The 71,256-nt window shown below is 37.5% G+C and overlaps 5 protein-coding genes across 6 annotated transcripts; 3 read left to right on the forward strand and 2 right to left on the reverse strand.

Moving 5' to 3' along the window:
- Positions 1–4,371: 4,371 nt before the first annotated feature.
- On the reverse strand, positions 4,372–10,109 carry LOC133724628 (amino-acid permease BAT1 homolog). The gene is made up of 7 exons (XM_062151395.1): positions 8,951–10,109; positions 8,598–8,780; positions 7,729–7,848; positions 7,448–7,639; positions 6,692–6,997; positions 6,263–6,445; positions 4,372–5,175 (listed from the first exon to the last, which is right to left on the reverse strand). The coding sequence occupies exons 1-7, from the start codon at positions 9,050–9,052 to the stop codon at positions 4,681–4,683; spliced, it is 1,581 nt and encodes a 526-aa protein (XP_062007379.1). The 5' UTR covers positions 9,053–10,109; the 3' UTR covers positions 4,372–4,680.
- A 136-nt stretch (positions 10,110–10,245) lies between these two features.
- LOC133724629 (psbP domain-containing protein 2, chloroplastic) lies at positions 10,246–13,572 on the reverse strand. Its single transcript, XM_062151396.1, has 3 exons — positions 13,214–13,572; positions 12,973–13,128; positions 10,246–10,551 (listed from the first exon to the last, which is right to left on the reverse strand). The coding sequence occupies exons 1-3, from the start codon at positions 13,493–13,495 to the stop codon at positions 10,297–10,299; spliced, it is 693 nt and encodes a 230-aa protein (XP_062007380.1). The 5' UTR covers positions 13,496–13,572; the 3' UTR covers positions 10,246–10,296.
- A 3,962-nt stretch (positions 13,573–17,534) lies between these two features.
- Positions 17,535–23,365, forward strand: LOC133724630 (NAD-dependent protein deacylase SRT2). Of its 2 annotated transcripts, XM_062151397.1 has the most exons (11): positions 17,535–17,690; positions 18,158–18,197; positions 18,322–18,559; positions 18,721–18,786; positions 20,093–20,138; positions 20,870–21,030; positions 21,177–21,306; positions 21,462–21,626; positions 22,603–22,730; positions 22,979–23,078; positions 23,159–23,365. In XM_062151397.1, the coding sequence occupies exons 1-11, from the start codon at positions 17,655–17,657 to the stop codon at positions 23,210–23,212; spliced, it is 1,164 nt and encodes a 387-aa protein (XP_062007381.1). In that variant the 5' UTR covers positions 17,535–17,654; the 3' UTR covers positions 23,213–23,365. The 2 variants fall into 2 exon arrangements, with proteins under 2 accessions (XP_062007381.1, XP_062007382.1); XM_062151398.1 differs by lacking the exons at positions 17,535–17,690; positions 18,158–18,197 and having other exon boundaries at positions 18,418–18,559; positions 20,093–20,149.
- A 16,375-nt stretch (positions 23,366–39,740) lies between these two features.
- On the forward strand, positions 39,741–46,904 carry LOC133724631 (ultraviolet-B receptor UVR8). Its single transcript, XM_062151399.1, has 12 exons — positions 39,741–40,008; positions 40,348–40,534; positions 40,935–41,081; positions 41,903–41,984; positions 42,228–42,383; positions 42,599–42,772; positions 43,912–43,983; positions 44,287–44,358; positions 44,528–44,646; positions 46,030–46,115; positions 46,217–46,269; positions 46,663–46,904. Exons 1-12 carry the CDS (start codon positions 39,927–39,929, stop codon positions 46,741–46,743), a joined length of 1,311 nt encoding a protein of 436 aa, XP_062007383.1. The 5' UTR covers positions 39,741–39,926; the 3' UTR covers positions 46,744–46,904.
- A 19,455-nt stretch (positions 46,905–66,359) lies between these two features.
- LOC133726056 (uncharacterized) lies at positions 66,360–67,553 on the forward strand. The gene is made up of 2 exons (XM_062153518.1): positions 66,360–67,220; positions 67,530–67,553. Exons 1-2 carry the CDS (start codon positions 66,360–66,362, stop codon positions 67,551–67,553), a joined length of 885 nt encoding a protein of 294 aa, XP_062009502.1.
- Positions 67,554–71,256: the final 3,703 nt, after the last annotated feature.

Raw genomic sequence — 71,256 nt, forward strand, 5'->3', positions numbered from 1 at the left:
TAGTTCACATGCGAAGAGTGTTAGAATGAGGAAATTATCCGAACTCCCATGATTTTAGCAATCAGGGGGGGGGGGGGGGGGGGGGAGACCTTGACAGTAGGGGGAGGTATGATATCTACATGTTATCTCGGAGTGTGAATGATGTGTTGTACTTTTTTTGTCCTCCTCGAGGTTGTTTTTGTCTCATATGATTTTTATTACTCGAGCAATATTTTTAACGAGACAACATTTAAAGCGTCATGGTGTCATGATGATATCATGTTTGGACGGCATAAGGGGGAGTGTTAAAGGATATCAGGATTATGTGTGTCTTACCAAACTATGATTACTTTCTATAGTTGTAATAAGAGAGAATATTCTAGATTCCTAGTTTTAATTAGAATATGATTTATTGTACTCCAAGATTATTATGTACTTTATTTAAGCTTATATATAGTTGCTCCTATTATTAATGAAAGACACATATATTCTCCTAATTCTCTCTACAATTATATTTTCCTCAAACAATTAGAACTATAAGAAAAGAAAATACGGGCAGTCTATCCTCCCCCGGCCCACACCAGCTTCTTCAACCCCTTGCGCTTCTTTGGTGAAGTTTTAGCCTTTACCAGACTTGATGAACTACCAGCAGCAGCATTCTTTGTAGAAGTCTTATTCTTTACTTTCTAGGTCCTCTAGGACATTCTCTCTTTTTTCTCCGACTTCAGCACATGCACCAAAGCAAGTGACTAACTTTGACTCGTAATTATATTACCAAAAAAAAAAAAAACTTTGACTCGTAATTAAGATTGTGTGGCTTAGGTTTTCCATGCACACACTAACTGAATCAATTAATTTTGTCCCTTTAGAAACGTAGATTAGAGGGGCTATCTTAGAGCAAGTTCACCTGTTAGGTCACCGGGTCACCTACTATTCACTACTTTTTAGTGTATATTTTTATTATTTGGGTCACGAAATACACTGTGCCCTTGACCCAGGGCACGAAATACACTGTGCAGGTCACCATGGTGACCCAGAACACTGTACAGGGTGACCCAGAACACTGTACAGGGTGACCCAGGGCACGAAATACATTGTGCTCGTGACCTAGATGGTGAAATTAACACTAAAAAGTAGTGAATAGTGGGTGACCTGGTGACCCAACCGGTGAACTTGCTCTTAGCCGGATTCGATTCCTGAGTCCCACCTTTTCCTTTTCCGGTATGCCCACCTTGCTGTCCAGTTCCCAAACTGGTCACTTTTGAATTTTGATGGGTCGTGTGTGATGTGTGCTTCTCTCAATTCAAATGGAACGTGATCGATAATCTGTCACTGGCATGGACCTTATATTTCATTAGGACGCCTAGCTATTGGCTTCTTTTAGTTAACTATTTAGTTGAGTCAACACATACAACACGTTTTGCTTTTAGCTATAAACTGACCGGCGGAGGCTCAACGTACGTACACCTCAAATCCTAACGTTAGATAAGTCTCTCTGACTCTCTCCAACCTTGAGCTAGCGGTGGATTAATGCATGGCTACATATGGAGCACTTGGTAGTGTGTACCCAGTACGTATATGTTGACATGAGTTTACTCGGTAGCGCGCTGTTGGTCGTATATATAGCTAGGTTTATTGATTCATGCACTCACCGACCTCAAATGATGATTGTGTTATATGGCCTAGGGGGGTTTCACGCACACCGACTCATACTTTTTCAAACTGTCCTTTATAGAAATACATTGTCCTGGTCCCATACTGCAGGTCAATTAATTTGATGGGTCGATCAATCTGTCATAATTGCGTTGCGTTTCAAACGGGAGGTGATCGATGATTAGCTTGTTGATGTGGATTACGGACCTTTTTTTGTATATCTTTGCTACAGTAGTGTTTCCCTGACCATGGGAAATTTAGTCACTCACCGTCTTATTGAAATCAGACGGTTGACAGCTCTCATTTCAGATTTCATCACTTAACTGTCAACCGTCCGATTTCAATCGGACGGTGAGTGACCAAATTTCCCATGGTCAGCTGCTGACCAGGGGAACACGGCTGTTCTTTGCTATATTAATTATTAGAACACCTCTGCCTTATTTTAGGGTTCCACTGTTCAGCCAAGTCAACGCAACACGGTTTTCTTTTCTTTTCATCCACCGCAAAGCCTATCTTAAATATTAGCTTAAACTGGGTCAACTATCACGTAAGACGTAATTAACCCTGAGCATATGCCATATGGTAGATCAGTGGCTGTTGGGTACGTGGCGCAGTTACAATATCAAAATAATGAACAAAATGCATCGAACACTTTGATACTTATTGTAATGCTTTAGTTTGTAGCTCCCTCTTGTTCTTGATGATGATGCGGTCTTCGTATGATCGAATCCAAGTTAAGGGCTTCTTGCCCCTCTAACGTCACATTCTTGACCTATTTGTGCAAAATTCATGATCAATTACGATATACATTGAATCTGAATCTGGACATAGTTAACTTAAAGTGGATTAATTAATTAAGTGGTTTAACAGGTAATTACTAAATACACATTTAATCTTCTCAGTGACTGTATTTATGCACACAGGCACGCGCGCGCACATACAAACAGGGCCCTTCTAATGAAGGATTTATTTTTTGGCCATTTATAGACCCACTTTTCGATCACATCCATCTCAACTGTTCAATTTTTAGGTTTATAGGAGTAGATCACCTTTGCAAATTTTCAGTCAAATTGATAATCATTAAGACATTCATAACTGCGATTTACAATTACAACATGAACAGTTCAGGTTGGACAGATTCGTTCATTAATTGATTTAATTTGGTTTGATATATTAACTATCATCAATTTAGCTGAAAATTTGTGTAAGTGATTTATACATTAGAATCTAAAAACTGAACAGTCAAAATGCCAAAGTGTCATCGAAAAGTGAGTCTAACAAGGAATCCTTAAAATGATCAATTTATGCAAATGTGATTGCTACATAAACATTTAATCTTCTAAAAGACTGTACTTTTGTGTGTGTGTGAGTCTAGCTTGTACATTGTATATATATGAAATCTGTGAAACTTCAGAAGAACTTAAGATATCGACTGTCATGGTCGGAAGAATATAACATGTTGCCTAATGAGTCATGTACCATACTTGTAAAAGGAAACTCAAAAAGTAAAAGACAATGATCGAGCCCTTCGATCATTATTTGCTTAAAACACAGCAATTCTAATTTCGGAAATCAACATAAAGCTAGCAAACATGTACGCTCTTTTTTTTTTTTTTTTTGGTCTGAAACAGGTACGTCCTAGATCTCAATCTTCAAACACAGGGAAAAAAAATTAAGAAAAGAAAACAAAAGCTAGCAATCCGTACTTAATCAGCTAGGCTTGCAACTAAAAATATACTTTTACGTACCAAATATACATGAGATCCCATCTATGATCAGCCTCATTGATAAAGTAACCTCCTGCTTGTCACTACTTTGTCTAATATCTACATGTAAAGTTGTGAACACCGTTCATCGCCAATCACATGTAGATTCCGTTGACGATATCTGATCATGACATGCTGTACTGGGAAAGTGTGACGGGAACCAAAGGTTCCGATTTGGACCCCTCATGAAAGGAGATGTGATATTGGAGCTCCTGTTCCCTATGCTCATCATCTTTGGATGGATGGTGCTAATTGTCCATGGATCCATTCAGTTAAGTCTTTTTACAACCATATTTAAGTTCTTGCCGGATCAAAATTCAATGTTTGATATTCATGTTATAAAATTAAATATTAATCAAATACAAAAGTTAAGATTAAAGGAATTCATATATTGAGGTATGGTATTAAAAGAGAAAGGATAGATTATATAGTGGTGGGGGTTGCGTTCAAAACTTCAAATATAGTATAGCTCTAATAATCAAGGTATTCATGATCGGCAAGGGTCAGCTAATTAAGGAAGCATTCAAATTGGCAGTTCCGCCACTGATAAGAACAAGAACAAGAGAATGCAATATGACGAGAAGGTACTACCATTTCTAAATTTGGTACTCATTTTTTTACCATTTCTTAATTTTGTAACCTCTGAGGCTCTGATCGATTTCAAAATTTACTACTATGTAAAGTTTCTTAAACCTTTAAATATTTAATGACAAAATCTATTAATAGAAACAACATAAATAAATGCATTTTTCTAGAAACTGAGCTCTATAAAATATTTATATTTAATTTATTATCAGAAATTTAGAACGAGAGAAGTGAGCTATAAATTTATTTTTCAAATTTACCAAATATTTTTTTTTTTTTATTAAATTGAAAATTGGTATTTTCTCGTTCACAGGTCCAGTGGATGAGTGCATGTCCCCAAGAAGGTGTCATAGGGGAGCGCTTCAAACTTGGTAAAAATTCAAAATTCAAGGGCTTCAAGGACTCAAGCAGAAGTTATCAATCAACTGACACACACACACATTTTTTTTTTGTTACATTGGAGGGAATTCTACTTGGCATGAACTACCAAACTAGGAAGTTTCAAGCATACATCTATCTGAAAACAAAAGGCACTAATGCTCTGCTTTCCCTTTCTCAAGGTACTCGCTTACATCCCTGGACAACAAACGGAGGTTTGTTAAGTGATTCTATAATTTATCCAAGAGATGACAAAGCTAGGAACTTAAAGATGAAAAGCCAGAACCAACTTAAACAAGAAACACTTTGATGTGAATGTTTAAACCTTTCCATTATGTTCAGTTTCAATGTTTCTAACAGGTCCTTTGAACCACTTCCTTGCATCCAACACCCACCAAAGCATTATCAGACCTAAACCCACACTCAAAGCAACAGGTGCATAATTGAATGTACTCCAGCTAATTGGGTAGTAAGTAGGGAGGAGGAAGACAGAACAAGTGTAACAAATCCAAAGGAAGGCGACCAAGCAAATCGGTCTGCTAAAATTGCCCAAATAAAATGGCCCGGGGTTGAACTTCTTCTCAGGCATTACCATTCTTGCAAAGATCGGAACTGCATAACCTCCTACCCATCCGATTGTACATATGGAAGTTATGGCCGTGAAGACTACATTGACTTTCAAGATTGGAAGTCCCAGGAGAATGCAGATGGCTGCACAGAGCCACACTGCGTTGGAAGGAACTTTGTGTTTCGGGTGAATTTTTCGCCATACAGACGAGAATGGAATCCCTTGGTCTCTTGATAGAGCATACACCTGATAAAAAGCCAGTGCAATCAATGCCAGTATGACAACAGAAGTTTAAGTTAAGAGATTACTAGTATATTTGAGTAACAATAATGGAATATATACAAAAACATATATAACAGTCATTCCAAAATCTAGCTAGGAAACTTACTGTTGGCATTATGAAAGAAAAGCAAAACAGTTTATATCAAGGAAGCAATGTGACCAATCATGGAATCAAACTGGAAATTCATATAAAAGGAAACTTACTGTTGGAAACCGATAAGATGAAAGTTGCCACAAAATATTTTATAAATTAAACAAGGAAAATGGTACATATATGTGACCGATCATGGTATTAAAACTGGCATGCTCTCCAAAAGCTGAAGTAGCATTGTTTACAGGTCTCCTCTGATATGATTCATGAATTAGTAGCATACACTCACAGAAATTACAGTATACTAATAGCTAGTTATACATTGAATTAGACATTGTTGGAGTATTGTAAAATAATGACTGATAACGATAACTAATGAGGTCGTCCTGTCATTTATATTGATATGAAGATTTGATCACGACATAATTTTTTTTAGTGGTATCAATATGCAATTAAAATTGGAGACAGTTTAGTTTAAGAAATGTAAAAGTTAGATGTTGATTATTACTACTAGGAGTCAAATGGTACAAGAAACTACACTCATCGCAATCAATTAACCTTTGGATGGATGTTTAGAAGCACAGGTTCAATTTTCGTGGTTGGATATTTTGAAAAGTCAATGGCTTTTTCATACTGATTAGACCAGAATCAAAAGTTTTATTCAATACCTCAATAATTCCAACTCAATCTGAAGAGACCACACAAAACTTTGCAAGCAAATGATTAGCTGACCTAGTAATATTTGTAATGCAATGTATTCCGATGCATGTCTAATATCAGATAAAACATATAATAATAATAAAAGGATAGCCCAAGTAGTGATCATAGGCAGCAGATAATGTAATTATTTTTCAGCAACATATTAGTGTTGGAAATCTCATATCAAGTTATCGACATGACGGGCTTAGCATGCCAAACAGTTAATTCTGTTTTTGGAGGGAAAAAGGAAAAAGCACTTACTACTCTGGCAGCACTGGTGGTAATTGAAAGTCCGCCAAAGAAGAATGAACCCCAAATGATAAATAGTAAAATGATTGCTCCAGTGGAACTATGATACCTCCCATGAAATGCATCATAGAGAATTTGAGCAGGCACAAATGCTCCTCTAGTCTCATTGGTGGGATCATATAGGTAGCTAAAATCCTGAGAGGAAATACAAGTTATGAAAGTATCAGGTTAATAATCTCCAACACATATAATTGAGAAAGGATAGTTTCGTGGATGGAAGAATGTTTTAACAGACGATTATTATGGAATCCATCATTTAAAATACTTTCTTAAGAGTAACAAAAAGAGTACTTTTACGGCAATCACTATATATTTCAAATTTTTGCTTCAAATGTTATGTAATATCAATCAGTACACTTTGGCATGCCTTTGCATCCATACCTGAATGCTGAAAGTCAGGGCCAAGATGTATGCCCATCCAAATACTGAAATGATACCGATGCTTGTTAGAATAGCAATAGGACCATTCTTGTCTGCTCCTCTGGTTTCTTCTGTTAGATGTGCTGCAGCATCATATCCATATAATGAATACTGACTAACAAGAAAGGATAGAATCACTGCATAAGGCTTGCTTGATATTCCCGTCAGCTCAGGGGCCACATCAAAGTTTGTGAACACGTATGATGCAGACTGTGTAGTAAGTGCTACAAGGGGAAGCATTATAACAATAACCGTCCCTCCAACGACCTGACAATGAAACATTGCATATTTGAAATCAATATTTTATATCAGATAATACTTGCACTATTCTATTTTCCTTTTGTTTTCCCTTTATGTATATTGGTAATTTGAAAGCACTGCATTCTGCTTGGAAGACAGAATCTAATCATGTATCCTTTGGCTAAATTTTTCTACTTGTCTAAAACCACTCCAAGTCTGAACTTTCTTGCCAAATTTAAAACATCACATAATAGGGATATGCTATTAAACCACCTCCTTTGTAGTCTTTAGTTCCTAACTTGCCAAAATTTAGCAATAGAAGCTCGTCAAGGTAGAGTTAGCACTTTGGATATCAGTATATATAGTATAAATCACAGTATTACTAATCACTTATCACACTATACAGAACTATCAAAGCCACTTCCCTACAAAAATTGAAACAAAAAAATTGCAAGACACCAGAATATTTGATTGTACCTGCCACCATATGGATATTATATCAATAAAGGCAATCACTTCTAACGCAAATGTGTTGAGAAACGCCCATATAAGAGTGAGGCCGATGTACATGCATAAGAACAACCACTTTGGTGCAAAATACCCTCCACCTTTATTTGTCCCAGTGCATAGTAAAATGATACTTTGCAGTGTTTGAGATCCTGCATATGCCTTCAAAATCAAGTAACAAGTGTTCGGCTCAATCACATTATATATTTCATACTTTTTCTGAAAAGAATAAACACTCAAGCAATTCATACCTGAGTACCTATGCCAGCAATGAGCCCTATGGTCTCAAGCCAAGCACAACACCATGATGCAAGGGGACCCCATTTGGGGCCAGCTAAGTGAGCAGCCCAGAAGTAAAGAGAACCTGTGGTCTGTTTGACAAATGGAATGTAATATAATTTAGTAATGAAAGGCATCTCCGATTATGTTTCTAGCAGAGCAGACTTGAACACCTAAATCACTGCCTTTAAATTACAAGCAGATATTTGTTGGAGTTCAACGTACTCTATGGTATTCATCTTGTGGCATGGTATATTTCCCACTTTTCCTGCAACTGATCATACCATGCACAATCCTACTTCCACACAACTGATACTTTCAAGAGAGAAGAAAAAGTTTCTCTCTCTTTTCAAGTTCCAACTAAAGTTATTTCAGTTTTCTAACTTATGTGAACTTGCTTGTCAAGTTGAATTAACATGTGAAACTTTCACTCTCCTTTTCCCCATTTCACTTTTCTTTATCAACGTGTGAATTAAGAAAGAGATGATTAACATGCCAGAATTAGAGAAAAGAAAAACAAAATTGATTTTGACACTGAAATTGTAGGCAGGGGTGAAGATTCGCTAAGTGTGAAATAACCTTATATATACTTACAGTAAAGCTGAGGTTTCAGTTTTTTTTCAAAGCCAGCTAAACACATGTTCTTAATTATACTGATTAGTCATTTTGCAGTAATAAGCTTGATTGGATAACAAATTCAGCAAACATTAGAACCTCAATAACATAATTAGATGAAAGACGACTCCATGGCAGTAGTAAGAGCAAAAACAAGGTATGCAACCAACAAAATATTGAAATATAAACATGAAAGGAATTAAAAGTGAGAAGAGAAGGGCCTAACCGGGAAAGAAGAGCAGATCTCTGCCATGGCAAGTCCAACAAACCAGGTGAAAAATGATACCACCACCCAACCCCACACAAGGCTTGCAGGACCTGCATATGCAAGGCTAGAACCATACAAAGGAGTGATTCCGGTGAAGAGTGTCATCGTTGAGAATGATATTGCAAGAGTTTTGAACAAAGTCTGAAACAAATCAAACATCCAATTGATGAAGCTCAATTGCAAGCCAATAATATACATAACAATCTCATAAATCTCTTGGTGATAAGCAAGAAGTAGTAGTATAGAAGATACAGTTAAAACTTCACAGCATGAAAAACATGTCGTGTGATGATCAATTAGGTGCCAATTACCATCTCTCTTCTGAGTTCTTGCTTGTAACCAAGCTCATTAAGTCGCTTTTCCCCTGAATCCATCTCTCGGATTTGTGATGCATCTACTTGGTTCTGTCCCATTGAATTAATCAAGCTTTCAACTTGCTGGAGTTAGCTCAAGATGAAAGTAGCAGCTTATATGCAACTGGGGTGGAGAGAGAGAAACTCAAGCAAGCTGCATACTCATCCTTGTATTAAAGATGTAAAGGTTTACAAGACTTGGGGAGATGTTGCATGTAAAACTGAAATATCTGGCTAGTTGCCATGTTTGAATTCTCATTTATAAATCTCTGCATGTCAACTCGTACAAAGACAGCAACCGCCAATTTTATATGTTTCTCATCTTACTTTAACTTCACATTTCTATGCTCTCATCAGCCTTTGAATTTAGGATCTCTATCCACACTGTACTACTAATCTTTATGGACCATTTCTCTCTGTCTTTTCGTCAAACAAGAACAAGTCAATCATTTATTTTTCTCGTTTTTGCCTTTTGGGTTGTTTTGTCTCAGACTATGCTGATAACGGGATCTGCTACTTTCAAAAATTTCTTGACTACAAGATCCCAGCCTCCGCCTACTTTCATATCCTTGACCTTTTCCTTTCCCATTCAAAAATAAAAAAAGAAAGAAAGAAAGAAAGACGTAAATGTTACCGAACCAAGTAGACAGGTTCAACGAAGAATCTGAGATACTTTCCCATGGAAGATTCCGAGCACATGAGATGTAGAGTCAAATGGGGATCCAGGTAGTAGTTTACAATATCTTCTTTGGAATTTTCTATAGAGACAGTTCCACATGCAAAGACTAGGATTGCGGGTTTGAGGGCACTCCATGGTTTGCTTCCTTGCCGCCGAATTCAAAGCCTTGTTATCTGCTTCTACGCTTATTTATTTCATTCTTTCACTAAATCCAACGCTTGATAAACAAACTGTAATTTCAAACTATTTGAGAACAATCAACAAGAACATCATTGTCATCCCTGTCCTGTTCGGGATCGAGGTAACCACTTCTACCTTAAATTGTTGTATTACAAATTAAAGGGCCTCACTGTGTTCTAAACATAATAAACTATAGATGACATTAAGGGTTCTCAGTACGCATAAATGCAATCGGTTAGCAGCACTATGTATAACACAACTGGTTTTTCCCTACCTCATGAATAATATCGAAGTGACTAGATTACCTTTAATTTGGTTTGAAACACTCCGATATCTTTCATCGAAGTTGAAGACATTTTATTGCTTGGGCGGATCCTTGAGGGGCACAAGCAGATTCAGAAACAGTAAAGTCGTTTTGATGGAAGAATGTGCAGTAATATTATGTTTAAGTTGTTGCATCAAAAGAATGAAGAGCTTGTTCCAACATCAGTCTTGTATGTGGGTTAAGAGGGCTCTCTGGTTTGTCTGAGTGAGTAATATTTAAGAGGTAGAGCTTCTTTGAGGCGACAAATGCGGCAGAAAAGATTCTCTTCATCCCTCCCCTAGTGCTATCAATCTTATACTCAAATTCGTACACTTGTAGGCCATCCTTACCTGATCGCTCTGCAACTCCAATAACTTCAGCATCTTTTGTACTTTCCTGTATGATCAGAATAAACATGAGGAAACAGTTCTACTGGTTTGAAAAATCTGAGAGGCAATGCCTAACAAAGTAAGAAATAAAAATGCCACTGTAAGCTCAATCCAATAATATTCACCCAACATTGTAATGTTCCACTAGCATAACTGATATTGGTCCTTCAACTGAAAGATCCATCAAATATTCAAGACCTCAAGTCTTAAAAAGATAGCAGCAGCAACCAATAATCAGACCATATGAACCGCGCTCATCTAAGTCACAACAAACAGACATTGTGTCTAATATGCTCAACAGAACTAATGAGAGAGATAATCAGGTCCTGCAGTTCAGATTAGAAAAGTTGGAGTCTTTAAGCTTTTATACTCTGATCCAAGTCAAAACGATATATGCACTGTTCTCAGGCTACAACGACACATTGACCACAAAAGAAAAAAAAGAACGGAACAAAGTCTAAGAAAGACACAAAGTACTTGCTGAAAGCCTAACTTTCTGGGTCATGATGGACACAGGTACATGCCAAATGTACATTTCCAAAAATTTGACCTTAATCCTAATGTTATTTTACGAAACAACAAGGCATTCTCCAAATGAAACAAAGCTAAAATGAAAATTGTCAAAATACGGATAATCTTTATCCTTAAACAAAATTCCAGAGAACTTTTTTGATGCTGAGAAAAGGAATTCTTGTTCCGCAGCCTGGAAAGGAGTACTGGATTCAAGACAGTGAATTTTCAAGGGATTAAGATGGATAGTGGGCAGTGGTAAGAGTCAAACCGAATAATACTAGAAACCGAAAGCTGGTATGCTCTTAAGTTATCCTTCCACCTTCCATAATAGTGTCATATACTCAAGCTGGCAATTTCATTAGTTCATATGAGTTTACTATTAGCAGTTTATTAAGACCTTATTTCAATGCAGACTGCAGAGATAGTCCAAGAGCTGAAATATACACAATTGGTATGTCAAACAATGCAATTGATGCCTTCTATTGGGTAAACTTAGTATTTTCCTTTATTCCCATATAAGTAATGCATTACACCGTTATATTTTATAAAGATTAGACATATACCATTAACGTTAACTTGAAGTCCGTATTACGCTCGAACCCAATGCCCAACTTTTAGGTAAAAAAAACACAGCTATCCAAAGAAATGCCAAGAGAATTATGCAATCAAATTGACCAAAATTAGGCTTACAAAGATCCAAGGGTCTTACTGAAGAGCCTTTCTTTATTGGTCATGCTGAACACAGTTCCATGAGAAATGTGCACCCAATCCTTTCATCTAATCAAAGAGTTTCTTATCCCAAGGTTATTTTACTAACATGTTGTGAACGGAAAGTAGGGAGCATGAATATAAAAAAGGTGGGGAGTAAAACAAAAGAGACATTCTCCACGCTAAGCAAGCAAGTCATCCAAACGGTCAGGATATGCACAATCTCTATTAACAAACAAAATGCAGGTTCGAACAAACATAACATCAAGCTGGTTTATGATGCAAGCAAGGAATAACAATCGACTCCAGTACTTTTTCCATACTCAAGCACTGTGATTTCCATCTGTTTGGTAAGAGCTGAGGTAATCTTTGCTGCATCTGGTGCTTTTTAGATTAAATGGTGATTTGGCCTTATATTCTCAATCCATGGTTTGTCTATCTAGATGCATGCGATTATTTCATTACTCTTTTTTTTTATATAAAGCCATGGAGTGAGAGTAGAATAGTGTTAAATCACTATTTAAAGGATAGTCCCAAACAATATAATCAGCCAGATCTGTTTCAAATAGCTGAGTTACAGAATTTCTTTCTGGCTTTCTGCATTGAAATCCTCACAGAAAAATGTTGGAATTTGGTAATGGAGATATCATTTGAGTTGTTCAACCTATTTTCCAGAAGAAAGGAGGCCCTTGACAGACTCATAATGGCTGTTCAATAGCTAAATGGGTGTGTAACTAACGAAAGCCAGGGCATGTGTGATAATTCTGGTTTTATACTATTTGGAATGGCTCTCTCATAACCAAACCAGCTATCTATATTTTAACTTTGCAGAGTGCCGCCTTATAGATTAAACGTCGACTTATCGTATTGCCATTCAATCTAAGACAGCGCGGATAGCTTGTAGTGAAGATCCCCCTTTCATAGTATCTAACTGTATACACCTTATATGCACCTGAGGGTAGTCTTCTTCTCCAATTAAACATTATTGTAATGATTAATGAAATGCCAGACCAAAAAGAGGTTAGGAAGGACACACAGGCTTATTATAAAACCTTAATTCACCGGCCACATTTCCATATCTAAAGCAAATGAATACTTCTCCTGACTCCTGAGGCTATCTTACAACAACAAAATCATTCTCCACAACACCATCATAATCCATCAGCAACACGGAGACGAAGATACACATTCGAAAGAAGCAAATTACCTTGCGCTTTTCGGCTTGTATAAGCTTATCAGCTACAAATTGAGGACTGCCAAACTCTCCAAGTGTTTTAAGCCGAACCGGGTTGACGACAACGCCAGCATTGTTGCTGCCATTACTTGCCTCTTCAAACAGAGCAGTGGCCCCTGCTTTATCAACCTACCCATCCACCATAATCATCATTCACACACAATTCACTTGAAACAGACTTAAAGCAAGTATTACTGGAAAAAAACGAAGATACCTTTATCCAGGAGGAGGGCCGGAGGAGAGTGAAGCCCTCCTTGGAATCCGTGTAGCGCTCGAGCTCCAATTCCTGAGCGAAAATGGGTGAGTTTGGGAGGACCCCATTTAAGAAAACTGCTGCAAAGAGTGAGAGGCTGAGGCTTCTCTTGGTCAAATGAGGTGGTGTTTGAAGTGAAGAAGAAGCTTTGGGCTTTGAGTTTGAGTTTGAGAAGCAGGGTTGCTGAGTGTGGGTCTGTTTGTGGTTTGAGAGAGCAAAGCAATTGCAAATATGCAAAGCCATCGTTACTTAGAGATTGGATGAGGAAGATGAAGGTGGTCTTTTCTTACGTGGGACATGTGGACTTGTGGAGGGTCACAATGTCTTTGTATAATGCTGTTTCCGTTTTCAGACGTGTGTGTGTGTTTTTTCTTCAGTAACTTCATTTTCCTCAATGTCGTAAAACGAAAATAAAAGAATTTGAGAGAAAGATAGAGAATTTGGATGGAGACTGGAGAGAATGTAAGGGCCCGTTCGGTATCATTTTGCGATACGTTTTTTATTTTACGAATTCAAAAACTTATGTAATTTGCGTTCGGTGCATTAAATTTAAAAAATAAGGAAAACAAATTTTAGGAAACAATTCAGAAACTATGAATAAATATGGGAAATGACTTTTTGACGTTTTCCTTGTTTCCTGAAAACAACCCACCCTGCAATTAGAGAAAGTGATTTATTTTTATTTTTTACTTTTAAGCACATAGATCCACAAACTCTTCTCCTATTTTTTGATCTTTCTCTCTTTCTCTCCCACAATTTCCATTAAGTCGTATCTTCTCTTCTCATGATCTCATCTACTTTATCTGCTGTTTTAACTTTCTTCTTCCCCATCTTTTTTAATCAATTGAAACTTGCAGATCATCATGCAGTGGAGAAGAATGAAGGATTTAGAAAATCCCTCTTTCATGTGTCAGATCTAATTTATATGGATGATTTAGGGTGAAAGCTTCGGCATTTTATGCTTCAATATAATTGGATTATCTCATGGGCTAGAGGAATTAACAATTAAGGTTGAGACATTTGATTGAATTATCTTTTTGAACTAAAGATTCAGGAGCTTGCAATTTTATATGATATATTTTATAAACAAAATTGAGGGATTTGGTTCTTCTTGTTCAATCTCCTTCACAATACTCTGTTTCTTTTCTCATAACAACCAATAAAGGATTCATGATCAATACAAACAAAATAGTCAATCTTTCATAATTACTAAAGAAAAACTAAAAATGATTTTTTCTCTTTGAAGAAAAAAAAAATAGAGTTTCAGATTGTATAAACTGAGTGCTACATACATATATATATATGTTTTTTTTTTATATATATATATAAACTGAGTGATAGATATGTTTTTAATATTTCAAATTTTGAAATACTTGTGCCGAACATGTATTTACATCTTAAAAACTTGTAGTTTAATTCCTTGTTTTCATTCTACAATCCAGTATTACAAAAATAGTTTCATAAAACGTTACAGGAAATACACTTCCATTCATCTCATAATCAGGTTTGTATAGGATTACATCAAGTATATAATTGCTGACCTGTTTATTGTGGGTCTTGTTAGTGATGATGTGTACGCCCAAACCAAATTCACTTTTGATATGAAGCGTCCGTCATACTGCACGATATAGTCAATTTGTTCAATTGTTTGTGTGATTATTGAGAATCCCGTTAGTTGCCGACATGGTATGGAATCGACAAGATATGATGGACAATATCACATCAACAACACATCTAATTGCGCATGTCATGTCATCGCAATCTCATCAAAGTTGTAGATGGACTAAAGTGATGGCCAACATAATGGCTAGCTGGTAGGTCTGTAAATGGACCGGATTTGGATCGGATCGACCTAAATCCAAATCCGTTTACTTAAAAAAAAAATTCGACCCAAACCCGCTCTGTTAACCCGGCGGATCATTGACAGCTCGATCTAAATCCGTATCCGCCGGATTAACGGATACCCGATCCGCTAATCCGACCCGTTTATAATTTCAAATATTTTAAAATTTTTAATAGTAATATTAAATTTAGGGTTCTTGACCAAAAGCACCAAAATAACAAAAAATTATCCCACTTACCCCAGCAACAGTTTTTTCTTCCCACCTACACAATTTAACAACAAATGACTATTTTGCCCTAAACACAATTAATAAATTACAGCTTCACCACTCAATATCAATCTCTCTGACTCTCTCTCCTCTCTCCCCCATCTCTCCCAACTGACCTCCGGCTCTCTCTCCTCTGGCTCCGGCGATCGACCCAGTCCTCTCTCTCCTCTGGCTCTGGCGCTCGACACGACCCTCTCTCTCTCTCCCCTCCAGCTCCGGTGACGACGCAGCAACTTGGAGATTGGAGGAGTCCGGCTTCGTTTCCGGTTTCATGTGGTGTCGCCTTCCGTCCTCACCGCCCTCAGGGGCATCGCCGCGGACCTCAGCGCCGCCCTCAAAACGATGTCGTCTTACTCCAAAGGCAAAATCTTCTTCCTCATCCACTGCCTCTCCCTCTGCAAATCCCTCAACGAAAACACCGTCGCCGTCTCCGGCTGGCTGGCCCTCCTCGACTCCGCCGTCGAGGACCTCCCCGATCTCCTCAAAAAAATCGCCGATCTCTCCAGAGACATGAAGCAAGCTCAATTCAAAGTAAGTGAAGTAATCCAAGCTCTGTAAATCAATTCCTCACTGTTGTTCGAAATTGAACCTCTCAGTATTGAAATTTAGGTCACAGAGAACGAAGAGAGAACTGATTTGGACCAGGCCGATCCCGTCACGGCGAAGCAGACGACCATCATCCACGGAGGACGTCAGCGACATGGAAATGAGTGAATCAGATCGGGTTTCCTCTGGGCTCGAGCTCCCGGAGGACGTCAGCGACATCATCCACGATCTTTGCCTCGCCGGAAGACTACTTCCGGTCTCAGGTCTGCAGTCGGAAAGATGGGAGAAGATGACATGGGTGCCCAATCAGTTTTTTTTTTTTTTTTAAGTAACGGGACAGTGAAAGAAAAAAAAATTTTGAATGTCTATTGGGGGGCAATAGATGTTTTAAATTGATGTAATCTTTTTTTTTTTTTTCGTTAATTAAAGTTTTATTTGTCTAATTTTAGGAAGATTAATTTTCATTTCGGCAAACGAAAGTTCTATTGGGGGCAATAGACGTCTATTGGGGGGCAATACATGGCTGATAGTCGTCTATTGGGGGGCAATACATGGCTGATAGTCGTCTATTGGCCCCGAATAGACGTCTATTAGGGGGCAATAGACTATTGGGGCAATAGACGTTTATTGGGGGGCAATAGATGTTTATTGGGGGCAAAAAAACTTTCCGGTGAGATTTTCAGCAAATTCCGGTGGGCGGCAGCCGGTGACCGGATTCCGGCGAAAGTTGGCCGGAATCCGGCGACCGGTGACCGGATTCAGGCGGCCGGTGACCAGATTCCGGCGGCCGGTGACGGGCTCCGGCGAAGTTTCCTATAGTTTCTCTCTCTTCTATTTTCTCTCTCTCTAAGTAAATAAGGGGTGAGGGGTAAAATGGTATTAAAAAAAATTAAAAAAAAAAAAGAAAATCTTAATGGGGTATTAGGGAAGACTCCCTTAGAGTGTATTGGGTAAGAGAGAATTAAAAAAACTCAATGAGGTTAGTGGGAAAAAAATCCCTAGAAATGGGATAAATGGACAAAAACCCTTAAATTTATATCATGATACCTCATAAGATATTAATAAAATATTAAAACAACATGAAAAGTATCACCAAAAGTAGAATTACATTATCAAAATTCTTAATGCTTCTTGGAATCTTGGGTGATGGACTGTCTCTTAGATCTCTGCAAAAAATTTGTATTAGAAATTCTTCATATTTTATATTTTATATTTTTTAAAAATAATAATATATTAATAAAAAATAATATTTTATTATTACGAAAATGGGCCGGATTATTAACGGATCGGATCGACCTAAATCCGTATTTGATCCGTTAAATAAACGGGTTAACGGATTCGAATCATTAACGGATCAACGGATCAAAATTTTCGATCCAAACCTGTCAAATAGCCACAGATTTGGAGCGGATCCGGATCAAAATTCGGTCAATTTACTGGTCTACTAGCTGGTACAAAGGTACATGTCGGAAATCAAATTAATAGGGATAAATTTGAGATTCACCTTTTGAGTGAACGTGAACCCTCAAAATAATGGTTGTAATTTAATGTATGAGGTAAGACATGCTCCGCCGCACATGAGAAAACCTCGTAGACAAATGGTGTTAAAGTATGCTACGTGGAAACTGGAAAATGTATGTGAAAGAGAACACGCTGACCGATGAGTCCAATGCTGAAATAACCGAAACTCCCTCTTCTTCTTCTTCTTCTTCTTCTTCTCTTCTCCTTGAAACTTGGATACAAATATGGCGGCCATGCTCATTCGCTTACCATTCTTTTCCGTGAGTCCATTTCCCATTACTTTTTTTGTATCTTTTTCATTTTACGTTTGCATTCCTTCCCATCTTCTTTGTGCTTATATGCATTTTCTGGGTTTCTCCAATTCGTTCTCATGTTTCAATTCAAATTAGGATTAGGAATAGTCATCTGAAACAAAAAGGGAACTGATAATCATGTTGGGTATTCAAGGAAACTTGAGAAGCATATAGAAATGAAGTTGAGGGTCAATAATTTGTTCAATGTTATCAGCACAATAGAAAAGTTATCTGTACAATTTAGTGTCAAAAATCAAAATATTTTACATTAACATTCTCAGTTTGAAGAAGTTACTAGCACAATGAATTAATCTCGAAACGTTGTTTTCTTTACCAATTATGTGGTGGGATGGATTCTCTTTAGTAGCTCTTAAAAGCACAAGTTTGGCTTGCTATACGGATTGTTGAACCGGATTATTTACTTTAACTTACAGGGTCTCAGAACTGCTAGAGAAATGAGGAATATCATGACAGGCAAGTCTGCTCTTGTTACACCCAAGTTTATAGTATCAGTAACCCTGTCTTTGCTACTTTGCCACTATGTTCCATTTGAGACTTTGAGTGATGCTATGTTCTTGAAATCGCTTATGCTATTCAGATGTTATTCAATCAAGTAGCACAAATTGGAGATTACCAAGCAGTCAAAGAAGAGTCATTTCTTTTCGTAGCTCAGTGAAGTCTGTCCAAACCTCAACCCAAGTATCTGTCCCAGGCACTTTGTCGACAAGAGAAGGAAAAGTGCCTTCGAGCTTCTTGAGGGACAAGAAGTTGGCTCCTGATTCAGATCCGCCTAGCATGCAAGATGTCAACCTTTTGTATCACTTTTTCGATCAAAGGTAAATAAATAATCTGATATCCCCATTATTTGTCATGTGAATTCTATATTCGCTGCTGCATCTGAGGTTTCCTTCGGTGCTGGAAGGTTTCTAAATTCTTCACTACAATTTTTGGTACCTCCTTTACTAGATTTCTTATTATTTATTATTCTCTATTGCAGTACTAAGCTAGTGGTATTGACTGGAGCTGGAATTAGCACAGAATGTGGTATTCCCGACTACAGAAGGTTCTTCTCTTCTTTGATATAGTTGATTATGCTTTATAAGGTGCATGGAACCTTGTTTTTGCAGCCTCTGATATTGAGCCACTATCCAAGCAGAAAAGATTAAGAATAAATAATTTCAGAAATTTAAGTTTATAGTATTTTTTCATGATGCTAATTTTCCATAGCTAATAGAAAGAACGTTCTAACTTCACTTTATGATACAGGACAGAGGCTAGAAGTTTCTGACTTACTAGTTAGGGTAAAAAGATACTAGAGAGAGGACATCCCAACAATAACACATGAGAACAAAGAGACAATCGCAGTAGGAATAAAGTAGGAACAAAGCTATTTGAGTTCTAGGGAAAAAGAATCCCAATAAAACTATATTTTCTGATGATATGATCAAAGGTAGATACAAAGAAACAAACATAGCTATTTATACTAGGTTATGGCACCCCTAAGAAAAACACAAAATTAATGCCGACAGCAAGAATATAGAAAGACAAACAGAACAATAAAAGATAATAAAACCCCTAATTTCGTTTAGGGAAGTATTTTTGGATGCTCCTGCATCACTTTTCCATCAATCTTTTTGAGCCCTATTATTACTTGTTGAATTGACTCTTCTCATCTGATCATATTGTTTTCCTTTTTGTTCCACAGTCAAGCCCCCGCTATGCCATTAAGTAAAATTTTGATAATGTTAAGTAATGTTTGACAAAGGGTTTTAGGTTCCCAATCGCATTAGTAACTTTTGATTCAACAATCTCATGGGTTTTAGGTTCCCAATCCATGGATTTCTTATGGATTTAACTTTTTACTAACCCTCAGTTTTTTAGAACCCCTACAGTGCCAGGAGCCTCACGCACTAGTGCTCACTTCTTATCCAGATACATTTATAGCTACAAAGCAAGTTTTGACTGTTTTGTCCACACATGTTGGCACTTCAGAGGCAATCAGAAAAGTTAAGCAGCCAAGTCTGGGTTGCTACTATTTTGCTGTTAGTTGGTTGTATATAACATACTTAATAGTGATATATCATATATGTATGTGTGTGTATTAAGTTGCGCTATTTTTGCCTCTAAGAAGCACACAAACTCTATCATTTTGCTAAGCTGGTATCTTTTTCAAAGTGTGTATGATCCCAATGGATTTCTTGCTATAATTAAAGCATCCTTCTTCAGCTGAAATTTACCAGGAATACTTAAAATTTTGGAGATCATGATAACCGTATTAAATGATTTATCACTATATTTTCTTTGTGATCAGAGTTTCTGCTATGCGTAATTTATTCTCATCTATTATTACCATCTTTCTTGTGTTGCAGTCCAAATGGAGCTTACAGTTCTGGTTTCAAACCAATTACCCATCAGGTGATCTGAAGGCATGTGCTATCATACTGACTCCTATTTCTTCTCAAAATAGGAGATGCTATATAATTGTTTTCGTAGGAAGGGTTCATGCATTTCTTTTTATGGTTCTGACTTCTGAGATGTTCTGAGCTAAATTTAGTCTAAAAAATTATCACACTTTAGACAAAAAAAGGGAAAGGTTACAGTAGACATATCACTCCAGTGGTATAGAAGTGAAAAAAATGAAAGAGAGCAGCTTTACCTGTGCCAACCAAAGACAGATGCTGATTCTAGTGCTATGAAGTAAAATTACTAAAGTGAAGAATGGAGATTTTATTATGAAGTTTTCAAGATTTTATTATTCTTTGAAACAAGAAATTGGTTCTTTTTCAGCTGCTAAATCACGTTTACATCTCCATGCTAACTGTTAATAACTTTTAGCAGCATCTGAACCTTTTGAAAATGTGTACTTCGATAAAGAATAACTTGATGCCTCGCTCTGCCATAGGCCTTGACTGCAGTATTGCTTATACATGTCTTCAGGAGATTAAGTTTTAAAGAACTACATAGAATTACAAAAGAAAAATGCATTGGTTGTACATCTTTGTTTATAATAATGTTGCATCATGTTTTTATTTATTCATTTTTTTTTTAATTTAACTTCGCCTAAATGTGACTTATTAATCACAGAGGCTCGAAGCTCTACCTTCAACTAATGTTTTTATTTTTCATTTTTATTTTTTTATGAACAGGAGTTTCTCCGCTCTAGTCGGGCTCGTAGGCGTTATTGGGCAAGGAGTTATGCTGGGTGGAGAAGATTTAATGCTGCGCAGCCCAGTGCAGCTCATATTGCTTTATCATCACTAGAAAAAGCTGGTCGGGTTAACTTGATGATTACGCAAAATGTTGATAGGTAGCTAACTTCCTGTCTCTTACTCTGTCTTTGTTGCATGGAACAAAATTTCAATAGGGAAGATATTAAGATTGAAACAAACATAGCCTTGGTGCTCTTCGTAACATCTAGCAAACTTTAGTGAGAACAACTCATTTTTGTTACAGGTTGCATCACCGTGCTGGTAGCAATCCAGTTGAATTGCATGGAACTGTTTATTCCGTGATTTGTATAGATTGTGGTTTTTCCTTTTGCCGGCATATATTTCAGGATCAACTTAAGGCCCTTAATCCAAAGGTTAGTTTTGAGGAATATAATTTCCATGGCTAATTTTCTGCATATTTTCTTGACTTTAGCAGTTAAGTTTTAATTTTTTTTATCTATTTATTTATATATTTCTAGTTAATCCCTATGGTGGCCTAATGAACAAGTAAAATATGTTTTTACTTCAGTGGGCAGAGGCAATCGAAAGTTTGGACTATGGCAACCCTGGATCAGACAAGAGCTTTGGCATGAAGCAAAGGCCTGATGGTGACATTGAGATTGATGAAAAATTTTGGGAGGAGAATTTTCACATCCCTACATGCCAAAAGTGCAATGGAGTGCTGAAGCCTGATGTAAGACATTTACCAAGTGAATTTTAAATTTTGGCATCTAAAAGGCTTAAGTTTCTATTTCTTCATGTCAGGAATGTTTAGCTAAATCAGTTGGTTATTCCATGCATATACTATCAGTGAATCATCGATGTATACTAGGCTTTAAAATCATCAATCCACTCTTACATTCATATCATTCTAAGAGGCTGGTAAATGTGTTATGACCCAACTATATGAGAACTTTGATAGTAAATTTCTGATAGTGGTAGGACATGCCTTAGAGGCACTTCGAAGATTTAGAATCAACTCGGGGAAAACGACCGGAGTTACAGGAAAACAAATATGAATTCATAATCCCACGCAAGCATTATGTCCCATATCTCTCTATAACTACCTGCCTACACATTTCATCACCTTACTATTTTATTTTAATTCAAGATACATCTTGATTCAAATAAGAAAGTATGTTGGTTTGAAACTTAATGACATACATTGCCATTAGATTGGTTTTTTGAGGCATTCTGTTCCATCAAGGTAGTGAGCCACACCGCAGGGCAGTAGTAGTGATGGATTCAGAAAAGTTGGGTAGGGAGGTTAACAGGAGTGGTGAACCTCCAAGGGAGTAGAGCGAGGAGGGGAGGCGGGGGGGGGGGGGGGGGGTGGAATTAGTTTTCAGCCCAAAAGAGAGCACACAAGTAAGTTTGCTACTTAATGAATAATATTCATGTGGAACTCAGGGAAGTGACATTTCATTCCACCCTTAACAAGGAATGAAGTTCATTAAGAAGTAGAATTTTACAATCAATGTCATGGAACAGAGAACACCTAACACCAGAAACACCTAAAATGTATCAAGAAATATGAAAAAACAGTTGCAGGGATGCATTCAATTCCATTTGCATTCAGCAATTATGAGCAGTTCCAATGTTTTCTTCTGGTACACTGGGAAAAAAAGAAGAATATTGAAGGAGTTCCTTTTGTTGTGATGATTTCGAAGGTTGTCTTCTTTGGTGACAATGTCCCCAAGGACAGAGCTGATAAGGCAATCCAAGCTGCAAAAGAATGTGATGCTTTTCTTGTACTAGGATCATCTGTAATGACCATGTCTGCTTTTCGACTTGTCAGGTACAGATTGTTTTCATTCCAATTTACTTCAGTTTTGGACGATGTCAGTTTCATATCTTTTCTATACATAAAAGTGAGTGATAGCTTTTCCAGCTAAACAGCTTGATTGCAAACTACTCTGACGTGAGCAAGGAAAGCTTTTCCTTTAGGCAATAAGCATAAAGGGAAAGAAGTCCTTTATCTGTTGTTGAGGCCCAGAATTTTTCTTGTTAAACTTGTAATCAGTATTTGAAGTTTTATTTTTACAGAGCTGCACATGAGGCAGGTGCTGCCACTGCAATTGTAAATGTTGGAGTGACTCGAGCTGATAATTTTGTACCTTTGAAAATCAATGCTCGACTAGGAGAGGTATAAACTTCTTTTTAGCCGATACCTCTGAATTTGGTGTTGGCTTTGTGGACTCTATAACATGCTTTGTAGTGTTACAGATTTTGCCAAGAGTGCTTCACATGGGATCCCTCAGCGTCCCTGCATCCAGGTGATGCTATTCGGAGATCACTTGCTCCAAGCGTTTATAAGAAGCTTTGGCACCACAATAGATTCAGATGATTGTAATGTAAAATTGTTTCTTCTCTAAATGCATATAAAGCTTTGCTCCAACTGTATTAATGTATCAATGAATTCTCATTCGTGGAGAGGTCCAATCTTGTAGACAATGCAATTAGTTCTTTTGGACGAGAAAGAGACGGTTGGATCGACCATAAGAAGCCATGATGTTTGTGGCTCATACGCTCATGCATATAGGTATGGTTATAAAGGTCTTTCCATCTCTCTAATTAAAATTATGAACACAAATTTATCCAAAATAAAAAATGAACACTGATTTGTCCCAAAAAAAAAAAAATGAACACTAAAGTGTGTGCTTCTGATTGATTAAATAAAAGGGGCAATCTTCACCATTTTAGTTCATTGATTTTATGTCGTGTCAAGTTCAGGTCCAATACCACTAATTCCAGTTAGAGTTTTCAAAACAAAACCAAACTAACCACCACAGGTGGTCGAGTTGGTAAGAGCCTCCAGGTGTGGAACCCCCATACCCGGGTTCGAATCCCGCCGACGCTTATTGGGATTAAATCCCAATATATTCTTGGTGGTCAGGGGGGAGGAAGCGTTTTGACAAGATCCCCCGTGCACGGATTATTGAGTGTGTGTTAGCCACACTCAGCCATGTGTCAGTTTTTCATTTGATAAAGGAATAAATCAGTCAACACACTTCTCTCTCCTCATGTGCATTTTTGGGTCAATTGACACATGACTGAGTGTGGCTAACACACACGCAGCTTGAGCTCTAAGCATTTTAGAGACTTGAACAACCCAAATTAAAATAGGTTAAAGAGTCAAATATAATTGATATTAACCTACTTATTCCATTTGCTTATATTTTGTATTGAACAACTAAAATTGAAAATCTAAAGTTGTAGTGTTAAAGCTCAGTCCAAGATGGAGAATCAGTACTCCAATTTAAAAATCTGTTATGTTTTTGTCAATTCACTCTCAAATGATAAATGTCTGTGATTAATGCTGTCAATCATTTCTAGAGCACTAAGTTTGCAAGCTTAGAGCAACTCCAACAGGTTCCCCATATTTTGATTTTTCTCTATTTTAGGGAAAAATGAGCATATTTTGCTCCAACAAATTCTCTATAACTATCCCCATTTTAGGGATAGTGAGGAAAGAGAAAACCAAATTCCCTAAATTTATAGCAATCTCTAAAATTTTAAGAAAGAATTATGGAGATTTTAGAGATTACTGTAAAACAGGAAATCTGTTGGAGTTGGAAATGAAAAAAAGACTAAAGTTTTGACTATAATACATAAATTATAGGGAAGCTGTTGGAGTTGCTCTTAGAGAATAAGAAAATGCCAATGCAGAAGGGTATCCAATCTCAGCTATATTCTTTAGGGATAATGACCATTTACACAATTTTGGGGTTAATTAATTCCACTTACCCAAACACTCTAAGAGATTGGTCACTTACACAATATTTTATATATATTTTGCTCTAATATCCAATTAAGTATTTTTTTTATTACTTTTTATTTATTTTTAAGACAATTTTGCCCTCTCCTTCTTTGTCACTTAGAGAGAAAAGTCACCGGAGTCCTGTCACCGGTCACCGGTCGCCGGAAGTTCTCAAAAAGCTCGTATGAGATCTCATAAGTCACTGGAGAATAGTATTGTGCCCCAATAATATTATTATTGACCCCCAGTAGCCCCTAATAATATGATTATTGCCCCCCAGTAGAAACATTACTGGCCCCTAATAATATAATTATTGCCCCCCAGTAATATGATTATTGTCTCCAGTAGAAACATTATTGCCCCTCAATAATGTTATTATTGCCAAGTCAATTTTGAAAAAGTTTGCTGGGCAAGTCAAAAAATTACCAAACCAAGCATATAACAAGTATTCATATATTAGAGGAACATAACACCAATGATCTTCCACCACATATGTTAATGACTTAATGGCCCACTGGGTTTTCTTCTCTGTGAATTTCCAAGAAGCCTTTCTCACGATGATGACTCAATGGCCCACTGTGTTTTCTTCTCAGAAATGGATCCAACATGCACTCCTTGCCAGACCTGAAGTATCCTGCCGAAACCCGACCCCTACTCCACTGTAATCGTCCACGGTGACGATGATTCCAACTCTGAATTCCACCGAGACCAGAAACAGCAGCGACGCGGCAATTTCAAGAGCTCCACGGACCAAGAACCCGACCCGTACGCCACATTCGTCTACGACGATGACTCCTCCCTCCCTCCGCTCCTCAAACGCCTCCCAAGGACTTCTGCGGCGGTGCCTCCTTCAACTACTTCAAAGACGAGGACGACAACGTGCGGAGCGGCACTTGTCAGGGCCCACCCCGTGCTTGTGGTAATGCGCCACCGCGTTGGGGATCGGGGCGTGCTGCTTCTTGATCAATATGCCCTTCTGGATCTGATGCGGGGACGCCGAAATCTCCATCCCCGACCACCTCATACGTCAATCACCGTCCATTCCTCATCCGGCATCTTCGAGGCTGACGGTGGTCACTGAGTCGACTCGGCCGGGAAGGAAGAGAGAGAGAGAGAGAGAGAGAGAGAGAGAGAGTCTGAGACGAGTTGAGAGAAAGACAAAGAGAAGAGAAATCGGTGAGGGGGGAGGAGAGAGAGAATAGATCGAAGAGGGGAGGGGGAGAGAGAGAGAGATGAGTGTAATTTATTAATTAAAATGAGGGCAATACTGTCAATAGATGTTAGATTGGGTAAATGGGAGTAAAAAACTCTTAGTGGAGTAAATGGGCAATTTTAACCCCAAAATTGTGTAAATGGTCATTATCCATATTCTTTATTTTTAATATAAATGTACCTTTTGGTCATTTTGTCTATCCTTTTTTTTTTTTTGAAACAAACTGACATATCTTTATTAATGAGGAGAAGACTCCTTATCAATTACATCCCAAATAAAATAGGGCGGAACAGACCCCCAAACAGCATTTTGAGAAAAAGAAATTAAGTGCATGACTACTTAGATTATAAGCCACAAAATTGGCTTGACAATAAGCATGAGTAAAGTAAGAACTTGAGATATGTTATAAACCATAAGTAATATCATCATACATACAACCCAACTAGGAAGTATGGGGAATGATGACACTCTGCTTTGTTCCTTGAACAAGTAACATAGAATCTGTCTAAAAAATAACTGGAGAGAGCCCATGCTCTAAAGCATGAGAAACAGCTACCCTCCCCGCCAGTACCTCCACCTACTCTGCTGAAGTAACATTGGTGACCTTTTTGTAAAAGCCACCAATACAACTCTCAGTAGCATCCCTGATAATCACAGCGATTCCTCCTTGCTGGGTAGTGCGATTGAAAGAACTATCCATATTCATTTTAAGCCATCCTATTGCAGGGGTCTTCCACACCCCCTTCCTGACCACTGACATAGTCTTCTGAGAAGGTAGTGAATAGAAACGATAATCACTCAGATGTGCATTTAGCTTAAAAATCAGGTCCCCTACCCCCACAAACTTCTCATTCCACACATGTTTGTTGCGCTCTTTCCATACTTCCCCATATGTAAGACAACAATAGAGCCTAAGAGGCTTCCATGATCAAACATGGGACTAGCTGCAAGACATAGACTAGTTTGGCCACTACACGAAGTTGGTTGTTAGTTCTATTAGAGCAAATTCACCCATTGGGTCACTGGGTCGAGATCTCTAGGTTAGAACACTGTTCACTGCTTTTTTGTGTTTGTTTCCACCCATTGGGTCAGGTTTCTAGGGCAGGATACTGTTCACTGCTATTTTATTTTATTTTTATTTTATTTGTTTCCACCTGTTGGGTCAGGTCTCTAGGACAAGACAATATTTTTTTATATTTTATTAATTATTAACTGTAAATGAGAAATATATGATATAAATAAATAGTTTGCAAGATTCGTAGTATTTGCAACATATAGCTCTGTTTCATTGATGTATTTCATCAATTTATGTTTTGGATGATGTAGATTGGTGTAAATGACTGCAAGCAATGCTAGGCCTACTTTTCTTATGACCAGCTTTGAACTCATAAATAGTCTTATCGATCATGGAACAGAATCAATGTAATTTTTGAATGCATAGGGTTTATTTTTTATTTTTTATGCTAATCTTTGCTATTATACTTCCACTTGAAATCAGCCTTCTTTATTGTTCTAAATGCTGGTTAGGTTTAATTATTAAAAGAATTTCTTAATTATGTGGATGAAATAAGTAAATTGATGTAGTTGAAATCAGACTACCCTACACGACAAAGCGCTGAAGAAACGCGCTTGCCTTTATGTAGGTGCTAAACAACAACAAAAAACTTAGAGCAATGGGCGATGATGGCGTGTCTAAAGCTAGAGTGCTTGCTAACGTGTTTTGTCTTGGCCCACGCTAGAGCCTAGGCAATTTGAGGAATAAACCCTTGGCTCACCTTTTTTCCCTTGCAACAGACCCAGATTATAATTCTTGGTTCAAGATTTCATCAGTGGAAGCATGCATGTGAGTTCTTTTTGCTTTCTGGGACAATTTCTTGTTGGCGCCCTGGCAAGAATATTGCTGGTGGACTTGCTCTTAGGAAACTCATTATTATTAATTAAGCCAATTTTATAGAGGAATGATTAAATTTTTGAACTACCCAGAATGCCCACTCTTAATCAAAAATTAATTAAGTAAACTATTTATATGTGAGAACACGGTAGTAATTCAATAATATTAGATTAAATGATGACAAAATAAATTCATTATCTCCACAAAACAATGACAAGTTTTCCTCACAAATAGGAAAGTGAAACGTCCTAAAAAATTGTCTAAAACTACTGTTTTCTTTTCTCAAATAAAAAAAAAACAATTGACATGTGCGAAGAAAAATAATTTTGGTTATTTTCATATATTATTCAAATATCAAAAATAATAATTTTGGTTATTTTCTTTTAGTTAAACCATACACAAGCGAGTGACTTCCTTTTTGCCTAAGGAAAACTACCAACACGTGATCTATACATGACTGTGAAGCCCTTTGGTCATCTCTTCAATACAAACCCTCGTATCATCACTCGCACATCAATGAGTAACAAAAAACTCAAAATTATCCCCTACTTCTCAATTTCATCAAAATTTTTGCGCTCTATCATCTGAATTCATAAGGGGTAATCATCATAGTTGTTTGCATTTTGTTTTCTCCATTTTCTGTTTTCGTTTTGTGTTACTGATTGTCCATAAAGAAAGAGAATACCAGTTGTGTGTAAGTGCCCCCAGCAATAGTAAATGTACATATTGGTTTAATATATATTCATTGTATGTGACATATGCACTTAGCCCATAAATATGTGTGACATATTGATCACCTAAATGAATATATGTGTGTCACAAATCCAATAACCATTCCTAAATATACATGTGATCACATACCTGTCCTAAATACATGTGTGGCAATTTTTCATAAGAGTTCATCCAATATCTAGAATGTCCCCTCTTGATCACATATTCAAAATATATGTAGATGAATGTGATCACAAATTCTTATGAGCACGCGTATCTAGATGTTGTACAGAAGTATGAACACCAAACTTAGACATTTAGCAACGATATGATGGTTTAGCTATCAATTGAGTATTTTGGTCTGGTTAATTGCTATCGTGTATAAACTGACATGAGCAATTAAACTAAAACAGCCGAGTAAATCCAATTAACACATGCATAAACTTTTATTGATCTAAAACCGGTTAATGCTCTTCTCCTCAAATTAACTGTGTAAACTTGGATCAAGGGTGAATCCTGTTAATTAGACTAGTTTAACCAATAAAACTGGCGTATTGATCAAACTTGTATAGCGAAATGTTGTAATAAAAATACATTTTCCAAGAGCAATGCCAACTCTTGAATGATTGATCATTCAATTATGGGCATACCAATGCCTATATATTGCTTTAATGCTCATCTAATTAATGACAATACCCAGATAATGTTGTTTTTGCCAAGGTTTGCTAATGCCTCTATGTGATGCCTATGCCTAGGTAATGTTGCATTTGAAAGGTTTTGGTCCAATTACTTTTTATGTCCTCTTCCTCATATATATCCTCCTCATTGGGTGAGTTTTGATTTTAACGAAACGCGTAGTAAATACTATAATCACTCCTTATGATAATTCTCCTTACTAGCTCAACTAATAAAAACTGCGTTTATGCGTCTGTTTCGCTTCATATTGATCCTCCACAACCGCCAAACCAGTTGGTTTTCATTAATTTACTATTGTAACAAGATAAGAGAACGAGCATTTCGCCAAATGATTACAATATCTGTATGGTATAAGTGTATTAAACTGGTGTTCATTATCCACCTCTTAGCTAATAGTCTCATCACAATTTGGATATTGAGTAGTCACTCCCATAATGTTCGGAGCAATTGTAAAGAGTTGTCTAGAAATGCATTTTAAGCTAATATCTAATGTGAAATCAAAAGGCATGAGTGTGAAATCACATTGGTTAGACTAACTATTGAGCTCACATCTGAGATGTGAGCACGTCTGTTGGATGAACTCTAGATAATAGTCTCACATTTTTATTAAGATGAGGCATTCTGAGTAATTTAAAAATTTAGAGTTCATCCAATAATTTAATTCAATGAAATTGTCACACATGTATCTAGAATGGGTACGTGATCAAGAGTGTCTTTTCTATCATTTATTTTAGCACTCTTGAATGAAATGTGAGAATACTGTGTGTATTTAGACCAATAAAGTTCATATTCTTATTCTAAATGGGTGTAAGAGTTCAAGTCTTAACTTGCATAACTATTTTTAGCGTCCGGTTTCATTGCTCAAGTATGAGAAATATTATGTTCGGAATTATCGTATCTCGGGGATTAGATGTTGAACCTAACTGAGGTAATTGACGATAAGACACTAAAAACATACAATGAAAATAATAAAGTAAAATAATAGCACCAAGTTATATATATGTCTGGCTTGGACCAACCAAGCTAAAAGCGGTAGAAAGAATCACAAGTAAATGTAGAAGCTCACAACTAAGTGGTATAGACAATGAAAGTGGTTTGTGAAAATTGATTTTAATTTTGACAAATAAATTGACAATTGAAAATTAAAGTTGCAACTAAAAATTAAGATGCTAGAGAATAAATGCCAGAAAATTCAAGAAATAGAAATTATGTTACTAAGGTATCCTCCTAACCAAATTTAATGCACGAAGATGTTCCTACAATGGTCATTCAATTCATAATAGCATCAAGAAGAACCTTAGCCAAGACTTTTCAAGGTTTATGGGTCATTAGATTTCTTAAACGGTATTCCTACTCCGGATCAAGAGCCATAAAAACTCAATTGGGACAATGTAAAGCCTCGTTAGGGTCTCTAGTTGCACCAAAAGACGAAGAGTTCTAGAATCAAGGTTTCCAAGTTAGCCAATACGACAATAGAAATTGATATCATATGTAATAGGGGGGCAGAAACCGAACCGGAAGCGGAAAACCGGCCGAACCGGACCGGAAAAGGGGTTGCGGTCACCGAACCGGAAGAATCAGTTAAGACAAAAACATTGGACCGGACCGGACCGGATCGAACCGGGTTATTTCTTTGAACCGACCGATAAAAACCGAACCGGATCGAATTATATATAATATATTAATTTTAATTAAATTTAAATATATGTTAATTTCTGATTGGTTTGTAACAGGTTTCACGTGAGGTTGACCTTACCGGATCACAAAAAAAAACCCTAACCTAATGTAATCTCGATTCCTCATTTCATTCAATATTCATCGAGCCGTTTTGTCCAGAAACTGACTCTCTCTCTCGACTTCTCGAGCTTTCTCAGTTTCTCTCTCGATCCAGTCTCTCTTTCTCGACCCACTCTCTTTCTCTCTCGATCCAGTCTCTCTTTCTCTCTCGATCCAGACTCTCTTTCTCGACCCATTCATCGCCGATCATCATTATTCAAATCAATAGCATCTGATCCCGTTGTACATGGACTTGGTATAGATACTCTCTCTCTCGATCCTAACCTTCCTCTTCGTTTTGCTTACTCTTCCTCTTTCAGTCTTTCTGATATGAAATAGGGTGATGAGACATACTTTTGTAGAGACACACTTCGATTTTAGGCTTTGGGTTGCAGAAAATGGGTTTCGATTGTGGGTTTTATTTTTGGGTTTCTAGAAGTGAAATTAGGGTTTCAATTTTAGGATTTCTGAAAATGAATCATGGGTTTTGATTTTAGGGTTTCTGGGAGTGAAATTAGGGTTTCAATTTTAGGGTTCTGAAAATGAAGCATGGGTTTTGATTTTAGGGTTTCTTGAAGTGAAATTAGGGTTTCAATTTTAGGATTTCTGAAAATGAATCATGGGTTTTGATTTTAGGGTTTCTGGGAGTGAAATTAGGGTTTCAATTTTAGGGTTCTGAAAATGAAGCATGGGTTTTGATTTTAGGGTTTCTTGAAGTGAAATTAGGGTTTCAATTTTAGGATTTCTGAAAATGAATCATGGGTTTTGATTTTAGGGTTTCTGGGAGTGAAATTAGGGTTTCAATTTTAGGGTTCTGAAAATGAAGCATGGGTTTTGATTTTAGGGTTTCTTGAAGTGAAATTAGTGTTTCAATTTTAGGGTTTCTGAAAATGATGCATGGGTTATGAAATTAGGGTTTCTCGAAATGAAATTAGGGTCTTTGTTTATGTGTTTATATGTGTTTTACTGTGATTGTATGTCTATCAGATTATGTTTATGTGTTGAACTATTTTAGTGTCGATATGTTGCAGTGATTGAATGTTTGTTTGTGTATTGTGTGTCTATCAGATTATGTTTATGTGTTGAAGCAGTGATTGTGTGTCTATCAGATTATGTTTATGTGTTGAAGCAGTGATTGAATGTTTGTTTATGTGTTTTACTGTGATTGTATGTCTATTAGATTATGTTTGTGTTTTACTGTGATTTTAGTTTTTATGTGTACATGTTTATGACTGTATGTTACTATAATGATTAATGAATGATGTTCAGAAAACTGATTTGTTGTTTGTTTTTCAGTCCATGGAAGGAACGTCGCAGACCCCTGATCCGACACATAGTCACAGTGAGTCTTCTCGTAGCAGTCAAGCCGGGCGTCTTCTCATGCCGCCTCTTCAACAAGGAACACCAGCTACTCCTACTAGTGCTTCAGATGAACCTGCAACAAGTGAAGCTGAAGAAATTGTGAAGAGGAAGAACCAGTCAGCAGCTTGGGATCACTTTGTGAAGATGAAGAATCCGGATGGTTCAAAGATGGCGAAACTGAGAGCAAAGTGCAAGTACTGCCCTCAAACCTATGCCTGCGATCCTAAAGCCAATGGGACGACATCAATGAGGACACACATGCTGTACCAGTGCAAGAAGTGTCAGGTTTACATCCCAGCAAAAAAGCAAAGGTTCCTTGCTTTCGAATCTGCTGAAAAAGGTGGTAATTTAGTATCCTTAGCTTATGATCCTATGAATTGTAGAAGAGCATGTGCTAGGATGATTGTGAGGGATGAACTACCTTTTAGTCATGTAGATGGGCAGGGGTTTCAGGATTTTATGAAAATTGTTCAGCCAAAGTTTACTGTCCCTAGTCGTAGGACAATCTGTAGAGATATTTGGGATCTCTACCAGTTTGAGAAGGAAAAGATAAGAGAGTTTCTAGCTAGGAATAATATGAGGGTTTCACTAACTACCGATACCTGGACTTCGGTTCAGAATATCAATTACCTAGTACTCACTGCCCATTTCATAGATGACACTTGGACTTTGCATAAAAGAATTATAAATTTCTGTGTTATTCCAAACCACAAGAGAAAGACTATAGGGAAATTAATAGAGTCTTGCTTGATTACTTGGGGTATTGAGAGGATTTTTAGCATTGTAGTTGATAATGCTTCGAGTAATCAAGTTTCACTTGATTACATGAAGGAGAAGATTGGAAATTGGAAGTGTCTAGTGCTAGGTGGCAGTTTTCTGCATGTTAGGTGCTGCTGCCATGTCTTGAATCTGATTGTGAGGGATGGGATGGAGGAGCTTGATTCCTCCATCGATGCAATTAGGAATGCTGTTAAGTTCATTAGGAGTTCACCCGCTAGACTTGAAAAGTTTAGGAAGTGTGCTTCTAGAGAGAAGGTTGAACATAAGGGGGGTGTAGTGCCTTTAGATGTCTGCACAAGGTGGAACTCCACCTATTTTATGCTTGACATCGCTGTTAAGTATAAGCAGGCATTCTCTAGGCTTAAAGATGAGGATCAGCAGTATGAGAACTATTTTATGGAGAGAGTTGGGGGAAGCAAGAGGGTTGGGCCACCTAATAATGAGGATTGGGAGAAAGCAGCGAGGGTAGTGAAGTTCCTTAAAATCTTTTACGATGCAACCTTGAATTTTAGTGGGACTAAGGTAGTAACTTCAAACCAACCTGTTCAGTGGATTTGTACCATAATCGATGAATTAGAAGAATGTGCAGCTAGTGATGATCATTTGATGGTCAGTATATGGTCCTCTATGAAGAAAAAATTTGACAAGTATTGGTTGAAGTTAGAGGACATTAACATGGCATTGCTGCTTGCTGTTGTCTTGGATCCAAGATACAAATTATTGTATCTTGAATACTTTTTTCCAAAACTGCATCCGGACAGCAGCATCGTTGAATTTATGGTAGATGAAGTGAAGAGGAGCCTCTTGCAGCTATATAGGGAGTATTGTCTATCTGATCCCGTTGCTGCACAAGCCTCGGATGACATAACACAACCTCGTGTTGATCATTCAGCTACTGCACAAGAAGAGGACTCACATGCTGCATCGTTGAGTAAGTTTTTGAGGCTTAGGCAGGAGAAAGAGGTGGTGGAGATAAGGAATGAAGTCGACAAGTATTTTCTTGAAGCTTCCGAAGACCCTGCGAGCAAGGATTTCCAGCTTTTAGGTTGGTGGAAGGAGAATGTTGTTAGATACCCAATTCTGTCAAAGATTGCAAAGGATGTCTTTGCTGTTCCAGCTTCAACAATGGCTTCAAAGTCGGCTTTCAGCCTAGGGAAGAGGGTTGTAGATCCATTTCGAGCATCATTAACTCCTAGTATGGTTGAGGGGCTGGTTTGTCTCAGCGATTGGTTAAGGGGTGGAGCCTTTAATGAGTACAAAGAGCCTACTAAGACGGAGTTGGAGTTGTACGGTGAGCTTAAAAAGCTTGAATCAGGTAACTTCCCTTTATTTTCTGTGTTATAAAATGAGTATGTTGTTTGAATATTTTTTGTGTTATGAATAATGAATATGTTGGTCCTTTTAAGTGTTAATATGATGTGAATATGTTGTTCTCTTGATTGGCAGGATCTGTTGTAACCACAGTTGACGATGAAGAGTGATTGATGGGTTAAGGGCTTAAGGCTGTGAGGGGCATGTTGTTTTGGACCTTTGGTGTTGGCTGCAGGGCATGTTGTTGTCAAGTTGGCTGCGGACTTGCAAATCTGCATTTCTATGCTTTCTTGAACTTTTTTCATTTTTGGAGATCAAGAACTTACTTTGAAGTTTGAAACTCTTTTATTTGTTGAATTTCGGTCTGTAATGGGTCTGTAATGACTAACTATTAAGTGTTTTAACTGTTTGTAGTCGTTTCCAGGTAGCTTGGGCCATAGATATTTGCTTGTTTCTGTTCATGGTTTTGTTTTAATGGATTCATTGATCTAGAAAAATTGGGCCGTAAAGAAAAAAAAAAGAAAAGCCCAACTAAGACCGAACCCGAACCAGGCCGAACTGAATTTTTGGCCCACCGAAATAGTTCGGCCCACGTTATTTGGAAACAGTTTTCGGCCCACATTATGTCCCAACCGATAGAAACGGGTCGAACTCGGTTTGGGCCCAACACCGACCCGACCCGACCCGAGCCCAGCCCTAATATGTAATACCCAGAATTTTTCTTATGAATTTCATGTGATTCCCGGAAAATTCTCTCTCAAAGAACTCTAACCTGACCCACGAAATGGGTTGAACCGAATCGGTTGGAATTCCTCCGTCTAACATCCAATAGTGGCGCCACTGACCTAGATCGATACACCATGGCCTCCTCTACCTATACCCCTGGCAGCCACTTCCTCCTATATGCACCGTAAACGGTGGATCCAGGCCCGCAATTACAACGGCGACAAATACGAATTAATCTCACTCTTCCAGCCAGTGGCGGAGCCAGGAATTTAGGTTCACTGGGGCACCAAAAAAAATAAATAAATACAAAATATTTAATGTAATTTCTATCTATTACAATGGTAATTGCCCTCGATGAAATTTCATATTTTGAAATCCTTGCATGATAGTCTCATTATCTATGCTAGTAAAAATGTCTTTCTCAATATATGAAATCAAGCAATCATCAGTAAACTCGTGAGCTCTAGGTTGACAAGGACCTTTTTGTAGATAATATCTGCGTACTTCATTTTGAACATTAGGATGATAAGTTGAAATTGGAGGACGATTTCCATGATCAGAAGGATATGTTTCATTAATTTCAGGACAAGGCTTCTCTAAATTACTATCATTCTTCTTTGTTTTTTTTTGCGGGAGATGAATCTAATGAGGTATTTATACCCGATGACTCCTCTGCACCAGGATTTTCTTTTCTTTTAAAGTATCTTAACATATTTGAATGAAGAATAGAGTAGTAGTAATAATAAAAAGAAGTGCTCTTCACAAAAGAATTGATTGAGAATTGTTACTTGACGATACACACACACACACACACACATACACACACTGTTATTGATATAATAGAATTTTTTTTTTAATCCTTTTCCTATTAGACTTAAAAATTTGTAAATTATAAGGAAATAAGAATCATAATCAATTTTATTATTGATGTCAAAAAAATTGGGAAAAGAAAAATATCATATAAATCACACGTGGGAGCCGTTTTCTTCCTCAAATAATCTACAATCCCAACAAAGAAAACAAAGAAGAGCACGTGAAGTGCTTCTGAAAGTGAAAAAAAAAAATATAAAAACATATATTAAAAACCTGATAATAATATAATACTAATACTATATATATATATTAACTTTTTGGTGAAAATGTGAGTGGGGCACGGGACCCACTGGGCCCCTGCCTCCCTCCGCCTCTGCTTCCAGCCATGGTAGCGCTCGAAATTGGTTGGGTTTTGAAGCCCTCTTTCATTTGATCCATACAAACCTTCAAGATCGATTTGAAGTGTGGAGCTTGGAATTTGGATTTGAAGTTTCGGCCACTTGAAAACTTTCGACGATGATCTAGCTCGATCCAGGTCGAATTGGACTTAGGGGCAAATATGAAAGTATATCCTCGTGTTGTTATCTACAAGTTAAATGGTTCTGATCTTGGTGGTTGTGACTTCCACTAGCAACACGTAGAGCTCACGCCATTCGCTTTTGGTGGTGTGTGGCGGCACGTCCGACCACCTTTGGAGCACCTGATTGCTCCATTAACCTCCGTTCATGGATACGAATATGTAGGTGTGTTTAATTTTGTTATTGCTCAATCTTTTGGACGAGTTAGATTAATTGCAGTTTCAGTTAGTTTGGATTTTGATTCGTAAGGATCCGACTGTTGGATTGTTGTATTGTTTTGTAAAATTGATCTTAGAAGTGTTTCGAAGACCATGCGCTGTCTCAGATGAAGTTTCGTCTCGATTGAAGTAATCTTCAGTTCTTAGTTCACGCGTTTCAAACTTTAAATGCTTTTGTACTTTGTGTTATCTTGAGTTGTGAACTTTATTTGAGTATGTGATCAACGATATTATTTTGAGCGGAGTTTGATGGTTACATGCTTATCTCATTGGTGTGTCAAGTCGTAGAGGGATTTTGAGGAGAGTAAATCTCACGTTGTTATGGGAGATGAATTAGTTATGTTATCGTTTGATTAGAAATAAATGTTAGTTGTGAAATCATATTTATCGAAAATAAATATTTATTTTGAAATATATGAACTTGATCGTCAACGATTCATGGGTAAGTGAAAATGAAGATTTGTTATAAAATGATTTTTGGGTTGTGTAATTTGTGAAGTATAGTTGGTATTAATTGCATTCCTGAGTGGATGATTATGTGTGTGTGTGTATTTATATTTACGTGAAATATATATCTTGGTGAGATTATGTGGTGAAGTGAAAAACAATATGTTTTGGTAGTTTGATCACTATTTTTTTGTGAAGTGATTTGGAGTAAAACAAATAAATTTGGAAAGAAAAGACGGTATTGTTGGCTTGAGTTTTGAAATAAGTATGTATGATTTTGGTGAATGTTTTGAGGTGTGAAATCAATATTTTGAAAACAATTTCGATATTGTGTTGAGATTAGTGGAGTTGAACCATGAAAATAGGTATGGTAAAGCGTACAATTTTTTTTATTGTCTTCTTGTGTTATTGAGATTGTAAAATTGTGTATTGAGTTCAAATGGTGAAATTGTATATGGAGTTATGATTCTAATTATATTTGTCCGGTGAAGATTGGAGCAAGGAAAATCAACCCCACAGCGAGACTCTTTCCATCACTTTGATTCTGATCATATATAGTGTTTGGGGAAGGTGGGGTTGCGGTTTGGGCATCCCAGATGGCGGAGGTGTTGTGCGTCGCTGCATGATGCTCGAGCTAAAGTCACTGACCTAGAGCGATAGCTAGAGCTTGATGAGACACCATGAGAAGATCTGCAACGGTGTTTGGTAGAGACACAATCAGTTTGGGTGCCATAATTAAAGACATCTATGGCGACACTCGACCAAATTTTAGGGAAAATGACATTTACCCAAATTTAGGGTTAGTTAACCCCACTTACCCAAACACTATAAGAGCTTGACCACTTAAACAATAATTTTCATTTTTAAACCCCAATTACCCAACTGTTTCAAAACGGTTGGGTAATTGGAGGTATGTGAGGACAAAATAACTTTTCTTATCTATACTATTATTAAGAGAAGATGTTTTGTTAACTAAAGTGGACGCGAAAAGACGACTTAATCCTTAGACCATAGATTATCTAAAAATATCACTTAATAAATGGAGGTCATAATCATAATAAACAAAATAACAGAATAAAATTTTAATTTATTTCCCCCTAAAATCTCTTTCTATAACTTCCCACTTCCACAGTTCCACAGCAAGAGAGGAAAAAAAAAAACTTCCAAAAATCCCCATGTTTCTCCAATGATTATTTTGTTTTTTTTTTTCTTTTGAAAATTAAACCCACATAGAGAGTGTGTGTTTTGGTCTAGTTTTATTTTAATATATCTATATCTATATATATTATTATCTATACTATTATTAAGAGAAGAAGTTCCTTTAAAAAAAAAAGAGAAGAAGTTTTGTTAGCTAAAACCAAAAATTCGGACAGATTTAACTCTGAAATATTAAAAAACTTTGAAAATAAATTAAATCACAAGGGTAAATATGATAATTACAAAATGAATTTTTATTGAAAAAATTCAAAAGAAATTATCACACAACCTCCACTTTTCTCTCCCATTATTTTCTCTCTGTAATAATTATTTTATTTCATTTATTTTTTTAATTTTCTTATTGCACATGCAGAGCATGTATGAAGAAGACTAGTTATTATTATTAAGAGAAGAGAGCTTGCTCTCCAAAATTGAATTTTTTTACCAATTTAATCTTTATATATTAAAAAACTATGAAATATAATTAATCAATAAGGATAATATGGTAAATTGTAAAATAGAAAAAAAAATTAAAAAAACAGAAAATATGATAGTTGTACGGGAAATTTTTTCACTACCTTTAACTTCTCTCTACACACATAATGAGTGGGCCCTGGTAGTATATATTAATTAATCTACTGAAGGCAATAAAGTCTATTCCAACAAAAAAAAAAAAAAACTACTAAAGGCAAAAACTCCATAGTGTTTTGTTGTGTTGATTGTGTCAAATCTTACTTGACGCACTTTTTACATCATTATATCAAATCTTATTCCATAATCTCCGATTCATATCAAACCTTATTCCATAATCTCCGATTCAAATGATTGTTGACTATTGACTTTATATATTTGACGAAAGAAATAGCTATATGCGAGTGGTCTTGTCAAAATGGTGCAAGAACAACGTGCGGGGCTCATACAAGTAATGAATAAACCATGAAAATCATCTTGCAAATCATAGTCCGACACGTTCATACAAAATGGTTCTTTGTACTCAAATTTCGGTCGGCAATTGATCAATTTTGAAACATAATCACTAAAACACAAGTGCAGATGTCCAAGGGTTTAGTTAAGCAAATGTGGTGGAGATTGGCCTTGAAGATATTTACATAGAAGAAGAAGAAGAAGAAGCGGATGGATGGGCCACGGGCATTGAATGCAGTTGTTTCCCATTATTTCACTTCACTGCTTTTTCCCTCTACCATTGTACATGGGGGTGTGTGAGAAGTTGGGGGAGCGCGCACATGGGGCTGTCATTGTCACACTGTAAATACCACAGCCACAGAGACCCACTCTCGTCCTTGTTCATCTACTCGTTAATCCCTTGTCAATTTTTTTTGACTTTTTGTTACAGAGAGCATTCAGGACTCTTCTGAATATCTTAAAACTCTGTCAGTCGGTCCCTCTCACGTTTTGACATCAAAGGTTTGGTTGTTTGTTTCTGGGATTTTTGAGTTGCCTGAGGTCATCATTAGTTGCAGAGTCGCAACAGCAACAACAACAACAACAACAACAATGGCAGAACAACAAGTTTCTGCTCCAATTCGTCGTGTCCTTCTCATCTCCGCTGGTGCAAGTCACTCTGTTGCTCTTCTCTGTAAGCTTTCTGTTTTCTTTTGTCTGTATTTTCAGGTACCCTTTTGCTAATCAACAGTGTTTTTGAGTTTCTGGGTGGTGATCAGTTTGTTGGTTACTGGGTTTTGAAGCAACTAAGCGAACAAGAACAGGGTTTTTATTGCTTTCTCATAACCCTTGTATGACTTGATTTGGATATATGGATTGAGGGTCTGCCTTGTTACAGTAATCAGTAAATGTGCATAATGCCGATGTCTCGTGCTTATGCTGTTTTAGTTTGATTGTTGTTGATATGTGTACATTATAACACATATCAGATGTTGTTATAATGATGCTTATAGGATTTTGTTATGATGTACAGCTGGTAATGTCGTTTGCTCTTGGGGACGAGGAGAGGATGGGCAGTTAGGCCATGCTGATGCCGAAGATCGATTTTCACCTACACATTTAAGTGCATTGGATGGCCATCAAATAGTATCTCTTACTTGTGGAGCTGATCATACAACTGCTTACTCTGACTCACGTTTGGAAGTCTATAGTTGGGGCTGGTCAGTTCTTTCTCTTCCAATTTTATTGATTTCGTATTCTTTCATTACATACTATATCTTGAGAACAACCTCCATTATGATTGCTCTTTCACTTTTCAAACACACCAGCACTCATACTTCCATTTCTTTTTGCTTTTACTATTTATTTGTTCTTTTAATTTGAGTTTGACTCATCATTTGAATGGTTTGGTTCATTACCATGGGAAATGCAACAAATTCCTTTTATTTATGTTTTTGATTTTTGAGGTTGATAAAATCTTATAGAGAGGTGTGAAGAGGAAAGTTATTGTGAGATATGTTGGCTAGATGTGTTTGGTATAATGACGTCATAGAGTTAAGCGAATTACAACTTTCCAGTTCTTTTGTGCTTTCTTATAAGTATGTCTTACTACTTTTTTAGGGGTGACTTTGGGAGATTAGGTCATGGCAATTCTAGCGACTTGTTTACACCTCAGCCAATAAAGGCATTACATGGTCTGAAGATAAGGCAGATTGCTTGTGGAGACAGCCATTGTTTAGCAGTGACGATGGAAGGTCAGGTACAAAGGTTAGTCGTCTTTCCTTAAATCCCTCCCCCTCCTCTTCTTTCTATTTTAATTGTTTGAGCAGCAACTTGACTTTAAAGCTACAGTGTTGCTAAACTATTGAATCAATCCCAAAGTGCTTTTGCTTGATTTTCAATATCAAGGCAACATCTTCTTGTCTTTCCCACAATTTTGAAGCAGAGAAAAATCATCTAAGAGTTACAAACATATCTAATCTAAGGAAAGGAAAAAATCAGTAGAACAACGTTGTCTAGAAACTAGCAAGATCAAGACCCCACATGAACACATTGTATTCAATCTTGAACTCTCAATTTCATAGGCGCTATGCTCAATTGGCCGACTACAGTTCCATTGCCAAGTGCAGTACATTTTCCTGTTATGCATTTATGTTGATATATGTATTATATAAAAGCCAAAGAAATACATTGGGACACTTTCTAGCTTGGGAAAACAGAAGTAATTTATTGAAGATACAGTCTTCTGTATTATCTAGCTGCTGTGGGCCAATGGGTTGCCATGCTAGACTGATAAACAGTAGTACATTCTTTTTGATACCAAAATAGTTTTTATTTAGTATACAATCTATTGGTTGTAGCTTGAAAGTTTGTGTACCAGATCAATACTGATTAAACTTTATCCTAAAATTATATACTGCAATGCCGTGCTGTGGAAGTTTATTCTTCTTCTAAAGTTTTTACATTTTTATAGATATTCTTCTATGAATATGATTTTATCTGGTGAATAGTATTTTTTTTTCACATGTTCTGACAATATTAATTTGAACTAATGAGTTTCTTTATCTGTTTGTGAAACTTTTTTGAAGTTGGGGGCGGAATCAAAATGGTCAACTTGGTCTTGGCACCACAGAAGATTCTCTTGTGCCACAGAAGATTCAAGCGTTTCAGGTATTGTAGGTAAACTGGCTTTAAAAAAAAAAAACTTGGAGGGGAGATTGAGGTAACGGAGTCAATTCAACCAAAAGAGGGTAGAGATTGGTTAATCTTGCAATCCATCTTTAGTGGTTGGGGGCTATATCAAATGCTTAAGTTCCTTACAAAGGAAAGTACGAAGAACTTTACAACTTGTTCTGCTGTTTAAGCATACCTTATGTTATGTAAATGAAAGTGACTTTCTTGATCTTCTTGCAGGGAGAGTTTATCAAAATGGTTGCTGCTGGTGCTGAACATACAGCAGCTGTTACAGAAGATGGGACATTGTATGGATGGGGATGGGGCCGCTATGGTAATTTGGGCTTAGGTGATAGAAATGATCGCTTGGTTCCAGAAAAGGTTTCTCTTGGTAATGTATGTCTAGGATCTTGTATTATCCACTTCATTCTAATTTAAGTTAATATACAAGGTATTAAGTACTGACAGTTTTTCTTTTGGTGAGAAATAAAATACTCATAATGGAACTAAGTAAAACGTTCATACTCGCTATTGTTTGAAAACTTATCAAGTAAAAACAGAATTTAAAGAAATATTGTTTGAAAACTCACAAGAAACTTAAAACAATGCAGAGTGAGAAGATGGTTATGGTTGCATGTGGGTGGCGGCATACAATATCGGTTTCCTCGTCAGGTCAATTATACACATATGGGTGGAGCAAATATGGTCAACTTGGACATGGTGATTTTGAGGATCACCTTGTACCTCACAAGCTAGAAGCCTTGAGTGACAAATTTATTTCTGAGGTGATCTCTTTGCTTTTACACTGTAATGTATTATTTTCCTTTTCCTCACCCGAAGTCATGCAACTTTTTATTATTACAAAACCAATTTTGATTAATTATAGGGTTGACTTGTGTCCACATTGAATTAGAGGCTACTCAGGCTAGTGTTGCACAGCACCACTTAAATTATTTAAGTGTTTAAGATGTTGCTTTCAACTAATGCATTTCTAAAATCTCTTTAATATTCTAGTTTCACTAGAAGTAGATAATTAGTAAGAGGTGTCATGCATGTTGCTCTAAAAGTAGATAAGTAGTAATGGCCTATGGGCTACACAACGGGAGGTAATCATCTCCATTGAATAAATCTCTAAACTTGTTGAAGGCGAGATTCAAGTTTATGCCCTTGATAGCTGCAACACAAAAAGATACTTTTTTATTTTTTATTTAGCTCAATAAAGTTTCCTGCTGGTTTGGCTGGATATGGAGATGGGTAATCCCGAGTTTATGGTTTGGATCACAAACGTAGCAGAATACCCTGGTCTGTGCGTGCATCAAGAGATAAGGTGGCTAAACTGCTATTCAACATTCTGGACCTTTTGGAAATAAGAGAATAAAACATTATGAAGTCATTTCTATTGTAGAAATAAGCTATTGGAGGCATTGGCAAAAACAAAAAGGCTCTGTTTTACTAATATTCACTTGCCAATCCCATTTATTTATTTTTGCTAAACAATCCATTTAAATGAAATATAAGAGAAAAAATGTTGATAAACCCAAATGAATTCCCCTTACAGTAGTTCTGGGATACTGAGCAACTAACCTCTTCACTACAGTGCTCAACACTGTGCATCTCCAACTCTATGCAAATGTAATATGTGAACCTATCATAGTTCCTTAACCATTACCGACCCGTCATTATACTTGTTACCTAAAGGAAACACTTGACACAAAAGCGCTAGATCTTGTAATTACATATTAGCCTGAGTGTATATGGATCAACTATCTGTGTGTGGAATTTCCAACTGATATATGAAGCATCTATAAAAATAATTGATCCTGTATAGATTTGAGTTCGATAAAGCTTGTCGTTGTTGTTTTTTGTTTTTGTTTTTTTTCTCCCTTTTATCATGTTAAAATTTTCTTGGCATGAATATTATCAGGTTGCAGGTGGTTGGAGGCATACTATGGCATTAACATCTGATGGAAAACTTTATGGCTGGGGATGGAATAAGGTTGTCATTTTCTGTTTTCTTAATTCCACCTTTAACAATTTTTTTCTGGTTATGATTATTTTTGTTTAGATGAACATTGGCCTTGCAATGCCATTGACAGATGAAAAATAGCTCATTTTGAATATTTCTGTTGCCAAACACTCAAATTCATGCAAGAATTGGGTTGGTCAATGGAGAGCTTTTGACTACCGTTACCTGCTTTTTATGGTTCTATTTTACTTTTTTTTTTTTTCATCTTATTAGAAAGTTTATTTTCTCAGTTCGTGTTGGTTAGATATTTACCTTTTCCTCTTTCATGAACAGTTTGGACAGGTTGGAGTTGGTGACAATTTGGATCACTGTTCCCCTTTGCAAGTTAAATTTCCCAATGAGCAGGTACTTTCTTATTACTGTAGTCCCAAAATTGGTTAAGATAGGCCATGACTTGATATTTAGTTCTGTAGAGATTTTCTTCTTTTGGTTTATTTTCTGAGAAAATCTTTTTATTTTATTTTATTATTATTATTTTTTTGTGCGCTAATGATAAGCACCTTGCACTTGACAGAAAGTAGTTAAAATATCTTGTGGATGGAGACACACACTTGCTGTTACTGAAAGGCAAAATGTATTTTCATGGGGGAGAGGCACAAATGGACAGCTTGGGCATGGGGAATCTGTTGACCGGTAATTTACATTTAGATGTTTAATTTTATGTCACATGTATGTTAGATAATTGTTATCACATCTTAGTAGTTAATGTTATCACAAATGTTACCAATATGATTATCACTTTGCTCTTTTTCTTTCATATATGCTTAAGATGCTGCATTTGTGTGAATTTTGTAGAGGTTTGAATAACATATACATTCCTGAATCACCTCTGTAGCAGCCAAAAAGCTGTTTGAGAAGTCTGCTCGGGTATGCTAAAGTTGTCAAGGACATTAAGTATTTAAAACATTAGGATTCGTGAAATATATATTTATATATAGATGAGAGAAATTGATAAAACCTTATCTCTATTAGGCCTCGAGAGGTAAATGAAATCTAGAATGTCCTTGGCAGAGTTTTCGTGCTAGGATAGAGGCCGAAATAAAAATGGAGGTACTCTTAATATTCTATTGATTACTGTAGTTAGCTTAATTTCAGGGTGTTACTGTAGTCTTAGCTTAATTTCAGGGTATTACTTCATGGAAAGGTTGATTCTAATTTTCTTGAATCAAGTTGTTCACAGACCTAAGATGAAACACCTTTTCTTTTGATGGACGATGGACCTTTAGATGTCAGACATTTTAAAAGTACAATTTCTCATAGAACTGCAGGTTTGACTTTTCTTTTTGGTAGAAAAAATAGTTCTCACTTTAAGCTAAAGATCTAAGACCACTAAAGAAACCAAACTATGAAAACGAAACTAAGAGACACTTATGGACTAGATGTTTCAACCCCTAAGACTCTTCACGACACCCACTTGAAGCTGGCAACAATGGATGCCGGTATTATGCATGCTTTATTTATCTCTCTTCATAGGTAGCCAATAAACATGAATAAGAGTCATAAGACATGTATACTATAAAGTAATGGTTGGTGACTATAAAACCGTAGCCATATAATTCATGTGGTTTATAGTTAAGCCCTCTGTTTGTGCCTCACTAGTTGATTCCAGGAAAAATCTATGGTCAATCTTTTCTGTAGTAAGAGTCTTGGTTGTGGCTATGCCTATTCTGGTCATGATGATACATTTCTGTATGGCTGTATTATGATAGAAACATAATGCTCAGATAGATAAAAATAAACATGGTTGTTAATGTCTATATTATGATAGCAACATGCTTTACTGGTATAGTAAGTAAGGTTGATTGGGCAGTTCGGGGTTCTTGCTTTTCCATTAAGATTGCTCTTTTCAGTAGTCATATTTTACTACAATGAATCTAAACATGAAAGAGTAAAATGTGGTAGTTGCCGGCTTGCATATTTTCATTTAGTCTACTGTTTGCGGAACTGAAACTACATATGTTTTATGATTGTTTTCATTGCTGAAGTTTATAACTGATGATACATTTTCAACTGAAGGAATATTCCAAAGATTATAGACTCTTTGAGTGCTGATGGATGTAGTGGGCAACAGATAGAATCTTCAACAGTTGATCCATCATCAGGTGTTGATTCCTGCTATTTCCTTTTATTTTTTATGGCAACTTGAAAGTCTTTGTTGCTATTGTTGGGTCTTTCCATTTATTTTTCTGTTTACCTTCAACAGGGAAAACTTGGGTGTCACCATCAGAGAGATATGCAGTTGTTCCCGATGAAACTGTAAGTTTGTGTCCCTAAATCTTCAGCTTCTAAGTGTGTAAGAGATACACAATTTTGGAATATGGATATTCAGATTTTATATTACTATTGAATTGGAAACTACCATTTAAGTGTCTTTCCCGAACTACATTTACAAGCAGTTCTTGAGAATTCAGCCAATTCCCTAGAAGTGTGTGTGAGCCTTGTATTTACTATTTAGTACGACGTACATTAACATAAAACTGCTTTCTTGAGATGTTTATCTACTTCTAGTCCTTGTATTTTTTCCTGAAGAATTGCTTGTTTTGTTTCCATGCTCTCTGGGTGGAATGGACTCTGATAACTGTTATACATTAAAATGTTGGATAACCAAATTTTATGAGGTATTGACTAGGGACTTGGTTGGTTCTACAGGTTCGAGGGCAAACAGCTGTTCCAGTCAAAGGGAATGATGCAAGTGTTCCTGAAACTGACGTGAAACGCGTACGGCTTTAAATATTTTTCAAGCGTACTTAAGCATATGCCAATCGCATGTTCTGAAAACAAGGATGACCTAACAAAAATGCCCCTTGTCTCAACTTGGTTATAATTTCATTCGACTTGGAAACTCTACATGTAACTTTGTCCTTGTTTGAATGTAAACGAAATTTTAAATGCTTGTTGGTTTTAACAGTTTTTGTTCGAATGCATCCTAGTTTTATGTTTTTTCAGGAAAATTTCTAGTTTACAGCCACGCTGTATGCGTGTATCCATTCATATAGCGTGGCTATAAACTAGAAATTTTCCGGGATGTAATAATACCTGAATTTCATTTATATTTTTTTTAAAGCTTTGATGAGCTTTTTGCAAGCGCATAATTTAACCCTGAAATGTCATTAGTAGCATAGAATAAATAGGGATCGTTCTATTCCGGGGATTGAGGGTACACCTGTCATTGTCAAACAATTAAACAATTAAAATTAAAACAAAGTATAATATTTACACATATGCACATTATTTACGAATTAAAAGGGGGTTTTTGATTTTGGTTTTTTTCTGAAAATTAAACTAAGTTAACAAAATAATTAAAATGCTAAAACATAAAAATACAAATGGAATGCAAGAACAAAGATCAAATCGAAACCCATGATTAAAGTTGATTCAAGTTCATCATTGTTCATCATAGTCATGCAAGAGGAATTGATCATGTGAAACGTTCAAAGCAAACAATTTCCCATATTTTACTTTCAACGCTAATCAATCTAAGTGAAAGCACATAGACTAATCCTATCAAACATGCATTCAAGCCCTAGAAAGCTAGTCAATCATACATGTTTAACGCATTAAGCATCTAGAAAGGCTATCAATTCAAATGTGCAACTTAGTATGAAAAAGTCCACCTAATTGCAATCTTCTTTGATTAAATTCGGTTTTTGTACAAAACCTTTACTACTTATTGATTCAAGAACACAAAACCAAAAAGTTGATTCATGTTCTTAAATTCGTAGCACCCATTATATAAAAACCCTAAAAGTTTCGAACCCTTTAAGATTAACATACAAAAGATTTCTATCATGCAAATTTAATCAAACACTCACACATAAGCAACCATAATTCGCAAAGTATGAATCTGAAAATTAACTATTAATCATAAAATTTCAGAAAACAATACTTGTTCAAACATATGTGTCAACTAAGGCATAACCAACGAAAATACAAACAAAGTTACAAGGAAGAATCGAATTACACCAAGAGATGGAGATGGTGATGAACGAAAAGGTGATGTGATCTCTTGAATTTCGAAAGCAATCTTCAAGGTGGAGGATGGATGGTGTTCACGGCTTGTCTTCTTCTTCCTTGGCCTTGCTTGCACTTCGTGGTTGCCTTAGAGGATGGAGAAGAGCACGGCTAGGCTAGAGAGCTTTTCTGAATTTTTTCTAAAGTTGTAAAACACAAAGGAAAGGAACCCTTGACGTTGAGAATGTGTGAGAATATATAGTGGACGCCTCCTTGCTTTCCAAGCCGTGTAAACCTCTAAATATCCCAAGGAATTAATCTGAAAATGCCACATAATTTCCTCCAATAATAGCTTGCCAAATAAGCCCTATGACATGGTTCAACCAATCACAAAATTCCATTTTAATTCCCTAATATTTTTGGCCGAAATATATAAAGATATATTCTGATTTTGTAGTTCAATTTCGGCCAAACTTCCTTAGAGAATATAGGGAACGAACCTAGACTCCTTTTTGGCCGTTTCTTGGTCTCCACACTTTGGCTTTCCTTAAAACTCTCCCCTAGAATCTCTCCTTGCCGAATTCTCTAGGGTTTCTTCATGAATATCACGGCAATTCCTTCTTTTCCTCTTGGCTTGGACGGCAAAAGATCTTCTAGGGTTTATCTCTTGATGTATTTCCATAAAAATAGCCCTAGAAAATCTCCTTAGAATATCTCCTTTTAATTTCTGATTTTTGGACGCCAACTCCTTGTTTCTCTCTTCATTTTGGACGGCAAAACTCTCCTAGGGTTTCTTCATGCGTCACAAACCCTAATCTCTTGGGCCATGATGGGCCATGATCCATTTTGCCGAAAATTCAAAGTGCTCTTGGGCTTCGTCGCTTCATCTTCAAGCCTTCTTATTTTCCAACGCAAAACACTTTATTTTCTTCATTTCTTTTCATAGTTGCGTTGGAAACTTCTTTGGTAAGCTCTCCTCCATTTCGCAGGGTTTCCTGGTTGCACTACAAGAATAGAAACTTTCTAAAAAATGGAAAATAGAAACTAAGAAAAATGGAAACTTTCTACAAATAGGAACTTTCCCAATCAAAGAATGGAAACTTTCCTAAACAGAGTTTTACTAAGGAAATGACGCAAGAAATGTAAGGAAATGCAGTTAAAACGTCGCATTAAAATGCTCCTATCAAGCTTTCCTAGGAAAAGAAGAAGTATTTCTGATGAGGACATCATAGCCAAACCTTTTAAGGTTTATGAGCGAAAGAAATGGAAAAAGAGAGCAGCTAGTCATTCCCTTTCCATATGGTTTGATTAATTGCTTTCAGTCTAGAAGTCTCTAGGCAGGTGCCTTTCAGTTTCAGTTTGGGATTTTTAAGGTTTCTTTATTATTTCAGTTTCAGTTAGGAGTTTAAATTCTTTTATTAGGTCTTTTATGCTTCAGTTTTGTGAAGTGTAACAGCCCTAGCTATGAAAGAGTCTTTAATGCTAGTTAATATGAGCTATCTGCTCAAATATAATTAAGTGTAAGTGCCAAGTGGCCAGATATGTCGTGATGAATAAAAATTTCAGAGTGTTTCTGAGTTTTCCAGAGATTGGAGTGTTGGTGTGAAGCCTTGTGTGTGAGTGAGAAACCTGGGAGGGAATCCTAGTTCTTAGTTTTCACTTTCTACCCTACAAAACCTGTGTGTTAAGGTCCTACCTTAGAGTTTGTTGATCCTGGTGTCTAAGCAGTGATTATACTGCATCAGTTTTGGTATCAGAGCTGGACAAGCTCTGGTGTCTCCTAGCTCCAGCCAAAAGAAACTTCATTTAGCCATGGACCTTGAAACTTTGGCTAAAGCGATAGAAGGTTTAGCCGCCCAAATTGGTCATCTTGAGACCAGAATACAAGATCAGGCCGTTGCTTCTGACCGTCGTTTAGCAGAGATTGAAGCTTCCATCTACAATGAAGAAGAGAGTGTATGTGGGGGACCAAGGATGCAACCTAGAAGGAATGTTCGCAGACAAAATGTTCCACATAACAATGGGCAAAATGGACATGATCCTGAAGAAAAGGCAATGAAGTCTATGAGGATTGAAGCTCCTAGTTTTGATGGCCAGCTGAATGCAAAGGTTTTCTTGGATTGGTTATCAAACATGAATCATTATTTTGAATGGTATGAGTTGTCTGAAGATCGCAGGATAAGGTTTGTAAAGATGAAGCTGGTGGGCAAGGCTCGAGATTGGTGGTCTAATGTGGAAAGACGAATTGCGAGAGATGGTGAAGATCCTATTGCTTATTGGGATGAGATGAAAGAAAGGCTGAAGGAAAAGTATGTTCCTTTGTCTTACAAGGAACGCTTGCTTGACCAATGGCAATCTCTTCGTCAAGGAAGCATGACAGCTGCTGATTATATTGATAAGTTTGAAGAATTTATGGTGAGATGTAACATCACCGAAGACCCATCAGTAACTCTTGCTCGTTTCAGAACAGGTCTTCGTCCAGAACTTCAAAGAGAGCTGATTCCTCATGATGTACATTCATTAGAGCGAGCTTATCAATTAGTGCTGGAATTGGAGCGCTACTTGAAGACCCCCACAACCCCTGTGTACAAGCGGGTTGATCAGCGGAACTCTGACTTTCGTCCTAGCACCTCTGGAACAAAACTGTCTCCATTCTCTAATGGCTCTAGTACTGCCAATTCCATGGTGAAAGCTGATAGAGGAAAGGGACTGCAATCTGGTATGCGAGGAGGGGGATAAGGTGCTATAGATGTCAAGGTTATGGTCACTATGCTGGTCAATGCCCAACAAAAGAGCAAACTCGAAGTTTGTTTGCAGCAAGCACAGAAGAAGAGGCTGATGCTCAAGGAGAATTGGAGGAAGAAGTTTATGAGCCTGAAATTCCAGCTACTGATGATGATTTGGAGGGTGAACCTAAAGACATTGTTCAACCAAGAATGGCTGTGGTTAGATGCACTTTGACTCAACCTAAGAGTACTGAAGATTGGCGGAGAACAAACATTTTTCACACTTATGTCAAGTGTGGGGACAAAAGTTATAAGGTCATTATTGACAATGGGAGCTGCATTAATGTTGTCTCCCCTCAAACCATATCTAAACTGGGTTTGACCGCTACTGATCATTCTCAATCTTATCGTGTGGCATGGATTGACAAGTCTTCCATTCCCGTGACACAGCAATGTCAAGTTCCTATTCAGTTTTCATCTTACAAGGATACTGTTTGGTGTGATGTGGTGCCGATGGACGTGGGACACATTCTTTTGGGCAGACCATGGTTGTATGATTAGGATGTAACCATTTCAGGCCGTGCCAACTCATGCTCCTTTATTCATGAAGGAAAGCACATCAAGTTGAACCCGATCCAGCCCAGATCAGTCCCCCAACCAACACTTAGCAAAGGAGGGCAGCAATCAAAATCCCTTAATATCATCAGTCCAAGACACTTTGCAAGGGAGACAACAGGTGATTATGTTATTTTTATATTGATTGCAAAGGAATCTCACCCTTTGACTAGTTTGGAGTTGCCCCCAGATGTGAAATCAATCCTTGAACAGTTTACTGATGTATTTGCCGAGGACCTTCCAAATGAACTTCCTCCTCTCTGGGATATTCAACATGCAATTGATCTGGTCCCTGGAGCAACATTACCTAATTTACCACATTATCGGATGAATCCAACCGAACATGCAGAATTGAAAAGGCAGGTTGATGAGCTTCTTGCAAAAGGGTTCATTCGAGAGAGCCTTAGCCCATGTGTTGTTCCTGCCCTTCTCACACCAAAAAAGGATGGCTCTTGGAGAATGTGTGTGGATAGCAGAGCCATCAACAAAATCACAGTCAAATATCGGTTTCCAATACTGAGACTTGATGACATGCTGGACATGATGGCAGGAGCTACTATCTTTTCTAAGATTGATTTGAAAAGTGGTTATCACCAGATCCGCATCAGACCTGGAGATGAATGGAAAACCGCCTTTAAGACAAAGGATGGTTTGTATGAATGGTTAGTCATGCCATTTGGACTAACTAACGCACCCAGCACCTTCATGAGAGTTATGACACAAGTTTTGAGGCCATTCATGGGTAAAGTTCTTGGTTGTCTATTTTGACGATATTTTAATTTATAGCACATCCAAAGAGCAGCACCTTAATCACTTGAAGCAAGTCTGCACAGCTCTTAGAAGAGAGAAGTTGTTTGCAAACCTTAAAAAGTGCTCATTCATGTCCAATGAAGTTATCTTTTTGGGATTTGTTGTGTCGTCAAAGGGAATGCAAGCAGATCCAGAGAAAGTCAAGGCTATTGCTGAATGGACAGAACAAAAAAACATACATGAGGTGCGTAGTTTTCATGGATTGGCTACCTTTTATCGTCGATTCATTGCTGGGTTCAGTTCTATCATGGCTCCAATTACTAATTGCATAAAGAAAGAGGAGTTTCGGTGGACAAATGCAGCTGCAAAGGCATTTCAGGAGATCAAAACCAGAATGATTAATGCTCCTGTTATGCGCCTTCCTGATTTTACAAAACCTTTTGAAGTTACATGTGATGCTTCAAGTGTTGGAATTGGTGGAGTTCTAAGTTAAGAGGGGCATCCTATTGCATATTTCAGCGAGAAGTTGAATGAAGCCAAGCAAAAGTACTCTACCTATGACAAAGAATTTTATGCAGTGGTTCAATCCTTGCGGTATTGGAGACATTACTTGCTGCCACAAGAATTTGTCTTGTATTCTGATCATGAGGCTCTGCGATATCTCAATTCGCAGAAGAGATTAAACCCACGACATGCAAAATGGGTTGAATTTATTCAAGAGTATACTTTTGTGCTAAAGCATAAATCTAGAGTGGAGAATCAAGTAGCAGATGCTCTTAGCCGCAGGAACTCACTTTTACACACTATGAGTGTGGAAGTGGCTGGATTCGATAATCTGAAAGAAGAGTATTTGAGTTGTCCAGACTTTGGAAGAATATATTCAGCTCTCTTGGAAAAGCAATCCAAAAGCACTGAGTTTGTTCTACAAGATGGGTTTCTTTTCAAAGGAACCAAACTTTGTATTCCTTGCATATCGGTGAGAGACTTCCTAATTTTAGAGCTACATGCTGGTGGGATCGCTGGACATTTTGGGAGAGACAAAACCATTGCTCTTGTGGAGGATCGCTTCTATTGGCCTAGTCTCAAACGTGATGTTGCTAAAATTGTTGAACGATGCCGTACTTGTCAGTTGGCAAAGCACAAAAGGCAAAACACAGGGTTATACACCCCGCTGCCTGTCCCACATACTCCTTGGCAAGATATTAGCATGGATTTTGTGCTTGGGTTGCCTAAGACTACACAGCGACATGATTCCATTTTTGTGGTTGTGGATCGTTTTTCCAAAATGGCTCATTTCCTTTCTTGTTCTAAGACATTTGATGCTTCTGAAGTGGCCAAGCTTTTCATGGATGAGGTTGTTCGGTTGCATGGTTTGCCTAAAACTATAGTGTCTGATCGTGATGTTCGATTCATGAGTTATTTTTGGAAGACTTTGTGGCACATGTTGGGCACCAAACTCAAGTTTTCATCTGCTTACCATCCGCAAACAGATGGGCAAACTGAAGTGGTGAATAGAAGTTTGGGAAATCTGCTGCGAAGTTTGGTTGGTGAACATATCAGGTCTTGGGATTCAATTTTACCTATTGCTGAGTTTGCATATAATAATTCAGTTAACCGGACTATAGGCATGAGTCCCTTTGAAGCTGTTTATGGTCACAAGCCCAGAGCTCCAATAGATCTCATTCCCATGATGGTTTCACATAGGCCGTCACAGTCAGCTAATGAATTTGCAAGTCATATTCATGAGCTGCATGCTGAGATTAATCGTCGGATTAACAGGAGCAATGAGCAATATAAAAAGGCTGCTGATGTACATCGAGCATTCAAGGAATTTTCAGTGGGAGACTTTGTCATGGTTCGAGTTAGACCTGAACGTTTCTCTAAAGGGAAGGCAAAGAAGTTACAAGCTCGCAGCATTGGACCTTTTAAAGTATTGCAGAAGGTTGGAACCAATGCATATGTGTTAGAACTCCCTCCAGAAATGGGAATCAGTTCTACTTTTAGTGTGGAGGACTTACTGCCCTATAGAGAACCTATGGTGCCTGTGTTGCCATTTTCTTCTGAATTTTCACCAATCACCCCACCTTTGCCTCGTTCTAAAGTTCCTAAGAGAGATGTAGTGGAAAACATTGTGGATGAGCAGGTTGTTTCGACAAGACAAGGTGGCTACCAGAAGTACCTAATTAAATGGAAGGACAGACCAGATTCTGACAACACTTATTGGGTAACTAAGGAGGAGCTGCAGCGCATCGATCCAGATATTCTAGAAAGATACTACAGCTTTATCTCACCGGAGGCGAGTTCTTCCCAGCCGGGGAGAATTGATGAGGACATCATAGCCAAACCTTTTAAGGTTTATGAGCGAAAGAAATGGAAAAAGAGAGCAGCTAGTCATTCCCTTTCCATATGGTTTGATTAATTGCTTTCAGTCTAGAAGTCTCTAGGCAGGTGCCTTTCAGTTTCAGTTTGGGTCAGTTTCAGTTTGGGATTTTTAAGGTTTCTTTATTATTTCAGTTTCAGTTAGGAGTTTAAATTCTTTTATTAGGTCTTTTATGCTTCAGTTTTGTGAAGTGTAACAGCCCTAGCTATGAAAGAGTCTTTAATGCTAGTTAATATGAGCTATCTGCTCAAATATAAATAAGTGTAAGTGCCAAGTGGCCAGATATGTCGTGATGAATAAAAATTTCAGAGTGTTTCTGAGTTTTCCAGAGATTGGAGTGTTGGTGTGAAGCCTTGTGTGTGAGTGAGAAACCTGGGAGGGAATCCTAGTTCTTAGTTTTCACTTTCTACCCTACAAAACCTGTGTGTTAAGGCCCTACCTTAGAGTTTGTTGATCCTGGTGTCTAAGCAGTGATTATACTGCATCAATTTCATGACCTATCAAAATATTATCTTGTATAGCTCGTTCAGGAACAAAGACAACTTGGTTAGGATATTATGCAGCAGAGGACGTAACCGATTAATTATGAGTTTGGAAATAATTTTATAGGTGATATTACAGACTTATAGGTCGGTAATGATGTACACACTCAACAATCTTAGGTATAAAAGTAATAAAGGTATCAGCAAGATTAGCTATTGAGGACTCTTCTTGAAAAACTTTAGGTCGGTAATGACGTAACCGAGGGAGGTCAGCCTCTTCTCGTTGAGAGCTGGGACGTGGAAATCGATTAAATCTCCTATGATCGGCACTATGCAAAGAAAGGGGCTGTTTTTGAGAGAGGCACTTCATTGGCTAGCTTATGAGCGCGACAACACTGCTCCTTTTAAGTATTCCGGACTACCAATAGTACTCTTTGCCTTTGATTTGGCGGAGGAGGAGTTCCGGAAAATGCAGGTGCCTAGTAGTAGAATTCTGAACTTGACTTATGAAAGCCGTTTGGGAGTTTCTTGTGAAGGATGCCTGTATATAATGCATTATGGTCGGCTGTTTGAGCCTAAATGCATAGATTATGTTGTTGATTTTTGGGTCATGAGAGAATACGGCAACAGTGATTCCTGGACTAGATCCTTCAGCCTAAGGTTTTCCGATGAGCCCAATAAGCGGATTTATATGCTTGAACCGATCTTGCTTAAGGAAACTAGTGCATTTGTGATGAACAGACCAAAGAAGTTTGATCAAGACAAAGAAGAGATGCCTGATCATCACATGTATATGATTCATGATCAAAATAAACAAGAGAACGCCAGCATGTATATTCTTCACAGTAATCCACCAGACATGATTGTATATGAAGAGAGTCTCAGTGAGTATCATAAGGCTTGATAACGCTTATAAGAGGAACACTAGCCTAGTGATACCAGTTGGCTTTCTTATTTATGCTCTAGTAGTCTAGTCTTTCTAGTAGAGTCAAGTGTGTTTTTGTGAATGCAGATTCTAAGACCTATCGTTAAAAGGTGCGGAAGAAATGACTTGCAAATTTTCCATTATTGGTTAGTTCTATTTAACTTGCATGTGTCTGTGGTTATGTATCAGTGTTCAAGCAGGAGTAGCTAGATTTCCACATATATCCTGACACCAGATTGAACCCTAACTGCTATGCATGCTTTGGTTTGGATGGCTTTATGCCAACAGTAAGCACATTAGGGTTCATAGTTAGAGTTGTTTTCATTACGTTACGATTTGTCATTCATGGCTCGAGTGAGGGCAATTCGATCTAATACCTGAAGATATTATAATTAACTTGTGACAGTTCTTTTACTCATTTTTCATCCATTTTTACTATAATTAAGGAAACATTATGATTATTATTTGAACAGGAGCACGCTTGGAAAGGAAGAAACGCATTTCTTGGTAGAGCTTGAAAGAAAAAGCAAAGTTGTCAATAAGCAATAGGCTTGTAATTCTCCTTGGCTGAGAAAAACCAAGAAATCTATATCAATATTCATCGAACGGTTGAAATTAAAAATCCTTAGTAAGTCTTTATTATAAGATATCCATTGAAGAGAGACCCGGAATTTTAATGTGTAATCGGATACTTAATATACAGTCACACGCCAATGAGTATGATATACACTTCTTTCTTTTTTTCTTTTTTAATTTTCAAATGAAGGGTACGAAGAGAGGCTATGGCAATTAACAACATCATGGCTTATTTGGTCATGACCTATACATAGTTACAGAGTATCTAGTCATCCAGATAAACGTGAAGTAATAAGCTTGATGGTAACCAAATGACGAGATTTACAGATCCATAATGTCAAGGAATTAAAAAGGTAATAGTTCATTACTAGAAAAATAACGAATTTCATACATGATCTTTGCTTTCAACCTGAAAAGAAATAGAAAACTAAACAAGAAAAGGAAAAACTGCTCCTTCCATATATGAATTCATCAGTCTCATAGGTTTTCTCATCAAAAGACTTACCTCTTATTCCTGCTATGGTGCTCATCATATTCTATCAGTTCCTCAAATATTCAAGCTTTGATTTGACCTTCAAGGCTTGATGACTTGTTAATTCAAACCATGAACTAACGCTGCTTCTTGCCTGAAGTAGTTGATGAAGGGTCTGATTGATCTCTCTCCATAGATGACCGCTTCCCACAAACAGGACCAGGAACAGTTGATGAGGGGAATGCAGCATCAACAAATTCCTTATCTTCCACAGACAACTCTAAATTTTCTCCCATTAGCAAGACATGCATCCACTTCATTCTCACTAAAACCAGACAAAAACCCAATTTGGATGATCTTGCTCAATGTTGCTCTTGCTTTTGCTTGCACCAACAGTCCTTGAGCAAGTTCGTCAGGGAAAGCTGCAACAAATTTTAGATCAGATTTTCCATTGTTGTACCCTGAACTATCAATGAACAACCGCTCAGACCGCTTCTTCCAGGAAACTAGCTTCACTTTTTTCAAATCCGCTTTTGTACTCTCAGATCGCATTAGTCTGTAAATGTATTCATATGGATTGTCCAACTTATACACCTTAAGTCTAGCAATTGAGGATGCAGCATCTTTCCTATCTTCCAATGGCATAGTAACCTGCGAACCAGCGAGAAAACCCAGAATAATTTTGATTAAACCCCTGTTAATCAATCCATTTAATACATCTTTCTCTGGATCCAACTGTATTTTGGTAAATGGTATGTACTGAACTGATTCAGAAACCTTTTTTACTCCAAGGGACTCATAAATCTCATAAAGTCTTCTTGTACACAAACAGTTGTTCCTGGGAAACCACACAAATAATGGAGCCTCATCATATCTCAAGAAAACATTTTTCAGTTGCAAGTCATCAGCAAGGAATACTTCTTTCCTGTTGATCTGATATACTTTCTCAGATATCGACTTTGTGGCAGGTAGTTTTGTCAGACGTACCTTTTAAAGCCTCTTCAACTTCTGGATTCCAGTTGTCTACAACATACTTCCAGAAGGAGCAGCAGTACTCTTCCAGAGTCAGTTGGCCCTTCCCATTCCATTTGTTCCAGAGATCTACGTAATGATCGAGAGAAGGATTCTCTGCAACTCCAAAGGCTGAAGAAAACACGGGGAGGAGCTCTTCATTGTAATGTTCATCAAGCACACATAAGAAGGACAGAAACAGATTTTCTTTGTCATGAAGTACACAGTGCTGAGGGGCAAACCATCCCTGATCAGGTACCCACAGAGGTGTGGTTCCATCTGGCACTTCTGGACGCCACTGGAACTTGTTCAGGAATGTGTAAATCATTTCTATGAAAGTTTCTTCAAAATAAACGTCTAGCTTTGCCAGCTTAGAAAGAATCCCAGAAAGAAGAGAACAAACATTAATTCAAAGGATCTACCTTCACACCGATATCTCTTAACTCATTATTCTTGTATACAAGAATATCAGTTCCATAAAAGTTCTCATCAATGGTTGGTATCTTTGTCCGATCCAGAATACTTTCCCAGGCTGGATCAAACAGAATAGATTCTTCTGGTGTTTTGTATGAATCTGTCCAATCCGAGGTCTTCAAACACTTTCTTCTTGCAATGCTGTTGGTTAAGTCCCTCAGTAAGGGATCATCAGGAGAGCTTGACGTCAGATTCTTGATGCACTTTAGCAATGAAATAATGCCAGCTCCAGTAACCTTTTCATCAATTGAGCTGCAAAGCCTTTGGATGCATTCTGTATACCAATGGTCGTTAGCAAATTCCACACCTAGAAACTCCAGAACTGCATTGTATTTTTCAAGGTCCACAGACGGATGCAAGACCCTCCTCAGTAAATATTTTGATGAACTGCTCAAAACATAACCTTCTATTTTAAATCCACCCACTAGGTCCCTGAAGTTTGGAAGGACGCGAACTGCCTCTTGAGGCCTCACAGAGGAAGACATACCCTCAATAATTTCACAAGGCACTATCACTAGACTCTGCAAGGGTTTGCCATCGCCTCTGCTTAACTACTCTACTCTTATTAAACAAGCAGAAGTTTATTTATTTATTTTTTTTTTGAGGAAAAATCATAGCAGTGCTTTTATTGAATTACGATAAATAGTTACAATCAAATTGTAAAGCATCCAAAATACTTGTTGGAGCTTGGTCTATCCATATCCGATTGGTATTGGATTTGAGAACTAATGTAGCTAGCTTGCCTGTGCTAGAAACAACAAGGAAAGCGAGACAAAATTCTAAGAGCCAGAACGGTACATGCATACAATCCCTAAAGGATTCATGGTACCATTCACTATTACATTGAAGCTCAAAATTGCAAGAGCCTACATACTGTTGTAAGGTCATATCACACAAAATAAAATAGCTTGAATCCTCCTTCGCCAATGCACGCAATTGTGGTGCTCCAGATTACTCATTTACTTGGTGTAAATTCAATCTCAAGATATGCAGGCTAGCATCCTCTATGTCAGACATAGACAAGCTATTTGTATCAATCCTCCAGGATCCCAAATGCGAAATCCTAGAGAAATCAAGCCCATCCTTTTGGTCCACAATTGATTTGGACACCCAACATTCACCTATTGATTTGGGATTCCAACTGGACTTGGGCCACCCAACCTAAGGGGAGCACCCTCCCATTTGTATCACCAGGGATCATGGCCGTTCACCACCATCATGTCCGCCGCAGCATGACCCAAGCAATGTGCATCGGCTCTTTCCAACGCACCTATCGACCAAAGCACCCCAAGCCTATCAGAGAATAAAGTTGTAGTACCCCGAAAATTCGTTATTATTTTTCGATGATTTTCCAGAATTAATTTTGTCGTTATTGGACGGTTTCGTGTCTTATGGACGGAGCGGAAGTGTTTCGGGCGAATAATTATTCAGGAAGCGTCATTTTAGGGGGGTCGCAAGGGTTGACTTTTTATTTGTTGGGTTTATCTAAAAACTTTCTTCACGAAAGTCGTAGAGCGCGTCGGTACGAGTTCGTGGACATGTGGAACGTGGAATTCGGAGTTCGTATGAAGAAGTTATGGCCATTGGAAAAAGTTTCCATTTTATTAAATAGGAAAAAGATCTAAAAATATCAGAAAATTGGAAAATTTCCAAAAAGGGAAACTATTCTCTCTCTTCGGTCCAGACCCCGGTTTCGCCCAGCCACCTACGCCGACTCCGTTCTCCACCGTCCAGCCACCATAGGACGTCAAACAAAGTGGGTTTTCTTCGCCTCGATCTCCTCTACAAGTTTGTGGAAGAAATTCACAAAGATTCGAGCTGTGGAAGGAGAATCATCGACAAGAAGAAGCCGCGCCGGAGCTGAAATTTCCTTGATCGGAGTTGGCGATTCCGGCCACCATAGCCGGTGATTCTTGAGGGATTTTGGAGCCCAGAGGACGTAGATGGCTTTTCCACAAGGTGACTTGCATCGATTCAAAGCATGGAGGTTGAATTTTGGAATTGAATTCTAGGGTTTCAATCAGCCCGATTTGTTCTAAGGTAAAATTCAATCGATTGACTTATAATTTGACTTTGGTGTAGTTATGAAAGTTGTAATTGGAGTTGAGATGAAGAACTTTTGTGTTGAAAGTTTTGTCAAATTCCGACTTTGGGCCGGCGGCGGCGGCGCTGCTATGGTGGTGTTTTCCGGCAGTTTCTAGCCACCTCAGGGATAGTTTCTGTCAATGATTTTGATCTACTCGTCGATACAAAAATTTCGATATACAACACTTAATTTTTGGAGATTGTATGAGCATGTTAGGGTTTTTGTGATTTCGAATCGTTCGGGTTTCGATCCTTGTGGATCCGACTATCCGATCGACTTGTGATTTTGTCACATCGATCGTAGAAGCATTCCGGAGACTTTGGGCGGTCTCGGATTAGGGTTCGTCTTGATTGGAGTTACTTTCAGGGTTGTTGTTCGATTAGGAGTTTCGAACTTTAATCACTTTGTGATTTGTGCACTAAATTGAGACCTCATGTGTTTAGGTTCTTGTCAGACTTGTGTTGAACGGATTGCACCGATTTGTGGTTGTTTTGGTTAGTGTGTAAAGACGCAGCAGGATTCAGAGGTGAGTAAATCTCACGATATTCTTTATGAGCATGATTACCATATTGTCTTGGAGTTATTAGGTTAACTATGACTATAGTTGGTATTAGTGGCATTCCTGAGTGAATGACTACGTGTGTGTGTGTGTGTATATATATATATATATATTTACGTGAAATATATATATGTATTGGTGCAATTGTTGTGATATGGGCAGCATAGGACGTATTGAGTTCGTCATCGTTTAAATCACTGTGATGAATATTGTGATGATTGTTATGTAAAGCTTGTGTAGGAATATTTGTGTAATGAATCGTTGAAATCAGTATGATGAATATTGTAATGATTGTCATGTAAAGCTTGTGTAGGAATATATGTGTAATGAATCGCTAACATCAGTGTGATGAATCTTTGTGATGATTGCTATATGTCTGATGATCGGCGAAATCTGTGTGATGATCAGTTGGACAATTGCTATCTGTGTGATGACCCACGGAATCTGTGTGATGATCAGTAGGATGATGGCTATCAGTGTGATGACCGTTGGAATCTATGCGATGATCAGTGTGATGACTGCTCAGTAGCGGAGTTGAATTGTTATTAAGTTAACAATGATTGAGAAGACTGCTGTGATGGTCGGAGCTACCTACGGATGTCAGAGTGTGGGGTTACGATGACTTGAATTGCTTGACTTAATGTGACTCCCGAACTAAACTATATGCAGGGGTTACTATGAATTGTTTCGCTTGTTTGAATTGTGATTGCCTTGTTTTCTTCTTGATTTTATTGATTGATGGTTTGTTTTATCTTAAAAGCCATAGTGGTGACGAATTGTACTATGTGGTGAGGATAGGAAGGTGATTCATTGATTTTCACCTTTGATGTCATGTTGATGACAAAGATTTCTAGTGGAGAGGGAATGAATGTGAGTTTGAAATTCGCCGTAGTGCGTTAGAATGGTATCAAACATTGCTTGAGGAAGACTTGTCTGACTGAAATTTGTGTAATTGGACGCTACGTTGAGAATCTGAGCATGAGGTTGTAGTCACGAATTGACTTATGTAAGCATGATATGGAAGGAAATGAAATTGATGGTTGTAGGTGTGAGTTATGTGCATATCATTGTTTAGGTTGAGGTAACTTAAGAATGTATCTCTGCTTTGTGGTTTTGAGTTTACTCATACAAGCTTTCATAAGCTTATCGGGTTTGTTGTGTGGCAACCTGGTGCACTATTCAATGGTGTAGGGGTTAATCCTGCAGGTCAGGGTAATCGTGGCTAAAACTGAGGTAGCGTGCTAGCAGCTTTATGGTAGGAAGCCAATTTTGTGACTTTACCATTATTAAGACTTCCGCTTGTAGTAAGCTCTGACGAGCATTTACTTATTATTTTGTTGTGGCAATTTAATTTGTACACTTGTGTAATATTTGACTCTGCGGAGCGAGTCTGTATTGACATAGTGGGTTCAGGGTATCAGTATGTACTTAGTTTAAAAAGGAAAAAGTTTTCCAGGTATTTTATATTGATGGCTGAACCATCACGCATGTATAATTATGGGATTATATATTAATTTTAATTCTGTATAAAAATCAGGGCGTGACAAAAGTGATCTTCGATTATAAGTACATGGCGGTAAAGGAATTTAGTCCATTTTTAAAATAAAAAATATATATACAGGGCAGTAAGCTAAATATAGTCCCCTTTTAAAATAAAAAATAGAAAAATCTTGTAGACTCTTAAATGAATACACCCCCCTTAGATTAGGATTGATTACTTTCCCTTATGTACATGGACGTAATAATTATCATATAAATTAAGACTTGAGGTTAACTTTCACTTCATCCAGCAAAAAAAAAAAAAAAAAACACTAGCTAGCATAACAAAAACTAATAAAAAGACGAGAGAACTTAGCCATGGATGATAGTACTAATAAAAAAGTGGGTGTCATTTGTGTCACTTCACCATTGAACGGTCAAAATTGATGTATTGGCTAGCGGTTGTACTAGACTAATCAAATTGATAAGAATAGCAGTTTGTAGATGAAATTAAAATGACAGAGGCTAACATGATTTTCAGGTATAAGTACAGAGGACGGTAAACATAATTGAGTCCACTTTTAAAATATAAAAAAATCTACAAGGCTGTAAACTGAATGAGAAATTTTATTCACACACCTCTAAATACTAAATATACATCTCTTTTTTCACACGCCCAACATCACATTTTATGGGTAAGTTAAATTACCAAAAGAGATATTTATATTAACAATAAAGAAACATAGTTGGAATTAAGAAATATATGCAGTTTTTTTTTTTTTTTTTTTCCAAGTCTATCGCAGATGGATATCATGAATTTGATTCTCAATAATTTAGCATGCATGGAATTGAGCCTTCTTATCAATCTAGTTTCAAAAATGTATTAACTGTCCAAATGATATGGACAAACAAGTGAAAACCGTTGAAAAATTCTTCAAGAACTCTTGTGATGTATTGTTTTGTTTCGCTCCAATTTCATCATCAGTAGTTCACAAATCTCAACAATTGGCATATAAATATTGTCTTGGTCAAGTCCTCAATGGCAAGTAATTCCCCATTGGCATTTGAGTATGTTCAACCCAACAAGTAAAAAGCAATTAAAACATTCTTTGGGTGCCATTGTATTAACTTTAGTGATGACCATGTGATTTACCGAAACTCTCATATTGAGCCATTGAGGAATTGATGTTGAGTCTTCTAGTGTAATATGACATTCTTTAGGTCTTGTTTTTTTTTTTTTCATCTGCAGCAATGCAATAGGTAGTCTCTCTTGTATAAGAAAAAAAAATAGGTAGTCTCTTACCAGATATTTATCTCAATTTATTTCAACAAAAAAAAAAAGGGATATGTATTTAATGAAAAGATATTGTGTATTGTGAATGAGGATAGTTTAGGAAGTTTGGGATTGTGTTTCTAGTAAAATATTAAAATAAAAAAGTTAATAGGTTGTGTATTAAGTAAGAGATGTGTATCTATCATTTAGCAATGTGTGAATAAAATTTCTCAAACTGAATTTAGTCCACTTTTAAAATACCAAAAAATCTTGTAGACTCTTAAATGAATACATCCCCCTTAGATTAAGATTAATTACTTTCTCTTATGTACATGGACGTAATACAATAATACTATATAAATCTCCTTGAGAGATTAATAGAAATATCACATTATTCCCCAATACTGTTTGCTAAGAAATTGATGGCATTTCCATATACGGAGAAGAATCGCCCTATAAATTAAGGCTTGAGGTTAATTTCCACTTCATCCAGCAACAAAAAAAAAACTAGCTAGCATAACCAAAACCAATAAAAAGAGAAGAGAGCTTAGCAATGGAGGCTAGTACTAATATTGTGTTGAGATGTGTGAGTTTCCTAGGCATGCTTGTGCTTTCATTAGCAGTAGCCCCAGCTCCCCAAGAATCTGTTGTTATTCCACACACAAGTACTGGAAAATGTGCCGAAAAGTGTGCCATCTCTTGCCTTGCAACCATAGAGGAACCGCCAGCATATGCAACATGTGTGGGCCTTTGCATGATTGCTTGCAAGATTGCGCCAAATTCCAACATTGCCTATGGTTGTACTCGTAATTGTGTGAGCTCTATAAGCAAAGTCATAAACACCATTACCAAACCCTCCATTTCTGGTACCTATACTTTCACTTAAGTTATCTATTTCTCATTCATAATTTCATTGTGCTTCCAATTATTTACGATATGATTGTTTGTCATGTAGATACTACAAGCTATGCAGAAGGCTATGTTGATTCTTGCTACTACAACTGCTCCAAGAATAATAAACTTCATTAGATAAATTATCACTGTTAATAGCAAATATTTGCTTTCCTTATTTATGTTTTCTACTTCTATTATGATTAGGACTTGGATGCCTGTATAAGCACCGGTCATGCTTTGTACTATGAACAGTTTTATCATATCAATAATGAGTGTTAAATCACTACTTTCTTACTTTTATGGGTTATAGGCAGTTTTATTGAGGGCCAATAATGAGTGCAAGATCACCATTTACAAATTGAAAACAACAATCTCGTATACCTAAATTTGCATAATGCAAGAAGAAGCTTTGGTTCCTAAATGATATGAAAATGTCAATAATCACCATACAACAATAAAATAATATAACATTTGCATCTATTCAATCTAAAATCACAAAACTCGAAATAAAACTAATTTCCGAACACATACCAAAACAAAATTCTTGCTCTAGTTGATACCTAATAACCAAAATCTCAACATATTAGCCAACAAATGGAAAACTCCACCGTGTAGCCAAATCTGGGTACGACATATAACATATTTGTGCAATGTCACCACTTAATGGTTAAAATTGACGAATTGGCTAACGGTTGGACTAGATTGATCATATTGGTAAGTATATGGGTGTTGCTGATGAAATTAAAAGAGCAAAGAATAAAGTGACTTTTGAGTATAAGTACAGCTATACAGGGAGGTTAACGGAATTCAGTCCGTTTTAAAATACAAAAAAATATATACAGGGCTGAAAGCTGAATATAGTCCCTTTTCAAAATATTAAAAAAAAAAAAAAAATTTGTAAACTCTTAAATAGTTAAACGAATACACCCCCATTAGATTAGGATTGATTACTTTAGGAAATGAAAGCAGAAGTTTATTGGGCTGAAAGAACTCGAATTAATTGGGTCACTTTAGGAGATAAAAAAAACGTCATACTTCCTTAAAACTGCTACATTTAGGCCTAGTTTGGTATTGCATTTAGAATAATCAGTTGTAAAAAATCGCAGCTGTGAGAATAATCAGCGGTTAAATAAATCTGTTAAGTGTTTGGTAAACTGTCTGTTTTTAATCTAAGTGAGTTCTTACATATTAACAAAAGCATAAAAAAACCCTAAGCGCCGCACTGCTTGCGTCGCCGTAAAGCTTCGTCATCGAAGCGCTCAAACCTATCTCTGTCATCATGCTGCAGGGAAACATACTTGTCTGGAATTGTAGAGGCATTGTCAACAATGAGACGCAGCGTGCTCTCGTGGATCTTGTTCAAGCAAAGCGTCCTAGTCTCATCTTCTTGGCTGAAACCCTAGCATAGCCATCGATTATTGATACCCTTACGGACCGGCTTGGGTTCAAGGGAAATATTTGTTTTCCACAACAGGAGGATTCGCAAGGGCTTGCGCTGCTATGGAGCTCTGAAACTCATGCTAGTCTTCGTACTTTCTCACCACATCATATTGATGCTGAGATTGGAGAACCGGGCTCGGAAAATCTATGGCTATTTACCGGAATTTATGGAGTGGCTACCAGAAGTGAGAGAGAAAGAACATGGGAGTTGATCAATTCCCTACCAGATGAGAATTGTCAGCTGCCATGGTTAATGGCAGGGGACTTCAATGAGATTATGTGCAATGCTGATAAGTCAGGAGGGGTTTCTAGGGCAACTGCACCGATGAGAAGATTCAGAGAGACTATGAGTAATTGTGATCTACTTGATATGGGTTTTGTAGGGAGCCGTTTTACCTGGTCAAACAAATACACCAAGGAAAGGTTAGACAGGGCTTTCCAATCCCTTTCATGGAGTAACAATTTCCCGTTTAGCAGAGTGGTTACACTCAGTCCTTCTGAGTCTGACCACTGTCCTATTCTGGTAGAGGTAAAGAAGGATCAAGGCACGATTAGAAGAGCACAGAAAAGATTCCGCTTTGAGGAGATGTGGCATGGTAATGAGCATTGTGCATCAATAATCCAACAGAATTGGTCTCAACCTCTCACAGGTAATGCTTTACATCAATTGGGGAGGAAAATTCAGAGTACAGGTGAACAACTTCTTCACTGGCATCAAAATGAGTTTGAAAAGCAAAAGGTTGAATTATGTGTTGTGCAAGAAAAATTAAATGATATCATGAAGGAACCCTATTCCCCTTTGCAGTATGAGGAACAACATCTGTTACATGTAAAACTCAGTCAGATTTTAGCACAACAGGAGAAATACTGGAGGCAGAGGTCCCGTGCTATATGGCTCAAGGATGGGGATCGTAACTCCGCTTTTTTCCATAGGAAGGCTTCTAACAGAAGAATCCGAAACACCATTAAGGGTTTGGTGAACAGTGCAGGTGAATGGCAGTTTGACCCAGAGACTATAAAGAGTATATTGATGGACTATTATAGAGGAATTTTTCGTACTGATGATGTAGATGATTCTGCCCTTGTGGAGATTCTCAATGCCACTCCGGTGAAGGTAACAAATGTGATGAATGAGGACTTGCTCAAGCCATATTCAGACGACGAAATTTTTTTTTTTTTTTTTTTTTTTTTTTTTTTTGAAATAAGGGATTAGGCGATATTAGTTCCTCGGAGGCAGACAATGTAGGGAACAAATCCCACCCTCAATCCCGAAGGAGAAGGGTCTGCCACACTCTGGGAACCCACCCCCCATCCCCCTATTTTATTAAAACATAAAAAGACCAATACAAATCCGTTGGGGGGACCAAACCAAAACCCAACCTGTAAAAACAAGGAAGAGACAAGTCCTCTTTCCTGTGCATAGAAAAACAAACGCCAAAAGAAATAGACAAAATAACAGAATTACAAAAAAGAAAAAGAAAAAAATAAAAACTACAAAACCCATCAACGAAACCTATAGTTAATCATAGAGGACAAATCCCGCCCATAAGGCCTAGCTATAAAGGTAGGCACATCATCCCACCAATTGTAACCCTCATTAAGCGCACCATGATTAGCAAGAGCATCAGCCACGGTGTTCCCTTCCCGAAAAGTGTGAGTGACCCTAAAATGAATCATACGAGTGAGATACAAGCAGTTATACCATGCAATCCGCAGCCTCCATGGGATCAAATTTGGATTCTTGAAATACTGAACAACAAGAATAGAATCTGTTTCAAGCCAGATGTGAGTCCAACTCTTAGCCCAGGCAATCCTCATAGCCTCAATAACTGCCAACACTTCTGCATCAATTGCACACGGAGCTTCCACTTTTTGGGCAAAAGCGCCTCTAAAATGACCCTCATGATCTCTAAAAATCCCCCCAAATCCTGCCATCTCAATGCTGCGAAAGGAACCATCAGTGTTAACCTTCAACCACTGAATTGGGGGAGGAATCCATTGCACTGGAATGTACTTTGGGGCCTTTACAGTAAGGGAAGAAAGGCCAAGAACCGCAAACAAGCCTTGCATGGAAGAAGCATTAGAACATGGCATAAAATGAATGGATGCAGACTCTTTCAAAGAAGTTAGAAACCAATGCTTGAACCTTGCTAAATTAAAAGTAGCCTCTTGGAACCTGATTTTCTTCCTCTCTGTCCAAATACACCAAAGAGCATTGCAAAAAGCAAAGCTCCATAGAATTTTTGAAGAACTAGCCAGCCCGATTAACGTGTCAGGGGAAATAAGATCAACTAGAGATGCACCTGGCAGCAGACTGATTCGGAAGAAAGAGGCAAGCCAAACCCAAAATTCATGAACTAAGCTGCAATCAAAAAACAGATGATGTAAAGACTCACCTTGAGACCGGCAGATAGAACACTGAGAGCAAAGATAGATTCCCCTTCTTACTAACCAATCATCTGTTAAAATCCGCTTATTAAAACCTTCCAAGCCACCAAGCTTTTTCGCGGTTGCAAAGCTTTATTCCAAATCAACTTGCACCAGTCTACCTTCGGCTTAGGGGGTGAAATAAAATCAAAAGCTTCCTTTGAAGTTAAAACCCCAGCAGCATTATGTGGCCAAATAACCTGGTCCACCCCATTCTCCAGAGGCAACACCACTTTAGAAATTCTTGAAGCAAGGTCTGGGAAGAAAAAATTAAAGGTAGAAGGAATTGCCCATTGCTTGTCCCTAATGAAATCACTGACCTTGACAGGCATAAGGGACCGCACCACTGGCGTGATTCGATGCATGGATGAGATTGGAGTACCCAACCAATTGTCTGAACAAAAAGAAATTCTACTACCATCTCCCACCAACCATTGAACAGACGCATAGAAGGAATCCCATAATTTCTTTAAGCCTGGCCAAACAGAGGAACGCTGATAATACTGCAATAGACGCAGGTCGGAGGAAAAGAATTGCTCCCTCAGAAAGGCTGCTGAAGGGGAAGAGGAATTGACCATGTTCCAACAATTCTTTAGGAGCAGAGCACGGTTGAAATGAAATAAATTCTTTAAACCCAACCCACCTTGATCAAGTGGACGGCAGCAAGTATCCCATGCAATAAGCGCTAATCCTTTCTTTAAAGGATCCCCAGACCAAAAAAAATTCCGTGTCCATTGTTGCACCTTCAAAAGAAGAGGCCGCAGCCAAGAATATACTTGAAAGCTATGCAAGAGCTGACTCTGAGTAACAGAAGAAATTAATTGAAGTCTGGCAGCCTGTGCTTACCCTTCCAAGAAGAAAGGCTGCATCTCACTTTGTCTGCAATGGCTCGGAAGTATGACGGCTTCGGGCACCCTTTAAAAATACTGGCATATCGTAAGTTTGGATGTTTGTACTGCAATTCGGAATTGTCTGGAAAAGGGGGAGAGTTGGGAAGAATCAAACTTTACTCACTTATGTCTCATTCCTAAGATTCCTGATCCTGTTGATGCCACTCACTTTCGCCCTATAGCATTATGTAATGTTATTTACAGAATACTGTCCAAAGTTGTAGCTAACAGGTTGAAAAAATGGCAGACTTCTCCTCTTCAAAGTGCTTATGTACCTGGCAGACTGATATCAGACAATACTCTAGTTGCAACAGAAGCTGCACATTTTATGCATAAATTACGGCATCAGGAAGAAGGCTTTTTCTCTCTGAAGCTTGTTATTAGAAAGGCTTATGATCGCCTTGAATGGAAATTTTTGCATGCTATGTTAACCAGGTTGGGTTTTGCCTCTAGATGGGTGGATATGATAATGAACTGCATTGTTTCTGTCAGATATGCTATCTTGGTAAATGGTGAGCCTACTACAAAAATTATCCCCACCAGAGGAATCCGACAGGGTGATCCCTTATCACCTTATCTGTTTATTCTATGTGCGGAGGGTCTCTCTGCTTTAATTACTACTGTAGTCGACGAAGGTAGCATTTTGGGTTTAAAGATGTGTCCTCATGCACCCACACTGCACCATTTATTTTTTTGCAGATGATAGCTTCTTGTTTGGAGCCGCTACAGATGCAGAGTGCTATAAATATAGACAAATCCTCAACACTTATGCTCAGGCTTCAGGTTAGAGAATAAATTTTCAGAAAAGCAGCGTTGTCTTTAGTGGTAATGTTACCGAGAATGAGAAAGAAAGAATGGCAGCAATTCTGGCAATGAATTGTGTTGACGATCATGGCAGGTATTTAGGGCTACCCCTGCGTGTTTGGAGGTCCAAAACTACTATTTTTGAGTATATAAAAGAGAAGCTCACCAAGAAGTTGATAGGTTGGAAATCAAAGATTCTTAGCTGTGCAGGTAGAGAGGTCTTAATTAAAGCTGTTGCACAGACAATGCCTTTGTATACCATGAACTGTTATTTGTTGCCTAAGGGATTGTGTGATGACATACATCAGCTATGTGCTTCTTTCTTCTGGGGAGATACAGATGAAAGAAAGAAGATTCATTGGCGTAGTTGGGAGAAAATGTGTCTCACAAAGCAAGAAGGGGGAATGGGTTTTAAAAATATTTATGCCTATAATCTTGCAATGTTGGCTAAGCAGGGATGGAGGCTTGTTTCCAATCCACAGTCACTTATAGCGCAGCTTTACAAAGCTAGATATTTTCCTCATTGTTCTTTTTGGGAAGCTGAGTTGGGGGACTCCCCGTCCTTCTCTTGGAGGAGCATTCTTAGCGGCAGACCTGTCCTTGCAGCGGGTGTAAAATGGAGAATAGGTGATGGGGTGCAGGTTAATATTTGGAGGGATAAATGGGTTCCAAATTGTGCACAATATCTAATACAGAAGCCACAACACACAGAGTTTGAGTTTGTTGCTGATCTAATTGATAATCAGAGCCGTGCATGGATTCCGACAACTATCAATTCACTTTTCAGACCGGAAGTTGCTGCAAACATTCTTGCCATTCCTTTGAGCAGACGTGTGTTGCCAGATAAGCTTCGGTGGAGTCCTGAAAAGAGAGGCAATTTTTCTGTGAAAACTGCATATTGGATTGCCAGAGAGAAAGTTCTTAAGAATGTATTAACTACTACTTCTAATGGTAATCCCTACAAAGAGCTTTGGAACAGACTTTGGCGGGCCAGAGTTCCAACTAAGGTGCAAATATGTGTATGGAGGG

This window comes from Rosa rugosa, chromosome 1 (genome assembly GCF_958449725.1).
Source record: "Rosa rugosa chromosome 1, drRosRugo1.1, whole genome shotgun sequence".
NCBI classification, from domain to species: domain Eukaryota; kingdom Viridiplantae; phylum Streptophyta; class Magnoliopsida; order Rosales; family Rosaceae; genus Rosa; species Rosa rugosa.

Excerpts from the sequence above, each read along its gene's own strand:
- LOC133724628 (XM_062151395.1), bottom strand. The coding sequence starts at position 9,052 with ATGGGACAGAACCAAGTAGATGCATCACAAATCCGAGAGATGGATTCA. Across the intron at positions 8,781-8,950 it reads AAGAACTCAGAAGAGAGATG|ACTTTGTTCAAAACTCTTGC; the intron begins GTAATTGGCACC and ends GATTTGTTTCAG. Across the intron at positions 7,849-8,597 it reads AGATCTGCTCTTCTTTCCCG|ACCACAGGTTCTCTTTACTT; the intron begins GTTAGGCCCTTC and ends TTTGTCAAACAG.
- LOC133724629 (XM_062151396.1), bottom strand. The coding sequence starts at position 13,495 with ATGGCTTTGCATATTTGCAATTGCTTTGCTCTCTCAAACCACAAACAG. Across the intron at positions 13,129-13,213 it reads GGCCCTCCTCCTGGATAAAG|GTTGATAAAGCAGGGGCCAC; the intron begins GTATCTTCGTTT and ends GTGGATGGGTAG. Across the intron at positions 10,552-12,972 it reads TACAAGCCGAAAAGCGCAAG|GAAAGTACAAAAGATGCTGA; the intron begins GTAATTTGCTTC and ends CTGATCATACAG.
- LOC133724630 (XM_062151397.1), top strand. The coding sequence starts at position 17,655 with ATGGCGGCCATGCTCATTCGCTTACCATTCTTTTCC. Across the intron at positions 17,691-18,157 it reads TTCGCTTACCATTCTTTTCC|GGTCTCAGAACTGCTAGAGA; the intron begins GTGAGTCCATTT and ends TTTAACTTACAG. Across the intron at positions 18,787-20,092 it reads GGTATTCCCGACTACAGAAG|TCCAAATGGAGCTTACAGTT; the intron begins GTTCTTCTCTTC and ends CTTGTGTTGCAG.
- LOC133724631 (XM_062151399.1), top strand. The coding sequence starts at position 39,927 with ATGGCAGAACAACAAGTTTCTGCTCCAATTCGTCGTGTCCTTCTCATC. Across the intron at positions 42,384-42,598 it reads AAAAGGTTTCTCTTGGTAAT|AGTGAGAAGATGGTTATGGT; the intron begins GTATGTCTAGGA and ends AAAACAATGCAG. Across the intron at positions 42,773-43,911 it reads GTGACAAATTTATTTCTGAG|GTTGCAGGTGGTTGGAGGCA; the intron begins GTGATCTCTTTG and ends GAATATTATCAG.
- LOC133726056 (XM_062153518.1), top strand. The coding sequence starts at position 66,360 with ATGGCAGGGGACTTCAATGAGATTATGTGCAATGCTGATAAGTCAGGA. Across the intron at positions 67,221-67,529 it reads TCAATGCCACTCCGGTGAAG|AAAAACAAACGCCAAAAGAA; the intron begins GTAACAAATGTG and ends TCCTGTGCATAG.